General features: G+C 40.1%; 4 protein-coding genes across 5 annotated transcripts in view; 3 read left to right on the forward strand and 1 right to left on the reverse strand.

The window, feature by feature from the left end:
* LOC120714068 (E3 SUMO-protein ligase ZBED1-like) overlaps window positions 1-1,067 on the reverse strand; it is a 1,967-nt gene extending 900 nt beyond the window's left edge. The window contains exon 1 of the mRNA XM_040000101.1: window positions 1-1,067. This exon is cut by the window's left edge and continues 211 nt beyond it. Coding sequence (XP_039856035.1) covers window positions 1-1,067 — 1,067 coding nt within the window.
* Window positions 1,068-21,253: 20,186 nt separating this feature from the next.
* map1b (microtubule-associated protein 1B) lies at window positions 21,254-39,756 on the forward strand. The gene is made up of 7 exons (XM_040000302.1): window positions 21,254-21,701; window positions 23,428-23,529; window positions 31,222-31,304; window positions 32,029-32,169; window positions 32,348-37,487; window positions 37,627-37,865; window positions 38,911-39,756. The coding sequence occupies exons 1-7, from the start codon at window positions 21,518-21,520 to the stop codon at window positions 39,064-39,066; spliced, it is 6,045 nt and encodes a 2,014-aa protein (XP_039856236.1). The 5' UTR covers window positions 21,254-21,517; the 3' UTR covers window positions 39,067-39,756.
* Window positions 39,757-46,934: 7,178 nt separating this feature from the next.
* ptcd2 (pentatricopeptide repeat domain 2) lies at window positions 46,935-49,965 on the forward strand. 2 transcript variants are annotated; one of them, XM_040000292.1, is made up of 10 exons: window positions 46,935-47,076; window positions 47,379-47,471; window positions 47,556-47,685; window positions 47,772-47,889; window positions 47,993-48,071; window positions 48,195-48,286; window positions 48,384-48,497; window positions 48,605-48,679; window positions 48,754-48,867; window positions 49,161-49,965. In XM_040000292.1, the coding sequence occupies exons 1-10, from the start codon at window positions 46,947-46,949 to the stop codon at window positions 49,380-49,382; spliced, it is 1,167 nt and encodes a 388-aa protein (XP_039856226.1). In that variant the 5' UTR covers window positions 46,935-46,946; the 3' UTR covers window positions 49,383-49,965. The 2 variants fall into 2 exon arrangements, with proteins under 2 accessions (XP_039856226.1, XP_039856227.1); XM_040000293.1 differs by having other exon boundaries at window positions 46,936-47,076; window positions 47,578-47,685.
* A 424-nt stretch (window positions 49,966-50,389) lies between these two features.
* Window positions 50,390-58,171, forward strand: cacfd1 (calcium channel flower domain containing 1). The gene is made up of 5 exons (XM_040000294.1): window positions 50,390-51,236; window positions 53,546-53,618; window positions 54,169-54,294; window positions 54,447-54,554; window positions 54,945-58,171. Exons 1-5 carry the CDS (start codon window positions 51,128-51,130, stop codon window positions 55,033-55,035), a joined length of 507 nt encoding a protein of 168 aa, XP_039856228.1. The 5' UTR covers window positions 50,390-51,127; the 3' UTR covers window positions 55,036-58,171.
* Window positions 58,172-63,936: the final 5,765 nt, after the last annotated feature.

The following is a 63,936-nucleotide window of genomic DNA, read 5'->3' on the forward strand; positions in this document are numbered from 1 at the left end:
GTGTCGTGCAACAGCTGTGCTAGCAGCGGTGCTACGAGAGACAGAGTAGGATTCTTTTCCTCAGACATCACAGTAGTCGCAACTTGCATTGACTTCAAGGCCCGGACAATTTCTTCAGTGTTCCCAATATCCGTCTCATTTAGAGTAAAGATATCTGTGCTACTCTTTCTGACTTCGGGAGACAGCAGCGCTGCACAAATCGCAGGTTGTTGTTCAAGGAAACGCTGGAGCATGTCATAAGCACTGTTCCATCTCGTGCAGACGTCGGTCTTGAGCTTGTGAGTCGGGAGCTGTAACATTTTCTGTTTTTGCTCCAGAGCGTGGTTTGCCACTGTGCTTCTATTGAAAAACCCAGTTATGCGCCGCACTCTCCCCAAGACCCTGGCTACTGCAGGCAGGTTTAAGGCTCGTTGTGATGCCAGATTGAGCGTATGGGCGAAACACTTCACATGCAGGTATCCCGCTAGCTGAGTGGCAATTGTCATATTAGAAGCATTGTCGGTGACAACCACCAGATTTTTGTCGGCAATCCCCCATTCCTGTGCTGCATTTTGCAGGAGATTTGCAATGTTCGCTCCGGTGTGACTTTCATGTAATGTTCGAGTTTGGAGAACGTAAGACAGCAGTTGCCAGTCCGCTGTGAGATAATGAGCTGTTATAGTCACATATGAATCCACAGCCCGCGAGGTCCATGCATCGCAAGTTAATGCAACCCTTTCTGCTGTGCTCAAACTTTCCTCAACTTTACGCTTCACATCTATGTAGAGATTGGGTACAGCTGTGTCCGCGAAAAAACGTCGTGATGGTATCACATACCTGGGTTCCAGCGTCTTAATCATGTAAGAAAAGCCCTTGTTTTCCACAATGTTGTAAGGACGCAGGTCTTTGCAGATGAAGTACGTGATAGATTGTGTTATTTTCTTAGCTTGCTCTGAATTGGGAGATAGCTTTGCTAAGCTAAGAGTGTCCAGCGTTGGTTGATTTTTCAGTGGAGCTGATTTAGAGCTAGCTTTCCCGTCCGCGGTTAATGTTATTTTTGGATGGTGCCGTGTAAGACGGGCCCTCATGTTCGTAGTATTCTCAGAGTACTTTATTTTCATAGGACACACCTTGCAAATCCCGTGTGTCATATCCATCTAATTTGTTCCATCCTTGTTAAAAAATCCCAAGTATGTCCAGACGTTTGATTTAAACGCAGATGGCGCTTTCCTGATCTCTTTTTCTTCCTCCATCTTTGTTTGATCAATTTTCCCATGTGCTGACCTAACCTCTGCTGACCTCACTAGAGAAAAAGCTCAACCGCACCATCTGGTGGACTGGAAGTTTTTGGAACAAAATATCGATGTCTGCTGTCCCTGTATCGATACATTATTAGCAAACAAAATATCGCGATACTACGCAGTATCGATTTTTTTCCACCACCCCTAATGTCCACAGCTGTAAGCGTCTCCAAGGTGTTAACCATGCTGCGTTCGTTGTGAGAGGTCGCGCCTCGTCCCATCGCTTCAATTCCAGCGGGCAGCCTTGGGGGGGTTTGAACTAGGGGTGGGTTTTTATAATCGATTCATCGATTAAAATCGATTCTGGCTTGGATAACGTAAAATCGATTCATTAAAATCCTGAATCGATTTTTTAATATAAATTTATTTTGTCCGAAATGCCAGAATCTCTGGTGACATCTCACAAAATTTCAAGAACCACCACACAGTAAATGAGAGCAGGTACACGGATTCTGCACATAGACTTAAACACACAGCGCGACCCGCGGATCAGAATCAGTTAGATGTCGCCTTTCTCACAGTCGGGGCTGAAAGCCGACAGCTCGCTGATCCGGGTCCGCGCTTTGTGTTCACGCCCTTTATGCGCTGATTCTAAAGCTGTTAGTTTGATCTCTCTCCAAACAATATTGACCGAACCAGCAGCAAAAGAAGATCCAAACGCTTCACATAAACATCGTCATGGATTCACTCTTTTACTGTTTTGCTTCCATTGCGATGCGCAGCTCTCTCTCTCTCCCTCTCTCCCTCCCCCCCCTCTCTCGAACAGTTTCGCTTTCTTCATTATTCGCTTGCTTGTTACGCACAAGTCTACTGTTGTTTACAGCGCTGTCGGCCGCTGTTTTTTCCCCTTTTACATTCTTCCGAAAAGAAAACCTCATTTCTGCTGTTCAATACTGAACAAATTGAAACTTTTTAATATTATTCAAAATGCAAAATGCTTAGCCGTGTGTCTAATAAAACCGCTGTAACGTCAGAGGTAATGTTCATTAATTAATGGTTTTCTTTCGTTTTTGATCTACTGCAGAATATTTTTATAAAATCCCAGGCCAGGAAAATCACCTACATGTTTTTCTGTGTTTTATCTTCAGCTACTTTGACACAAAGGCATCTGCTGTGATGCTCACACCTTGGATAAAGTCTTGCGAGTGTCAGCTTCCTTTTTATAGATACAAAAATATGTAAATGTTCTGATCTGAATTATATTTCTGACTGTCAAAATTTCCCAGATTTAAATCGAATCGAATCGAATTAAATCGAATCGTGGATCGAATCGATTCGGGACCTTGTGAATCGGAATTGAATCGATTCTAGAAATCAGTGACGATACCCAGCCCTAGTTTGAACAGCAGGTTCCGCTCTCTTAATTCTCCGATAAGCCAGGGCCAAGCCAGCTCCGATCAGCAAGAACCCTGTTATCATGGTTCCGAATAGGTAGATATCTTCAGCGTCCTCGATCGACAGTCCCGCCAGGCACATGATCCTCCAGTTCTGCCACCCGTCCATCGTGTATCCGGCAGGGAAAGTCCCTCCAGGGCACTCGGGCTCTCCCGAACCCAGACTTCTCGTTGAGAAAAGGGTGTCAATAGCATTCAGAGACCAGTTGATCAAATCCATAATTCTCTTTTAGGTTTTAGAGAACGACAGTGAGAGATTGTTCGAGGGAAAGTAATACACACGAGACAAGACAAGGACACAAGAGGCTAAGCAGGGAAGATAAGGGGAAGGAGGAGAGGAGAAAAGTGCGACCGTCTTCGCCAAGAGCGGGCTGCTGTCCCCGCGACCCAGCGGAAGAAAATGGATGGATGGATGGGTGGATGCTTCTGTGAGGAACCTAAATCACCCAGTCGCTGTTTAATATCAGGTATTCCACTGTCTGGTGCAATAATCAAAGTTTCTGTTTTGACTGGGTTTAGCTATAAGCAATTATTGTTCAACCATTGTTTAATGTTGGTTAAACAGTCAATCAGAGCAGAGAGAACTTCAGAAGGCTTAAATGAATAGTATAGCTGAATATCAAAAAGATGATAAGATACTTCAGGAAACTGCTGTATTATCTGGCTTAAAGGAAGAATGTATATTAAAAACAGAATAGGTCCCAGCACGGAGCCCTGAGGAATTCCACACAGCAACTCTGTAGATTCTGACATGATCTGGTTTGCAGACACACTAAAACTCATTTCAGATATGTAAGATGAAAACCAGTCTAGAACAGAGCCAGACATCCCTACTAGGTCTCTAGGTCTGTTTACCGGGAATGCAATTTACGAAAACCAGATTGGAAACGGTCATAGGTGTTGTGTTTATCCAAGTATGCTGTAAGTTGGACAGCAACTGCCTTCTCAAAGAGTTTTGACATAAATGGGAGTTTGGAGATAAGTCTAAAATGTTAAAGTAGAGTTGGATCCAGGTTAGGTTTTTTTGAGCCTTGGTTCCACAATGGCATGTTTAAAAAAGCTGGGGAACACCCCAGTCTGAAGAGAAACATTAAAAAGGTTCACAACCCAAGGACCAATGGTATCAAAAGCATTGATGAAAAGCTTAGTGGGGATAATATCTGATTGGCTTGAAGATGGCTTCATTTTGTCCAACAGGGCTGCTATTTCATCATAAGTCACAGCTGTAAAAGGTGACCAGGAGTGCAAAGGGAGTGCCTCACTCAGAGAACAAGAAAGTTTTGGGGAGATTTTAGCATTGATTTCTTTGATCTTATCAACAAAAAATCTGAGTTTATTTCTGTCTGTCTATCTAAAGGTACCACGTCTGGGGATACAATAGCACTGATTTAGTCAAAAAGAATCTTGGGATTTCTCTTGTTTTTTGATATGAGTCTAGAAAAATATTCTGATCTAACATTTTTCACCGCATCATTAAAGGAGAGCATGAGATCTCGAAGATGGAGCCTCTGTACTTCAAGTTTGGTTTTCTTCCATAGTCGTTCTGTTTTGCAGCATATTCTCCTTAAGTTTAAGATGTCTTTTCTTGTAAGGCAGAGCTTGTTTTAATAGGTGCTACTTGATCCAAAATGGATTTGCATTCTCTATTAAAGGACTGAATGAGATTATTTACATCATTTCCAGTAAAAAGTGGAGAAGTGTCAAGCACAATGGAGAATCTCTCAGCAGTAGTCTCAGTTATTATGCGTCTATGAGTTTTTAACTTCATAGGTGTTTGTTTAGAGCTAAAATTGAATTAAAAAAGACACAATTATGATCACTCAAATGTACGTCCTAGACAAACACGTTGCCAATGTGGAGGCCCAAGGAAAAGACAAGGTCCAAGGTACGGCCTTTTAAATGGGTTGGATCAGAGACATGTTGGACAAAGTTAAAAGAATTAGATATAGATAAAAGTTCAGCTGCAGAGTTAGATGAGGCATCATCAATATGAATGTTAAAATCTCCAAGAATCAAAACTTTCTCCAGCTCCGTAAAACCCTTTAAGAACACAGTAGCAGGGCCAGGAGGGCGATAGACTAAAACACAATAAAAGATGTTCGTAGAGCCCACCTTAATTGTTTGCGACTCAAAAGAAGAATAGTTTTCAGTTTGCATACCTCTGCATATGTAACTGTCCTTAAAGATGACAGCAAGTCCTCCACCACGGCGACCTAAACGGGGGACGCCCAAGTAGAAGCAGCCGGTAGGGCACAGTTTATTTAGGTGAATAAACTCACCATGCCTCTGCCATGTTTCATTGAGAAACAGAAAATCCAGGTTTTTTCCTGTGAAGAGCTCATTCAGAAAGAAGGATTTGTTTGTGATGGACCGGGCGTTCAAGAGCAAAATCCGACTAAATGCTGGCAGCGCAGGTTTCACATCAGCTTGTCGAAGTGGAACTGACAGCAAACACCTTGTCCGAAAGCATGGTCTCCAGCAGCGCCTGGGAACCAGTGGGATCAACCACTGGTTTTGCGATGCAGGCTGCGAGGACAGAGAAGTGGGGAGGTAATTGACAAAATACAGAGCATCAGATGAGAAAGATCAAGGTTGTAGTGGCCGTGATTACACGTTTCCAACAAAATCTCTCAGCAAAGGCGGTCGCACTTTCTCCTCTCCTGCCCTTATCTTCCCTGCTTAGCTTCTTATGTCCTTGTCTTGTCTTGTGTTTTACTTACTTTTCCCTGGAACACTCTCTCACAGTCTGTTCTCTAAAACCTAAAAGAGGAATTATGGATTTGATCAACTGGTCTCTGAATGCAATTGACGCTCCTTCTCAACGAGAAGTCTGGGCTCGGGTGAGCCTGACTGCTGAAGATATCTACCTATTCGGAACCATGATAACAGGGTTCTTGCTGATCGGAGCTGGCTTGGCCCTGGCTTATCGAAGAATTAAGGAAGCGGAACCGGCTGTTCAAACCCCCACAAGGCTGCCCGCTGGGATTGAAATGATGGGACGAGGCGTGAGTTTCTCAAAATGGGCTCATTGAGTGCAATTGAAGATCTTGGAGAACGCACGGCTGCCGCGAATACTCAGAACAAGACCTCTGAGTGAAAAACTGGATTACATCTGGAGGGGCTAGCTCGAATAACACCTTTGAGCGCAAATTCGATCACATCTTGGGGAAGTGCACTGCAATCGTGAGTTCTCAGAACCTGCTCTTTGAGCAAAAAGAATGACAACATCACGGAACGTAAGTTTGGATAACATCATAGAAAGCTCACAGCTCTCCAACGGGAGATTGAGAGACCAGTGTTGGACTGTTAGAACAGCTTTGAAATTCATATGAGTTGTTCGCACTAAAGTAAAAACCACCATCACTTCATGCGGAGACCCCTTCGGCGCCAGCTGCGGCCTCAAGGCTGGAGCTGAACAAAACACCCTGATAACGACTGTGTTTAGACTGTTCCCCCCATTCCATGCAAGGCCACCTGGGTTGGCTGGAAGACTGCTTACTTAGCCTGGCGGGGCGAAGGACACTGTCTCAGCTGAACTCTGGACACACACACACACATACACTGATATGCACACACTGATCCCCCCTCCCTTTCCAAACGCCTTCGATGCTTGTGCCCTACCGGGGAAGATGGCAGTCGACTGGACCAGCGCAGACATGCTGCAGGACCGGATGCGCTGTCTACACCGGCTCTCTCTTACCCTTTACCCGCCCCTGTTGCTTGTCTTGTGTTTCTATGGTGTATTGATAGTCATGTGCTTTTTGTGCTGAGGTGTTTTTTTCTGTTATCAAACTGTTCTCCCACTAGGAGCTCAGTCTGAGTGGAGTTTTTTTTCTCCTCCTCTTACCTCATGTTATGTATTTTCGTTGTTTTTTTCCTATCAGCCTACCTTTCTGACATGTCTCCCCAATGTGATGTTTGTGTAAAGTTGGTCAGAAGGTTCCTTTGTAAGTGCGCATGCGCCATTAGCGTGCTGCCTGCTGTAACCCTAATTTCCTTCTGGATTAATAAAGTATTCTGATTCTGATTCTGATCTGGAAGGGTAACTGGCAGCAGAAACCGGGGACGCCTCCAGGCCAGTCGGGAAATCTCCGATCTGTAGGCTCATCTAATGTGTACCTGGAAGCCGGCCCACCAGCCTCTTTTCCTCGATTTCTTCTTGGAATTGCCTAAGGCGTTTCGTAGGTAGCAAGAAGTAATCTGGTGGGGTAGAAGAGCACACAAATGGTGGGGGGAAATTTATCCTATAACTGTCCCAATCGTCATAAAGACGTTCCATAAACTCTTTGATGTGGAGCAAGGAAGAACGGTCATAAATCGCAGCAGCATAGCTCCATATATTAAACGTCAGGGCTGATATAATAGCATAAAATACAATACAACACAGACAGATAGAAGTCAAGCCGAGCAAAGGTGCCATCTTCCTGTCACAGTCAGCACAGTCACCTAGGCTGGCCTCTGTCAGACGTGCAGCATATGGTCGCCTGCTTATTCCAGTGAGTTAAACCAGCACCCCAACAATTTGGTACATTCTTAACAAGAGGCTATACACTGGCCAGGTCAGCAACAGCCAAAGTGTCTTAAACACCACAGAAGACCTAATCACCAAATCAAGTCAAGAACAACCATTAGGGGTTAGGCATATCATTGTCAGAGTGTACTATCCATTCAAGAGATGCTTTCATGAATAGAAAATGCAAAGGGTTTAGAGCAATGTCACGTCTTAAGCAAGTGAGCAGGAATCAGAAACAGGAGTCACGTCTACAGATCCGAAAGTTTTATTCGCAGCCAAGGTTAATCACACAACTGGGAACAAGGTCAGATACCCGTGTGCTGAGCCGGGGTTTTACTAACGAGGGAGGCCAACAATCCAGCAAAGAATGACTGTCAGCCACCGCTGAAGAAGGAGATGGTGATTGATCATTAGGGCACAGGTGGGTGATGATCCACAGGTGAGCAGGGTGGGTACCCGTAACGTAAAAAATCCCTCAATATAACAAAGCACCACGAAAGTAGCCCATAAAGTAACCACAAAATTAAACCAACAACAGTTTAAAAACATTATTCAACAGCATTAACTAAGTTTACTTAATAAATACTCCATTTACAGCTTCCTCACAACACTACAGCATATCAGGCAGAGTGGGATAAGCGGAGAGTAAAAAAAAAAAGGTGTGTTTTGATGGCCTTTAGCATTTGATGACCTTCTAAAATCTCTGCAGTGTGGAAAGAAAACAACCAACAGGTCCATTAAAACGAGTGCTTTATTACAGGCAGTTGGAAAGGTTAAATGAATGGAGCGTGAGTGTGCGGCGTTAGTGCCAAAGCTTTGGATCAACATCAGTCAGTCCCCTGGTGGATAACATACAGCCAAGGAGTCAGATAAGATTTGGCTGGGCTTTCAAACTGATAAGAAGCAGAGAAAAGACCATCGGAGCACAGAACAGCACAGTATGGACACACAGCAATTTCCTGCTGCTCCGATCAGCACAGAACGAGATGTTACAACATTAAAGAAGTGAGGCTCAGAATGCACAAAGCTGTTGAAATGAAGAACTGTGCTGAGACAAGAAAAGCCTCTGAGTTTCAAAGGAAGTGTAGGTTTTGTTGTGTAGGTTTTTATTCCTACATTTTGAAAAATGTCATTTATTGCTGTTCATTACCTGGCAAAGTTTATACTAAAATATTTATCAGTTCCCTCCATCTACACTTATTCATGGGAAAGTGGCTATTTTTCTGCATGTATGGGCTTCAAAGTTCTGCACATTTTCTATAATTTGATGTATTGTTGCTTCAGAAAACTGTGACACTGATTGCAGTCATCACTAAGCCGAGTTTCGGGAAGGGTGATCCCAAGTGCAATATTGTGCAGTGGGTGCCAAGTATTTCCACTAAATGGTGTTGGCGGATTTGATGTTACCCAGTGTTGCCTTAATGGGTTTTGTTGAAATGGAAACACTCAGAATTCAAAGCAAAACATACAATTGTATTTAATTGCCCAACATGGCTTAATCGGCCACAGAATTAGCTGAAAGTTAAAAGAGACACGTCACATTTTTCCTTATTTTCTGCTTACTTACGGCCTACAATGTTGAATGTTTATATTAAATGTAATGTAATAATATGTGGATGAATTTGAGAAGCTGTCATTTCCAGTAGTGAACATCAGCCGTCAGTGACCTTTCCCAAAGCTTACAAATCAGAAATGCCCTAAAACCTAAAACTTTTTAAATTTACTTTAGATTATTCGAACATAATAGTGCAGTCTTGAAGTATAAACCTGAAAGCAGGCATGTTTCCTTTGGATAGACAGTGTGAACTTAGTTATATGCATCCATCCACTCCCACTTATCCTTGTCAGGGTCACGGGGGGCTGGAGTCTGTCCCAGCTGTCTTACGGCTAGAGGCAGGGTACACCGTGGACAGCTCACCAGTCTGCCGCAGGGGTAACACATAGACAACCATTCATGCTCACATTCACACCTATGGGCAATTTAGAATCACCAATCACCCTAAACCCACTAAGTGCATGTCTTTGTACTGTGCGAGGGAGCTGTAGTGCTGTGGGGAGAACATGCAAACTTCACACAGAAAGAACCCGGCCTGCTGGTGGAATTCAACTCAGGACCTTCTTGCTGTGATGTAGCAGTGCTAACTAGCATGCCACATTGCTACGCCAAATTATTCAATATAATTTTTTTTAAAACATTTAAAAAATATATTTTTATAAGTATATCCATTTATTTTTTATTATATTTAATTATATTGCAATTATTCAATATGATTAAAAACTATATTCAGTAATAAACATCTGCTTTAGATAGTTTTTCAGCCTTTACTTCTTCTTTTGTTTCCCACTTGTTCAGTTTCCTCAGATATTTTTGGGGACACCCTGAGATATCCTGCAACTGAAAAAATATGCCTAATATTTTAGCTAAGAGTTCTTTTGGGAATCACCTTGTTGGTGCAAAATTACTATTGTATGTTTGTCAAACATGGAAAAAAAAATGCTATGTGTAACAAAGTGTTTAAAGATACGATTTAAAATTAGAAGTTGGCCGTTTTGTGTAGACACAATGCTGATTCATCCCATGAGTTAGGTGCCTTTTTATGCTCGAATGATTCACAGGTCAGTGTTAAGTGGCTAAACAAACAAATAAAGAAGATTCCTCTGAAAATGGTCAGGTGCAAAGACTGAACATGAGTGAAAAAGCAGCCAATGTCAAAACAAATACTTGATAGATTTCCAGGAATTATTGCTCAAGTCTGTCTCCTTGGAAGACAAATATAAAGAAACGAGGGTTGGCGTCAGACTTCGGCTTCCCCGGGACAAAAGACAGAATAAATAACAAAAGAAAATTGAACAAGCAATAAAAGGCCTGCGTGGAACCTGACCTGCAATTTGGTGCATCCAAATTCTGCAAAACACCGAAGGAATTTAAGTGATTTCTTGTAATAATCCCCAGGTGACTAATCGGTCACCCCTTACATCAGCCTGCAACCTTTAGAAATTTTCTTCCTGTCACGCTCAGACCTCATTGGAGAAACATATATGTCTCTAAGCTTGTGGAGATTGGATTTTCCAATGCAAAGGGGAACCCATTTTTGAACTTAAAGCATTATTGGATGCTTGGAACTCTATTGCACTTAGCCAAGTTGATCTTTAAAACCTGCTGCATACCACTAATTTTTTGAGGCATAACAAAAGGATTCAATTGTTATCCACAAAAGTCATGACAGAATCTCCAGAGATGCTTATCATGCAGTCCTAAAATCCATTTTTCTCAGCTGATGAGATGAATATGGACAAAAGCACTTAATTGTGTTTGTTTGGTGAATGTTTCTGAACATGCTTTTGCACATTTAATTGTAAAACACTGCATAATCCTTAGAGTGTTTCCTCCATTAAATCACACGAAGTCCTTATTAATAAAACATGTCTGAGTCTTCCACACACTTGTAGTTGCGGTAAGCACTTCGGCACTGTAAGCATTTAACAGGAAAAACTGGATTTCTTGCAGATACCGTAAGTGTGTGGTTTGGAAATGACACACACATGCACACACACATCCCCCATGCAGGACACAGTAGTTTCCTTTGCTTCTGCAGGAGTTTATGTGTTGTGACTCCACAGCTCCACTCTCTGGTTGTACTTTAATGACACAGCGCAGAACACCACAGACGTTCAGACTCGTTTTGTACTTTAGCCTCCTCTGAGTTGTCCCTGCAGGAAAAAAGCTGACACACATTTGGCTCGTGATAAAAGTCTGAAAAGACCTCACAGACTGTGCTCCAGTGCATTCTGTAACTCACGGTCACTGCCAAAACCTCCTCTTTGTTTGTTGATTTCAGGTAATGACAAGTTTACATGGTTTAAGGAGGAAGCGCGTTTCATAATGACTGAGGTTTTGCGAGGTCAACTCAGTAACGGAATGTTGACTCACAGAGATAAAGCTTCGAGATAGCAAGCTGTGCTTTCGTAAGCCACCGTGAAATGTTTTCCTGTGACAGGACAGCAGGAAGCTCTTTTACCTGTGAAGGTTTAGTCATACCGTGTTCACAGAAGTTTAATGACGGCTTGCACTTTGTGAGGTTGGAGGGGTAATAATATATCCTTAGTGTGCAGTTCATTCATGGGTCAGCTCAGGGTCCAGGTGTTTGTAGTGAGATGGTGTTTGTGTCAGCTGATGTCTTTTAGTAACTATGAAATTATGGTTAGTGGTGTCAAACAGGCTGGTCAGACAGGCTGGTTTGAGTATTTCAGGAAGCGTTGATTTTCTGGAATTTTCCCACGCAACCATCTCTGGGTTTTACAGAGATTTGTCTGAAAAAGAGAAAATATGGGGGAAAATGTTTTGTTGATGCCAGAGGTCAGAGGAGGTTGACCAGACTGCTTGAGGCTGATAGGAAAGCAACAGTAACTCAAACAACCACACGTTTCAACCAAAGTATGCAGAAACATGACCAACAACCCACTCATAAATAGGCCCTCTCCCTTGGGTCTTGGCCTTGTCCAGTCATGTCTGAGGCGACTCAGAGTCCTACAACACCGGTAATAACTCCCACACGAGTATTCACTAGCTGGGCCCATGTCCTCATTTTAGGTTTGACAGCATTTTAGCAGGTAAAGGTGAATGGCTTGGACATGAGTTGAGCTGCAGTTTGGGGAAGGCCTCAAAGGGGACTGGCAGATTGCCATGTACTAAATAGAAGTGAAGAGGTTAAAGAAGTGAAAAGGGGAGGGAGGTTGGGGCACGTAAACGAGAATGACGAGCTTGTATAACTGGGAGAACCTATATAGATGAGAACTGGAAGGAGCGTGTTTGGAGGCGTGATCCCACTCCTGAAATTCCGATACTTAATCTCCAAAAATAGACATTATGCTTGACCTGGGAGAGCTGCCCTCTAGGTAAAGTCAATGGCTCATATGGCTCTCCATCATATCAGTGCTGCTGACTTGGGGTATATTGGTTATTCCATATAAGTTTGGGGTTAATAATAAAAATAATAATTATTATTATCAGTATTATTATTATTAGTAGTTTTTCCCTCCTGATTCTATTGATCCTGGACATATCTCTCTAAGTATCCTAATTTATGTGATGTCTTGCTCTATGTTGAATTTTTCAAAATAAAATTTTCAAAAGGAGGAAAACAAAAAACAACCAAGGTATGCAGAAAAGCCTCTGTCAATGCACAACATGTCAGTTCATAAGGATTCAGCAAAACTGTGAAATTAGACAACTGGAAAAATGTTGATGGCTTGATGTGTCTCAATTTCTGCTGTGACATTCACGTGGTAGAATTTCATGTGAAAAACACAAAAGCATGGCTCCATCCTACCTTAAATCAATGGTTCAGACTGCTGCTGCTGAAGGTGATGGTGTAATGGTGTGGGGATTATTTTCTTAGCACAGTTTACGGGTATCAACTAAGCAAATATATACCATACATGGGTACTGTTGCTGCTGACCATATCCATCCATTAATGACCATAGTATACAGATCCCCTGGTGGCTGTTTTCAGCAGGATCAAGCACCATGTGACAAAGCTTAAATCATCTAAAACTGGTTTCTTGAACATGACACTGTGTTCATGTACTTAATCTGCAACAATTGTGTGCTGCTTTCATGCATGTGTTCTGTAAACCTGTCTTTAAATGATCAGCTTTGGGCTATGATTTAAATAAAAAACAATAAACAAAAAATGGGACGAGGCTACTATGACCACTGCTATGAACCAGAAATATAATGTAATTAAATAATACTCAAGTACCTAAATCTGGCTCTACCTCAACCTTTCATGACACTAATGTGCAACTTAAACATGAATTATGCTTCTATATTTTGAAAACTTGATAACTAAAAGCTAAACACTAAAGTTTCTTGTCTTCTCCCACCACAAGAATGCACACAAATACCTGACGTATGATATTAATTTATTTTAATAATTTGTGTGCTAAAGAGAATATCCACTCTCCCTGAGCCTGGTTCTACCTTTTCTTCCTGTTAAAAGGGAGTTTTTCCTTCGCACTGTCCTCATAGCGTTTTGTCTGATTGGGATTGTCTCTATATTGCTGTAGGATCTTTGCTTTTGTAATATAAAGCACTTTGGGGTGACTGTTGTTTTGATTTGATGCTTTATAAATAAAACTGAACTGAATTGAATTAAGGTGACATCTATAGCCCGTGTTCCTGTAAAACAAGCACCAGTCAAATAACCAGTGTTGCTCAGTTACCTATTTACAGTAAAATAAGAAACTAAATATTAATGGCGATCTTTTCAAAATAGGAAAAGAAACAGGACAAAAGTTCTCCAGTGTAACAGTAACATGAACTGAATTCCCTGCTTTTGTTCAGGTGTATCGCCACAAGAGGGAGCCATCAATCAAGTTTTGACAAACTTCCTACACTTGTTTACACGATAATGAACAGCTACGATCTCCTTTCTTCCCTGACAGGAGTTCACTTTGTAAAGTGGTGAGAAGCTGTTGACCTAGCAGTGGCTGGATTTGCTGGTGGTCATAGAGCAGCGCTTCTGCCCTGTGCCCCGGATGTTAATGACCAAGTGGAAAATATTGAATTAAACTAACTTGAACGAATACAACTCAGGATCAATCTTTATATTTTTGATATAGATTAAATAAATCTGTCAGGTGTGGTGTGTGAACTTTCAGCTTCTGAAGTGGGGCATGTCTTCTAGAAAAATAGTTCATTAATCATCTCCAAAAGTTGACTCTGTTCATCTGGACGTAGCGTTTTGTCACTCATCCAAGTGACTTCTTCAGTCTCAGCTGACTGCAGGTTTCCCCAATCTTATGAACAGTACATTGCATAAACTTTAGTCTCTCTGTGAATGGTACTCATGGCCATTGATCAGTGGGCTTTGATCAGTGGGTTTTGGTCAGTGGTTGTTGATCACTGGACATGGGAATTTGCATAATTAAGATTAAGGAACTGACCTCCCAGCCCATTGTTCCTTCAGTGGGCTGGTTTCAGTAATTATGCAAATGTACTGTTCATAAGATTGGGGAAACCTGCAGTCAGCTGAGACTGAAGAAGTCACTTGGATGAGTGACAAAACGCTACGTCCAGATGAACAGAATCAACTTTTGGAGATTTACTTACCTGGATGATTGAGAATGCATCAAGAAGTTCATTAATCAGCAAAGTCATGTGACTGATCCTCTGCCAAATATGAATTTCTGTACATGTGATAATAAATAGGGTAGTGGCTGATGCTGTTATAAATCTGCATCCAGGACTACAGAATGAACTCTTCTAGATGTTAAGAATAAAGTCTAAATATTAATAATTTGTCCCAGATCTAATCAACTACCATTCCCATAAGTCGTTAAAGCCTTTGAAAATAACATCATGTCACTGACTGGAAGTGCAACGTTAGCATTGCATTCAGCTGCTTGGGTCCTCTGGGTGTCATTCAAGCAGCAGAGCTGCCTGTAAGGACTTTGGTTACTTCACACTGCATGCCACACACACATTATGAACACTGATAGAGAAACAAAAAGATCCAGTATTAAACTTGCCACATCTGCGTGTGTGCAGGAGTCTTCTTGACTCACTTGCGGGACTTGGTGGTAACTAAATGGATATAGGAAGATCAATCATAAACAGAAAAGGATGACGACAATGAGGCATCAAGAAGCTACAAAAGGCAGAGGGAGTTCAGTCCTTGCTGTTTTACCAGCAAATGGGTCGGGACACGAGTACCAGATTAAGGTTACCAGTTAAGGGAAATTTGTGTGTTATAGAGATGCAGTCCAAGGTGCATCAGTGACAATTGCTAACGGGTATGAGACCAGTGATCTATCTAGCTTAATATAATTTTTTTCAAACATTAATTTAGAGTTAAATGCATTAAATACATATTTTTTTGTTCAAGTGTTGAGCACAACACATGTTGCTGCATTCAATACTGGCCTGCCACTGACATTCAATACTGTTGCTGTGTTATGTGACCGTAAGCACATGCAAAATAATGAGTATCGATGGCTATAGGATGGAATGGTGCATGATATCTGGTCTGATAAAACACTTGGTCAGCTCTATGTATGAAATAAAGGATAATTATCACTTTTAAGGTCTAATGACTAACAAAATCTGACATTTAGTTAGATTTTGTTTGGAATGCAAATAAGAAAATGTTGCAATTATCAGGCGGAAATCTAACCTATTTCTATTCTGTGATAAACGCACAGTGCCATAAGATCCTCTTGTATCTGAGGTATTTCAGCTCAGGCAGTACAGCAGTGTTATCCAGAGCAGACGCAACAGGGTTCGTTGGGTTCATGCAGACACACCCACACAGACACACACAAATCACAGTTGCTGGCTTGCCTTTGTGAGGCATGTCCATAAAAACAGGTCAGACTGACTATTTTATGATTGGCATTTTCTAAATTCCTGCATAGTGCTGAACATGATCGCATTTGACAATCAGGGAGATGGAAATCAGAGCTCTTGTATAGTGGATATTGCATGTATGCTTTAGAGAGTCATTGCACTCATGTAAACTTCATTGATTGAAACTCTCATTCATCACACAGCTGCCTTGTTCAATTGCATGTATACACACGCGCGCGCACACACACACACACACACACACACACACACACACACACACACAGAGGTCTCTGTGATACACTGGTGTTGTCAGCTCAGCAGGGTGTAGACTAGCCCAGAGAAATGCCACAGACACACCAGGCATGGCGTGAGGGACTCCTCAGTGATGGAGTGTGGTCTGTGCACCTGTTTGTTCCCGTTTACTGGAAGACCTATTTTCATTATTAATGCAGTGTGGGCATGTGCTTTTTCCCTTTATAAATATATACTAACTGCTTCCCTTAAACATAGTGGTATATAATTGAACACATACAGTAACTGAGGCTCTAGTTACTTTACAGCAAGTCCTGCATTCATTTATCAAACAAGATGTAATTGATTTTTGCATGAATTTGCAATGGGATTTAACATTTGTAGTTCCAACACTTCTCCATAAACAAGCATTGCATTCTGACCTTTCTCAAGGTGAACAGTTTTGTTCTTGACAAACACACAACGCCTGCTGGCTACATCACCACAGGGGCCTTGGCAACATGACTTAGGGGGATGCACAAATGATGTGTGCCCATTTGCAACTGTTTACTATGCAAATGTTGTGCAGTGATTTCAGGGGACTTGTAAATAACTTAAACTAATAATGAGAATCAATATTAATATTAATGTTCTAATAAAACCTCCCATCCACATATGTGCCATTGTGGGCATTTGGTGCCAACTCTGCACAGGAGGAGCCAGCGAGTGCAGCCACTGAAAAGATGTTTTACCCACACACACTCTCTATTAATGTCTTAATTGTGGCCCCAGATGGCGGAGGACAGATGGCAGTCCCAATGCCAAGAAATCTTGAAAATGAAAAACCTCTTGAAGAGATGTTATAACAATGTTTTAAAAGTATTTTCAATATATATATATATATGTAATTTAATTTGTTTCTTACTTAAACTAAGTCTACATATTTAACTGGAGTTAACGCAAGCGCTACAAAAATATTAATAAAGGTTCTGTTTGATTCAGGTAAAGCATAATGAAGCCGAGGTTTCCTTTTTTTTTTTTTAATCAAAAAGAGTGATGTAACATGAACTAGCTAAAACGACTGGATTATGGATTTTTCTGTGCAGCTCTCAATAAAAAAAAATCCCTCCCTAAATCTCACACTGTCATCAAAATTTTAAGACACCCTGCTCAGAAGGGTTAACAGCTTTCTAAGCTAACAAAGTAGAGAACATAGTAAACACTATAATGAAAACACAGCTAAATCATAATTATAATCGTACCGGCCTGGCTGTATTGTTGTCAAACTGTAATATTGATAAATGTAACCAGACTCTATATCACTTCAGAGACAGAGAAACTGACAAAGAAGGGGTGCCAAATAAAGGACACAACAATTTTAACTGAGTAATTAATTTTTAAAATCATTAATTACATTTAGCCATTTGTATTTGAATATGAACAATCTGAACTTTGAATTTAATTCATTTTGCTTCCTATTCATTTTTTTATGGAACAGAGCTAGAAATATTTTCTTCTGGCACACATTTTTCTCAATGTCTATTTTTAAGTTGTTGCTTGTTCAAACATATACCCAATTTAGTCTGTTGGTGTGTCTTATTAGCCTATTGGCTTTTGCCATTTACTAGGACCAAAAAGAAACAGGCAAATGGCATGACCTCAGCTGATAACCTTCCATTTACTGTGTTTCATTAAGGTCAGCTAAGTCATTCAGCACATCAGAATGAAATTAATACAGTACGTCTCTATTGCTGGTAGGAGAGTGAGATATAAGAACTTTTCTGGCAGGAACCACTGGCCATATAATATAAGTATAAATGCAGCTTGATTTTCTAAAATCCATTCAGAGTAGTTCTAGGCTTTCAGTCTTACCTGGATCCATAGTAAAGTGAAACTGTGCATCATCAGCATAGAAAATAGTTACTAAATATGTGGCCCAGTAATATATTTAAACTGAAAATAAAGAGAAAGAAAAATGGACTTTTGGTTGACACAAAAGCTGACAGGGTGAGATGGGAAAATGTTCATTAATAGAATTAAGTGATCAAACTGCATCAAATGCAAAGTAGAAGAAAAAATATATGAAGCACTCATAGAGCGCAAACCTCTGCCAAGACAGCTCATTCACTTGGTAGTATTTACTTTCAAGGGAAAAGTGCTGTATTTTGTATATATTCATGTTGTTTTCTGTGTTCTTTTTAAACAAATTTTAGAAGAGTGTTCACCTCTTTGTTGTGATCACTATTGTGGTTGTTACTCAAAAACGAATTATTATACATATTACACAGAAGACTTTTCTTTAAAGTAATGTAGTGCGTTACTTTATTACTTGAAAGATAAGGTCATTCCTCCCTCATTACATTACTTTCATGTTACTCTATAAAATAGCTGAAACACACTGTCTCATAATTACCATTTAACAATGTAAACCTGGGGCTACAGTCCCACGGACCAACACAAATCCCTATCCAAATGAGAACACACATATGATCTTTTTCGTAGTATTTATGTACGACCAGAAAGCTGAAAGTGCAAAGCAAGAATGAAAATCAGCACAAAGAGAGTTTAAAGCGATCGCCACAGTGATTCTGCTTTAGAAACATGAAAAGGTAGAAACAGAGGCTCCAGCCTGGCTGTGCCTCAGTTTGTTACTCGTTGAAGTTCAGGGTCTGGCTGCTGGGCTGGGGTCAGCATTCTCTTAGCTTGCACTAGGTTCTTAGCTAGCTTAGCAATAGTATGCTGTCTGGCTACCTAAGCAGGTGCTCCATAAATACCTCGGAGTAAACAGAGATAATAAACTGGACTGGGTTAAAACACAGTCTGTAGGAAGGTCCAGAGTCGTCTGTATTTTCTGAGGTGACAGAGGTGACATCTATCGAGAAGTGTTCAGGATTTTCTGAGTCTTTTGTGGCCAGTGGCATCCTCCATGCATCCATGCTGTTGCGTGCTGGGGCAGCAGGCTGAGGGTCGCAGATGCCAACAGACTCAATAAACTGATCCACAAGGCCAGTAATGTTGTAGGGATGGAGCTGGACTCCCTCAAGGTGGTGTCAGAGAGGCGGATGTTGTCCAAGATAAGGACAATGCTGGACAACACCTCCCACCCACTCCGTGACATGCTGGCCACAGGAGCACGTTCAGTGAGACACTGAGATTACCCAAATGCACCACTGAAGGCAATCTTTCCTGCCTGTGGCTCTCTTCCTGAACATCTCCTCCATCTAATGCACAGTACAGTGAAATAGTTACACCCTTTTGCACATGCTCTACAATGAAAATAAAGTTTTACAGTTTAGAGTGAAATGTCAGTCATACATATTTAATCTTTGCAATATTCTGGATATTTATAATTAAGCTATTTTTATATATTAGAGTAAATTAAATTGAGTAACTTTGCAATGTACTTGATTAATCCCGAAGGAAATTATGTGGTTAGAGTGGCTCCAAGACAATAAAACAGTAACAGACTGAAATCAACTAAATCATACAATAGTTCAAATTTTATTCGTGCATGTGATGAATAACATTGTATTATTTAATTGATTTCGGTCTGTTACTGTTCTTATTGTCTTGGAGCCACTGTAACCACATAATTTCCTTCGGGATTAATAAAATATTCTGATTCTGATTAAGCAGGTGACTCATTTTGAAAAGCTACAAAATTATGTAACATCTAATAGACCAAAGTTCAAAACCAGATAAGTAACAATATGAAAGAAACATGCAATGTATACTTACCCCACCCTCTGTTGTCTGATAGCCAGTGTATGCATCTTTTGTTCTTTTCCAGAACACATTTCTTTGGTTTCCAAAGAAATGAATTAAACAGCTTATTTCACTTCTTTGGTTTGTTTTTTAAGTAACATCCAACAAAATGGGGCTTGGTGTTTTGTAAGACTCACGTGAGTGTTTGGGTTTTGAATCATTCACATCTTTCAGTGTTCATTTTTAAATGGCTTGTCCATACACACACACACACACACACACATCATACATTCCTGTCTATCAAATTGCCATTGGCTCTCTATTCATCACCATCCCCCTCAAGCCACACAAACAGATACACACTCACACACACACTCACATCCATTTCGTCCTTGTCTGTATCTGGGAGACTTCTGGGGGTACCGTGTTGTATTTTTAATGGCATCCTTCTTTCCCAGCTGTGTATGATGAATGTTTGATATGACCTCCAATGGCCTTTGGAGAATAGAATCAAACCCAACCCACCACGCCACAAAGCCTCTGAAATATTCACATCCAGGAGCTGCTGAGTGGATTCCTGCTCCTGGTAGCATTTTTAAGTCAATAAAACACCTGCAGTGGCCCCATTAGGCTTGCCAGAGGGAAATCTAGAATGAAATTCTGGATTTGTGCGCACGTGTATATGTGTATCTGTCTGACTCGTTTTTTGGTCTACACCTCCCTTTCTGTCTCTGTCATATTTGTGCCATGTTTTTTCAATCCTCAAACGTAGTTTTAAAGTTGTTTGCGTTCACAGAGGCCAAAGTTTAGCAAGTAGGATTATTCTCCTGGGAAAACGGAGCATCTTTTATGTTCATATCAAAAGACAGAACTGTTTATTATTCACTGCCAACTGCATTTAACATCTAGACACACCACACACACACAGACACACACAGCACACACACTTGCAAAGAAAATATGACAGACTGGAATCCTGTGATCTCAACTCTTCTCATTTTCTTTCTGTTTGTAGTTTTCTGACTTAACCCACCCTAATATCTGATACTGCTTTCACATGAAGACTTGTGTTTTGTGAGATGTAAGATTCCAAGAATCAAAGAATTTTCCTCGAGTGACTCCCTTGAAACTTTTTAGTAGACTCTATGGGAGATCAAAGAGGGACCGTGAACAGATGCATAAAGGATATTTGTAGGATTAGAAGCCAAACACTTTTTTGGTTTGAAGTGATTTGATGTGTCTGGACATATAATACTTAGCCTTGCAACAGACTGGTGACCTGTTGGTGTGTACTACACCTCTCACCCAGTGACAGTCCCCCCAGCAATCATAAAGCGAATAAGTGGTTATCAAAATGCATGGATGGATGGATGGAAGGATAGCTACCATGGCTTCAGTCAATCTCTCAGGGGTTTTCTGCCCTGATCTTTGAGTACGGTCCTTGCAATTTGCATTCATTGTCTTTGAATATCATAGTTTTTGCATGTAAAAAAATAAAAAATAAAAACAATTAAATGACTAAAAAGATGAAATCTCGGTTTAAAGTAAATAAAAAGTCTGTTTAAAAACGGAATCTCAAAAAGCACGTCAGAAAGGTCTATAAAGATTTTCACTGCGCTAACAGAAGTACAACTCGTTTACTACAACCCAACATCAGAAACTGAACCCAGAGGGGTGAAACATCAGTGCTCTAAGTATTTTTTTAATAGGAGTAACAAGTAGTGAGGAGTCCAGCACCGATGAAAACAATGAAAAGCATAAAATCTCAGTGACTTCCGGATGCGTTTGATTCGTTGCGGATGACATCAGCTGTGGAGTGAGTATGCGAAAAAAAAGCTCCGGCGCCCTCGTCTCTCCCCGGTTACCGAATGTGACACTGTGTCTGCTGGTATAAAAAGCAAGGGCCACTCCTATCAAGGCTGCACTTGCATGTCTGGAGACCACTCCAAAGCTCTGCAGCGAATAAAGGGAGGCTGGGATCCGCAAACGAGAGACAGCGAGAGAGCGGGGGCGTAAAAAAGAGAAGATAGACAGCAGGAGAGGATGGCAACCCTGGTTGAATCTGCAGACATGGAGACTTTAGGCGGCCAAAGCAACACCGGGGCGTCGCTGACATCCTCGAGCCCCTCGCAGCACTTTAATGACAGCAAATTCTACCTGCTGGTTGTTATCGGAGAGATCGTAACGGAGGAGCATCTGAAGTGTGCCATTGCGGACATAGAGAAAGGTAAGATGGGGCTTTGTGAAAGGGGGTGTAGGCCAGAGAGCTCCTCTTGACGTGTTCAAAACAACTGGAACGGAGACGGATAGACTGGAAGTTTGGCAGCATAAAGTCACATAATCTGTGCGGGGGGTTTATTCTTTTCTTTTTTTTTTTTTTTTTGGAGCTGTAGTTATTTGCAGCGCTTTGCTTTGTGAACGGTGGTGAGGAATTACGCGTGTCAACGAGTAATGAACACAGTCTGAGTGTTATTTGTTGGGCAGCTGTTTGAAGTAGACTGCGGTGGTGCTATCTGTCAGCCCCTCCCAGTAACATCACTGTGAGCTAGAGGAAAATAATCACTACATCTTCGCCCTCGGGTATTTTACCCACCAACAACCGCGTTCAGGGGCAGTTCTGTATCATTTTTTTTCTATCACATAATATCAGTGGGTTCAGTTGTTACCAGTCACAACACACGTGGGCCTGGTGCTGTTATGAAGCTGACGAGCAATGATTCAGCATCCAATTCGGATTGTGCGTCAGTGCAGTGAAGCGAATCGGGTTTCTGAGGGTCTCTCGCAGCACCTTGCTTTTGTGTCACAGTTCACGGCCTGAAGGAGGAAACGAGAGTTTTCTCTCGGTTTGTGTCGTGGAGTTGACAGTTTGCGTTTCGAGACTGCTACAGTACGCGCCCTTGAATTACAATCAACGAATTCCCCCTTCATCCCCGTGGAAATATTTCTCCATCACTACCCTCCTGCATCCAGCTTTCTCTCTCATCCCACACACCGGCTTGTGGGCGTGGCTCGGTCCGCACTGCGGTCCCTACGGAAAGCCAGGAGGACCCATCTTCAAAGTGAAGCGGGGCGTTTTTTAGAAAGGCTACAGCTGCTGTAGAGGCCTGCCTCACTGGCCATAGTGCACTGTTTGTAGGGGGGGGGCAATGGCGCAGTATCTGCGTGGGCGTAAAACTAAGATGGGTTCATATTATCTTTACCCTGCACACTTCTAGATTTTCCAGGCACTATCAGAGTAAAAGCACAGAGTAGGTGTGGCTCTTTGTTAAAGGTTAAATCTGCTGATGATGTATACAGATGTACCAAACAAAAAATGAATAAATAATTTTTCTTTAATTAAAAAAAATAAGAGGTTACTTTTGAGATGAACCTGTTGGGGCCACAGTCATTTCTTTCTTTCTCTCTCTCTCTCTCTCTCTCTCTCTTTCTCTCTCTCTGTGTATTGTCAAGTTTACACTTGACCTTGGGTGGGAAAAAAATTCAATAAGTACATTTATGCTGTCCCCTTCATGCTGTCTTTAAATTAAAAATTATCTTATTTAATGGTGTTTCGATTTTTAACTTATGCTGTCATTTATTTTTTTTAAGGTTTAGGCCCTGTTGCTAAAATAAGTGTTTTCAGCCCATCGTCTGTTGTTCACCTCAGAGTAACACTGATTCACTGCTGCTATCAAATAACTTCTCGGAAGCCTTCATTAGGCCTTGGCTTTGCAAAATCATAGAGAGGATGACACCGCAATGAGTCAGCACAACAGAGGTCGTTCCTGCTTCTGGCACCGTGGCCAAACAGAAATAGGGATATAGATATTTCCTATTATAGATTTCATTCCTCTTGCCAAATTAAAAGTCAATCCTTGCTCGTGCCAAGATTTTCCTGTAAATTTTAGGAAGATAATTCACGAGGGAAGGTGACTTTTCACAGTTTTGTTTGTGCTTGTGTGCTTGTGTTGCAGGGATCCGCTCGTGGGACGCCAACTTAATTGACTGCAACCTGGACCAGGAACTCAAGCTGTTTGTGTCCAGACACTCGGCTCGTTTCTCTGCAGATGTCAGAGGTAAACTGGAAATTTATGCCACAACGTTTCACACCGATTAATGTCTTGAGATTTTTCTAACAGCTTCCATTGTGTCGTAAACAGAAACCAAAGACATACACTTTTGCAGTCATGTGAGAAATAATACGCTTAATGTATTAAAAGTAAAAACAATCACTATATAAAAGACCCCCTTTTTTATTTTAATTTATTTCAATCACGATCTACCCCTGTCATAAAATATGTTGTGAAGCACAGTACTTGAGTATTTACAGTTTCATAGCTGCGTTTCTCAGCAGTGTCCACCATTACATCTAAGTCAGCTACAGGGAGTGCAGAATTATTAAGCAAGTTGTATTTTTGAGGAATAATTTTATTCTTGAACAACAACCATGTTCTCAATGAACCCAAAAAACTCATTAATATCAAAGCTGAATGTTTTTGGAAGTAGTTTTTAGTTTGTTTTTAGTTTTAGCTATTTTAGGGGGATATCTGTGTGTGCAGGTGACTATTACTGTGCATAATTATTAGGCAACTTAACAAAAAACAAATATATACCCATTTCAATTATTTATTTTTACCAGTGAAACCAATATAACATCTCCACATTCACAAATATACATTTCTGACATTCAAAACAAACAAAACAATCAGCGACCAATATAGCCACCTTTCTTTGCAAGGACACTCAAAAGCCTGCCATCCATGGATTCTGTCAGTGTTTTGATCTGTTCACCATCAACATTGCGTGCAGCAGCAACCACAGCCTCCCAGACACTGTTCAGAGAGGTGTACTGTTTTCCCTCCTTGTAAATCTCACATTTGATGATGGACCACAGGTTCTCAATGGGGTTCAGATCAGGTGAACAAGGAGGCCATGTCATTAGTTTTTCTTCTTTTATACCCTTTCTTGCCAGCCACGCTGTGGAGTACTTGGACGCGTGTGATGGAGCATTGTCCTGCATGAAAATCATGTTTTTCTTGAAGGATGCAGACTTCTTCCTGTACCACTGCTTGAAGAAGGTGTCTTCCAGAAACTGGCAGTAGGACTGGGAGTTGAGCTTGACTCCATCCTCAACCCGAAAAGGCCCCACAAGCTCATCTTTGATGATACCAGCCCAAACCAGTACTCCACCTCCACCTTGCTGGCGTCTGAGTCGGACTGGAGCTCTCTGCCCTTTACCAATCCAGCCACGGGCCCATCCATCTGGCCCATCAAGACTCACTCTCATTTCATCAGTCCATAAAACCTTAGAAAAATCAGTCTTGAGACATTTCTTGGCTCAGTCTTGACGTTTCAGCTTGTGTGTCTTGTTCAGTGGTGGTCGTCTGTCAGCCTTTCTTACCTTGGCCATGTCTCTGAGTATTGCACACCTTGTGCTTTTGGGCACTCCAGTGATGTTGCAGCTCTGAAATATGGCCAAACTGGTGGCAAATGGCATCTTGGCAGCTGCACGCTTGACTTTTCTCAGTTCATGGACAGTTATTTGGCGCCTTGGTTTTTCCACACGCTTCTTGCGACCCTGTTGACTATTTTGAATGAAACGCTTGATTGTTCGATGATCACGCTTCAGGAGCTTTGCAATTTTGAGACTGCTGCATCCCTCTGCAAGATATCTCACTGTTTTTGACTTTTCTGAGCCTGTCAAGTCCTTCTTTTGACCCATTTTGCCAAAGGAAAGGAAGTTGCCTAATAATTCTGCACTCCCTGAATAGCTTCCTTGTGGAATCCTAAACACGTAGGCTTTATTGCCTACCACAGGATACACCCTGTCAGCATTTTCTTGCGAGGCACTTTTACCTTTGTGTCATTTGCAAAGTGAAGGAGTCTGTATGAAGATGAAACACATTCAGTGTTGCAGGACATGTGGTGTATCAGTAGGCAACATGGCCTTGACAGTCCCCAGCAGTTAAAGCTTCTGCTCCACATTGAGAACGACCAGCTTCGTATGTGGTTAGATGTTTAATAGATTGATCGAGCCGATAAATGTGGCTGCAAACTAAATCAGTAGGTCGATTCTAATGCATTAATATCCCTGTATCAAATCTCAGAAATGAAATACAGTCATCTGAGAGGCAGGATTCATCCAGAATGACATTTAACAGCACTCCAGCTTCACACTCCCTTTTATCCCGTCTTCCCATCCTCCACTCTTGCCGTTTCCTCCAGTGTACTGTTGCCTTGCAACTAGATGCACAGTTGATTTGGGAGTAATTAGCAATGTCGAATCCCTAGTGGCGGTGTCTGTCCATGAAAATAAAGAAGGGAGGGGAACGGGGAGGACTCAGGGAGCAAGAGGGTGAGGGGAAGGGCTTTTAAAGAAAGACAATGACACAGGCGGGTGGGGTGGTGAGAGAAGAGGAAATAATGGAGTAAGAACAGGCTGAAGAGAGATTGGGGTGATAAATAAGCAAGGTCACACAGAGAGACACGCAGCAGAATGAAGAGAACACTTTGAGAGTCAATGTCTTGGCAGGCAAAAAATCAATAATGTTATTTTCTCATATTGTATTTCTTTCCTTTTGGCAACTCTTTTTTTTTTACCTTTTTTAATTTTTGATTTCAGCTTGATGTGAACTGTACAATTTGATGGGTTTGTAGGGTTTTATGTAAAATGTCATGATTCTTTTTAATTCACAGATATATATTTTAAACTTTTGAATCATAATATTGTTAATTATTAAAAAAAAGATTTAAAAATAATAATGACATCACTTCTGTCACCTGGTGCACTGTGCTTAGTACTGGTCCTTCAAGAGCAAGAGGGTTCCTGGTTCGAACCCGCTGGCTGATTGGGTTCCTTCTACTGTCTGTGAGGTTTGTGTGTTCTCCTGGAGCCTGCGTGAGTTCACTCCAGGTACTCTGGCTTCCTCTCAGAGTCCAAAGACATGCATGCTAGGTTAATCGGTGATTCTAAATTGTCCATAGGTGTCTGTCTCTGTGTTAGCCCATGCTAAGTGATCTAAGACTAGTGGTCTCTGGAGGGTGTTACCAGCAAACTCTTCTATAGGCTCCAGTCCCACCACACCCCAAATGGGAAAACCTCTTAAGAGAATGGAGGTTGGATGGATTTTGTCCTACCTTTCTCCCCTCACCTCCAACAGGAAGAAAACCCCCTGGCTTTCTTCCTGTTGGAGGGAGTTTTTACTTCCTATTGTCACCAAGTGCTTGCTCATAGGGGCTCATCTGACTGGTGGGGTTTTCTCTAAAATAATTGTAGTGCTTTGTATTGCCTTGAGGCAACTGTTGTTGTGATTTGTTGCTATATAAATTAAACTGAATTGAATTGGATGGATGCGGTACCTCCCCATACTTTTTCACAGAAAGGTGTATATTATCAGGAGCAGCAGCTAGAAGCTGAATTGGTAATGGGCTGCACCCCTGTGCCTGAATTAAAACTATGCTTGATATGACTTTATTAATTATAAATTAGGATTTAACAGGAAACAACATCGAAGCTGAGTGAAACATAAAAGGTTAAAAAAAAATAGTTAATCCTTGCTAACAGAAGTTGTATCAAGCATCTTGTCAGAAATGAATCAGCATCGGTTCTCGGAGGGCTGTGTAGTGAGTTGAGCTTATGAATTGAATTTCAGTGGGACTTACCCTTAGCTGTAATAAAGAAAAATCAATGAAATGTCTTTAAATGCTGTATTCTTGAGTTTTCTCTTTAGCTGGTAGGGTGGTTTCATTCATTGCTTAGAGATTATTCTTTAGAGGAAAACCAGCGGATGAAATCCGGCTCAGGAGGGCAAATGCAATTACCTGTCCGCTTGATGAACGACGAACCGTCAATCACGTGGCGCACAGGATGCCTGGACCTCACAGTAACAAGGAAAAGAGAGGAAGAAGAGCAGGCTAGATGGGAGACCACCTGCCTTTCCTTTATAGACATATGACACTTCTGTTTACTTATAGATTTCCCATCACTCTGCCATCAGTGCAGACAGCAGTGAAGCCTCAAAAGACATGTCTAAACCACAAATCCATGAAGAAGCCTTGCTAATGAGATTCTTGAAGACAAGACTGCAATTTATGATCGACGATATTTAAAAACTGTGTTGACTTTTATTCATTTGTCAGAGAAGAAAATATTCCTAATGGTCTGTTTTCTCTTCATTCCTGACTCCAACTGCAGATCAGCAGTTTTATTCACCTGCATCATAAAAAGTCCCACATCCCCTGATATTATAAGCACTGCAATAGAAAAAAAATTGTAATAATAACTGCCTTTCATCTGTCAGCTTGTCATTCAATTGCATGGGCTAATTCCTACAGTAATGACTACGAAGATGTTAAAAGCTGAATGCTGGCAGTGAGAATCAATATGGTGCCACAGGTGATCGACTGCTTTTCAAGTTAATAGCTGGATCATTGCCATTAGCTCCATTACCAGACATGTTATATATGCTTGGTTGGAGACAAATCCAAAAGTCACAGTAAAAATTTTGCCAGTGTCTCTGCTGGACGTCACTGTTTTGGTATGAAATACACTTGCTGACACACACAATACTGGGGATCTAGAGGAGCAGATCCAGTCCTTCCTTTTGCTTTAAAACAAGTGCTGAATTTAGTTGTTCCACTGATCTATTTTTGGTGGGGTGCCATCCTCATTGATGTTCCCATCTGGCTCGGTCAGTTGCAGAGAGGGCAAAACCAACCGGTCGTCCTCTTCCTATTCAGCCAGAAGGAGAATGTTTAGCGATGCATGTCACATTACCTCACCTCCCGCTGAGACAGAGACGCACTGGGTTTTAAGGATTTTCATATCGATCAAAGTAATTGTCAGGGTCAAACAAGCTCCTGTGTGCAATCTGTCACTTTTTGATGAGTTAAATCAGACACATGGCGGTGGTGATGGATAGTTTGTTTTTTTTTCCTGTGAGGAGTGCTGTGCTATACTTTCTATTTCATCACATAAAAGGCCAGTAAGCAGGGCGTAACCCACGAAGAGGGACAAAGACAAAAGAGATGCGTCTCTTTTGCATTAGCGGTTACAGATATGGCTTTGTTTCTTAGAGGAGCACCGGTCAGACCACTGCCTCCTCAGAATGGGTTTTAGTGAAGGTTTTTCCACCCCCTGAGTAGCAGGGGTTTTACGATGGTTGTAGTAGACAGACACAAATCTTCAACATGCCGGTAAAATGCAGGTGCTTGTTCGCATCTCAAAGGTGAATGTACCAAAACTAGAAATAAAAGAAACAAATAAAGCTGATGCATTCGTTGCCTGCTCACTGGAAAAAAAATGACACACATTTAAGGTCTTCAATAGATTCTGCTGGAAAATATCCACTATGCACTCAAAAAAATGAAAGCAATGACCCTTTTGTCGTTTAAGGTTCTGTCATGATGTTGAATTTACACAAAATCTCTAGATTACAATCATTCTAGAAGAATTCTTTTTTTTTTTTTTCCATCCACACCCCCAAAAACAGAACTGACAAATGCCTGGGAGGGAACAAAACCTCGAACAATTATTTCAGTTTTTACTGAACCCTCGAGATTATTAGACCCCAGCAGTCATTTACTGTGTAGGAAACACAGCAGTGAATGAGAGTGTTTTCTGTAAGGCATGATAACTCTCTGGGGTGAAGCAGTAGAGTTAATGGTTGTGCATTCCTTCATGAGAATCTGCTGCTATATGAAATATGTATGGAGGAATCAGCCGAGCAGGCAGATAGCTGCTGGAGTATTGCGTCTCCAGGGACAAGCCACACTCAGTCTTCAACACCGTGCTTCTGAATTTACAGTCTGGGTCCAAGCACTTCACACAAAGCAGATTCTCATCCTTTGTCTTTCCATTATAGCAGCAACATTTTTTTGTTTTTTGTTTTGACTGAAATAAATGAATAAAAATAAGATCTGTGTCTTGTAGTTTGGTATCAGTTGATGCTTTATGTTGGTGACAGTGAGGAGAAACAAAGGGTCTGTGGGGTTGACTGAGTGAAGCCTGACATGTAGGGATGGATAATGAAGCTAAAGATACCATATTCATGTCTCATCCGCTGGGCCAGAGGATAGCCAAACCCCCCTTACACATGCACAGTGGGGTCACAGTCATAATCAATCAACCAAAACCTAGAAGGTTGATCACGGGCCTAACCCCACAACACTGTTCGTGTTCTGTCTAATCACTCCGTCTCATGAGAGAGGAAATATTACCTTTCTCAAATTGCTGCAGATTCATCTATTTTTAGTGGCCATTGTCAGAGTTCAAATCGTTACTGGGTGTTAGAGTGAGGCAGATAATAACCCAGCCATGTCGGTGCTGTCTGTCATCTCACAGAGGCCGAGTCTGACTGGAGTTGTGTAGCACTGTAAAAGAAGTGGCTAGTCAGTAATTGTCAAATAATTGGGAATAATAATAACATGATAACATGTCCTTTAACCTTGCAGTATGTAAATATTTGTTTGTTGAATAAAGTAGCCAGTTTAAAGCATCATCTTTATATTTGGGAAAATTTGATAGACATTTTTTAAATAGATATTTGGTCAGTTATTACAGGCAGAAACTAATTGGCAGAATAATCAGTAATGTTAATAATAATTTTTAGTTTGTGTCTTTAGTGTATAACTGTTACAAAGAACTCAGGGTTATTATAGGAACTGGGAGTTCAAACGCACTGCAAGTTGAATAAAGCACAACGTAAATAATAAAAAAAAAGCTGCAAGAGCTTGCAAAACATAAATAAATAGATAAATAAAATAATAAAACACAATGTAAGTATTTGTGGGGAGACAAAAAAATGTGACGGAACAGCTGCAGAACTGACAAGCTAAAAGTAAACAGCAAACGTGAATGTACATGTGTTAAAAGAATCATGTGATTAAAACAAACAACAAATTTATGTAAATGTCTGGCCACTTAAATTTCCTGCATGAACAGTGAAGAACAAGGCAATAGAACGTGTGTAACAGAAATATGTATATTTCATGAAAAATCAGTCATTGCTGTTAATATATGAATATTAATAGGAGAGTTTACATGTCGCTTACATAAGCTGACTGGTAAACTGGTGTCTTACAACAAAGGTTAACGAAGGAGGATTTCCTTATAAGAACCAGAGGAGTGGAGATTCATTACAGCTTTGTAATCAGTTATATCTTATTATGATGACAATAATCATGCTAATGATCAAATATTAAGGCAAAAAGGTGAATACTGTATGCTCCCCATCTTTTAATGTAGGTTACAGAGACTAAAATTCAGGTTAGCAGAGTAGACATGAAACAGGTGCAACGATTGTGTTTTCAGAGAGGAAATTGTTGCCGTTTTAATTATTCTAGCAATTAATTTGCTATAAATTAATAAGCACAGGGGCAAAAAAATACTTGATTTTTAATTCAATTCAATTTTATTTTATTGGCACTTTATATTGTACAGCAGATCATACAATAATAATAATAATTTTTACAATTATTAAATGATAAATCCAGTTATTTCCTTGAATAATCAGCCAATTGGTTTGGTTGGCAAATTAGTAAATGCTTTCCTTCTTTTATTGTGTCTTTTATACAATAAAGTAGGATATCATCATTACTGAGAGGCTGTATCTGATACACAGTTTTCTGTTGGTCAGCTACTCTGTAGATTGATTATGCCTCTTGGTTCTATCTAATTATATTCACAGCAGGGTTTATATATAACTCATAGCATGAGACATTTAGCATGACATTTATTTTACTATATCTATTTTCTGTTTTCTTTTCAGGCCAGAGAATTCTTCACCACAAAAGCAATATTCTGGAGACCGTTGTGCTCATCAACCCTTCAGATGAAGCCGTCAGTACCGAGGTAAAACATTTTTCCTACTAGAAATTATAGCTTCTTCCCATTATTCTCCCATCAGCATTTACAAAACATTTAAATCTTAAAACAGGTAATTATTCAGCCCGGTGTGTTTGCTGATGTTGACTAAGAACCAAAAAAAAAAAAAAGGGGGGGGGGGGGGGGGTTGTAATAAGAAATCTAAGAACCTGGACTGATGTGTTCTTTATTGCAGGGATAGCAAGCACAGATTTTGGATTTCGCTTAACTTCAAGGAGAATAAAAATATGAGAGGATCAGGAATTGCGCCTTCTCGTTGTTTCCTTCACTCCCTCCCTGTTTGCAGTCACACTCTGCACTTATAATATCACAGAGCACAGCAGGAGTGATTTGGCCAGCCGCCCAGAGAAACTGATGGTGCTGAAGTAGAAAAAAAGAACATCAGAAATAGTGAAGGACAGCGAGATAGAGTGATGACAGTACAATAGACAGTCAGAGAACAATTAAGCTAATTAGCTAATGGAAATAAGTGACTTGAAGCTGGTGGTATTTCTAGTACATTTATCATTAAGCTAAATGCGTAAGTATTGAGCTTCTTTATTTCCTTTTTAATATAATTATTTTGAGGAGAAGGACTGCAGCTGCAGTAAATAGTCACCACATAAGTACTTTTCTCCAAGTTTATATAAATTATTATCTACTGTTGAACAAATCAGTGCACAGACAACATATTTTTTTTTCTCCTTTCTAGGTGCGTTTGATGATCTCTGACACTGCCAGACACAAACTTTTGGTCTTGTCAGGACAATGCTCTGAAAACACCGGGGAGCTGATCCTTCAGTCTGGATTGTTCTCATTTTTCAGTTTCATAGACATATTCACTGACCAAGAGGTGAGCAAACATGGGGAGGGTTCTTCTTATGACACATTTACATAATGGTTATTGAAAGGTAAAAAAGAATGAGAAAAAAATGTGTGGTGGTCTACCCATATACTTACAGACACATACTGAACCTGAAATCATTGTAAGTGCATTACTGATTCCATTAATCATTTTTTCTCATGGCCAGATTGGTGAATTGCTCAGCACCATTCACCCAGCAAACAAAGCCAACCTCACTCTCTCCTGCCCCGAACAAGGCGAATGGAAAAATTCCAACTTGGACAAACACAATCTGCAGGACTTCATTAACATTAAACTAAACTCCACTCTCATCCTTCCTGAAATGGAGGGCCTCTCAGAGTTCACAGAGTACTTATCTGAATCTGTAGAGATCCCAACTCCTTTTGACATGTTAGAACCACCAACCTCAGGTGGATTCCTCAAGCTCTCCAAACCATGCTGCTACATTTTCCCCGGAGGTCGCGGTGACTCCGCTCTCTTTGCTGTCAACGGCTTCAACATGCTAATCAATGGAGGTTCAGACAGAAAGTCGTGTTTTTGGAAGCTGGTGAGACATCTAGACCGAGTGGACTCCATTCTCCTGACCCACATCGGTGATGACAATCTTCCGGGCATCAATAGCATGCTGCTGAGGAAGGTTGCAGAGCTCGAGGAGGAACAGTCACAGGGTTCAACAGCAAACAGCGACTGGGTGAAGAACATGATTTCTCCAGACATTGGCATTGTGTTTGTGAATCTTCCCGAAAACCTGGACAATCCTGAACCCAATTACAGAGTGCGCAGAAATGTTGAGGAGGCAGCTTTCACTCAGCAGTTTCTTAACAAACTACATTTACGGACTGAGCCTTTGCAAAGACCTGTAGGAAACACTATAGAACCGATCATACTTTTTCAGAAAATGGGCGTGGGCAAGCTTGAGATGTATGTGCTTAATCCATCAAAGAACAGCAAGGACATGCAGCACTTCATAAAACAGTGGACAGGAAGTGAAAAGGACACCACTTCCATCCTGCTCCCGAATGGAAAAGAATCAGAGTTCCCTCTCTCTCACATGATTTCCATTGCTTCACTCATTGTGTGGCACCCTGCAAATCCCTCAGATAAGGTTGTTCGTGTTCTCTTTCCCGGAAATGCCACCCAGCATCATATTTTTGAAGGTTTAGAAAAGCTTAAGCACCTGGACTTCTTGAAGCAGCCCGTTTATATTCAAAAAGCAGTGTCTGCTAACATGCCATCAACACCGACACTGAAGCAAGCCAAGATGAAACACCGAACAGACAGCAAAGAGAGCCTCAAGTCTACCCCAAAGCCTTCACCAATCAAAAACATCAGGAAGGATTCCACAGAGGAAACACCAGAAAAGGCAAAGGCTGATGCAGAATCAGCTCGTGAAAAAACACAAAAGATGGAGAAAAAAGAAAAAGTCCCACTGAAAAAGGGAAAGGCACCTGAGAAAGAATCAAAAGCAAAGGCAGAGCAAGCTGCCCAAAACGAAACGCCAGAAAAAAAGAAACCAAAAGCTGAAAAAGAGAAGATTGTTAAAAAGGAGGCCAAAGCATCTGTGGAAAAGAAAAAGGAGGTTAAAAAAGAAGTAGCAAAAAAAGATGAAACCCCCAAACAAGAAAGCAAAAAAGATGAAAAAGTGAAGAAAGAGGATGCAAAGAAAGGTCTAAAAAAGGATATCAGAAGAGACTCACCTATGAAAGAGAAGAAAGAAGAAAAGAAAGAGCAAAAGAAAGATGCCAAAAGACCATTAAAAGATATAAAAAAGGTATCTGCTGCAGGTGAAGAAAAGAATCTCAAACCAAAGCCTCTGAAAAAAGATGATGCTTCAAAGAAAGATTCAGGAGGTCCATCAAAGTTAAAAGACAAAGGAAAGATAAAGGTGGCAAAGAAGGAGACAAAAGAGGATACCACCAAAGTGGAAGCTAGTGCTGCTCCAGTGACAGTGGATCCAGAAGAAGAAAGATCTCTGATGTCCTCACCAGAGGACCTCACTAAGGACTTTGAAGAGCTCAGAGCTGAAGAGTTGATGGAGGACGATGCAACAGTTGAACAAAATGTGGAAAAAGAGACTGTGATGATACACCATGAAGAAGTGATTCAAACCAAAGAGTCACCTGAGGCATTAGAGTCTGTTGATGAAGGTATAACCACAACTGAGGTGGAAGGAGAAAGTGGAGAGACTCCAGATGAACAAGTACTCAAGGGAAAAATCAATGGAAGCGTATCAGAGAAGTTTGATGATGAGGGCACTGTGATGGAGGAGACATCTGAGGGAGGGGATTATGAAGAGAAAGGAGAGACTGAAGAAATATATGAACCACAGAAAGCAGAACTGGTTAAAAATAATCTTCCTCCCAGTGTGGAAGAACACCAAGAGAAACATGCTGAAATGAAACAAGTTAGTGCTGAAAACAACAACGTAGAAAATGATTTCATTAGTCAAAAAGAAACAGAGAATCAAAATCTGTTTGTATCTGCTTCACCTAAAGTGTCCTCACCAGTGTCTCCAGCTGTGTCTATCCATGATGAAATGGTGCCAGTTGGCTTTGAGAGTTCAACAGCCTCCGATGAAGAGAACAGAGACGAACCTCCTGAAGATTACACTGTCACATCTGGCCACACCCAGTCCACCATTGAAATCTCTAGTGTGCCTACTCCGATGGATGAGATGATGACTCCCAGGGACATTATGAGCGATGAAGCCACCAATGACGAGAATGAGTCTCCGTCACGGGATGTTGGCAGGTTTGGCACATCAGAGTGTGACAGAAAGAAGCTCTCTCAACTTCAGGATATTCCATGTTTAAATCGCTCTCAGAGTGATGCCACTGAAGGTCAGGACTACAACCATTCTGCTTCTACAATATCTCCGCCTTCATCTCTAGAAGAAGATAAATTCTCTAAGGATTTTCTCTCTGCAGGAAAAGCTAAATGCTTTGCCACGGCTCAGTATGATGCTGATTCGTCTAAACTCAGTTCAGTATCCACAACAGTACCTTTTGTGCGATCTCCCTCAGTTGACAATAAGGATATTTCTGATTCACCATCAGTGTTTGCTCCTCCAATAGAATTATCCACCACACTGGCAGGATACACCAGAGCAACAGCAGATTCCTCCATTAGCCCAGATGATAAGACATTAGAAGGTGCTAATTCGCCTCAGTCATCTGGTCACACTCCCTACTATCAGTCACCCGTAGATGAAAAAGCGGGAGCTCTGGCAACTGCATCAGAAGAAAGAAAAGAACAGGGTCCAGTAATTGTGGAGGTTACAAGTGATAAAGAAGATTCCTCCAACAGAGTTACCCCAGAGCCTCATGAACAGGAACTAGAAAGTTCCTCCCCAGTAGAGAGGGTAGCATCCTCAACAAAGAGCTCGCCAACAGCTGAACCTGATTCTCCAACAAAGAAGGAAAAGTCCCCCTTTGATATAGATCCTAAGAAAACAGGAGAAAACAGTCATTCCGTCTTTTTTTCAGCACCACTGACCAAACATGAATCAGACATCAACCCTTTCACAGCGTTCAAAGAAGAGAGTAAAATGTCAATTTCAGAGGGCACTACATCAGATAAGTCTGGAACTCCTCTGGAGGAAGTAGTAGCAGAGGACACTTTCTCACATTTAGCTTCAGCATCCACAGCTTCCTTGGCCACCAGCTCCTTGCCAGAACCAACCACGGACTCTCCTTCCCTTCATGCCGAAGTGGGCTCTCCTCACTCAACTGAAGTAGACGACTCTTTGTCCGTCTCTGTGGTTCAGACCCCAACCACTTTCCATGAGGCAGAGGGATCTCCATCCAAGGATGATAGCCCAAGGCCAATGTCAATCTCCCCAGACATCTCCCCCAAAACAAAAAGCAGGACACAGATGCAGGATACAAAATCCCCAGAGCACTCTACCATGTCAATAGAGTTTGGTCAGGAATCCCCTGACCATTCCTTAGCCCTGGACTTCAGCAAGCAGTCCCCAGAGCACCCATCAGTGGGCAGCTCACGTGCTACAGAAAATGGCCCAACTGAGGTTGACTACAGTCCTTCAGATGCAACTGACATAAGAGCATCTGGAGACCCAACCTCTGCAGTGGAAAATCCATCACTTTTTGAAGAAAATGATTCAGTTTGTGCCACTTCTGCAACCCCATCAGATGCATCTCAGTCTACTCCCTCTGCAACAACCCCATGTCAAATGACAGAGATGACACGTGCTGTGGTTGAGCAAACAGAAAAGTCTCCAGTCACCCCCAAAGCAACCTCACTAATCCACTCTCCCCATTCCAGTGAGCCATCCCCTGTGCTTGGAGGTCCAGCAGGTAAAGAAAGCAGCAGCCCCATTTCACCATCTGTGGAGGATATAGCTGATAAATCTGACACATACCAAGAATATGACAGGTCACCCTCACCCCCAAAAGCTACTTCCCCATCCTCTTCTTTCACTCTTTCAAAAGAGGAGACACTTTTCCAGGCAAAGGAAACTAATCCCTTTAAATGTGATGATTATACATTTGAGAAAAAATCCCCTGTGAGCCCTAAACTTCCTTCCCCATCACATCTGCCACTCTCTTGTGATCAGTATAATTCTGCCTGTGGCTCCAAAGACCCAGACTCCACTAAGAGGAGCCCCTGTGCTCCATCTAAGACAGATGTGGACCTCTGCCTAGTTACTTCATGTGAATACCGTCACCCCAAAACAGAACTCTCCCCATCTTTCATCAACCCTAACCCTCTGGAGTATTTCATCAATGAAGAGAATGCCTTGGACGATGAGAAACCTCTGGCCAAGTCAGGAGGAGGACCTCCACCACCAGGAGGTAAGCTCTACACCAGGCAATGTGAGGAGACACCGCCAACATCCATTAGTGAATCTGCTCCCTCCCAGACAGATTCAGATGTTCCACCAGGGACAGAAGAGTGCCCCTCAATTACAGCAGATGCAAACATTGACTCTGAAGATGACTCTGAGACTCTGCCTACTGACAGAACCCTCACCTACAGGCATGCTGATCCTCCTCCCGTTGCACTCAGGGACCCTGCTCCATCTTCAGGTCACCATGACGTCTGCATGGTTGATCCAGAGGCCCTCAAGGCTGAAGAAAACCTCCACAATGCTAACACAGAAGGAGGCGAAAAGCCCAACAAGAAAAAACTTTCCAAAAAATCTTCATCACCATCTAGAAAGGTTGGTCTATCAAAAGTGAAGGACTCAAAGACGGCCTCTCCAAAGAAGGGTGTAGGAGAAGGGAAAGATGCCAAAAATGCAACCAATACCTCTGCCTCCAGAGGGGTAAAAAGCACCACATCAGGTGAGTACTTATATATATATATATATATATAGATAGTGTATCACATATCAGTTTTTGACATCTATTTGCGGCACAGTATCTTTTGTTTTTATTTATTATTTTCCAAATGTCATCTGAGGCAAATTTACATTTTTTTCAGGTACAGGAAGTGGAAAGGTATCAGGTGGGACATCTCTACCAAACTGTCCTCCGATGTACATGGATTTGGTTTACATCCCTAATCACTGCAGTGCCAAAAATGTGGATGCTGAGTTCTTTAAGCGTGTGCGGTCCTCTTACTATGTAGTAAGTGGCAATGACCAGGCAGCTCAGGAACCCAATCGGGCTGTCCTTGATGCTTTGCTTGAAGGAAAAGCCCAGTGGGGAAACAATATGCAAGTAAGTACCAAGTATTAATATAATGTAATAATGCAATACAGTGGTCCAAGAGGTCAAATGGACTGCAACTTAAGAAAACACCAGGAAAGAGAAAAATGCTGCAAAAGCGTACCAAACACAACAGATGCTGAATAAAATGCAAAAAAACCACAGCAGAAGTTGAGTACTCACAAAACACAACAGAGGCGTGTCTGGGGATACGCTAATGTCACAGACTAGCACATGTGACAAAAACCAAAACATGCAAAGGACTGCACTGAGACATGCTTAACAGAAGCACGGGGTTCATCAGTGTTGCAGAAGTCAGGTGTATTTTCTGTGATTCATATAATACTGTTAATACATTGTTTGCTATTAGCAAACTGTTACTGTTACCTTGTCACTTCACTTCTGCAGCCGTTCCATGTACTGTCTGATATCCCAGTGGTGGTGTTGTTTCTCTAAATTCATAATAATTTTAGTCCAGGAGCAATGTTGTAACTGACCAATGACGATGTCTGAGCATTCAGTTAGCATTATCCAAGAAATTAGTTCATGTTTTTAAAAGTATCACTAGCAAAGCAGCATGAATAACCTAAATTTGGATAACAGCAAACTTAACTTGATAATATAATTAATAAAAAAGAAAACACTTAAAATGCTTACCATTTGTTCCAGAAGAGAGTTTTGTGTAAACAAATGCATTTTTTCCTGACATTGCAGAGCTATGATTTTGCAACAATGTGATTCATCATTTGCAGTGTAGATCCTGGACCAACATCAACACAGTGCTATCAGACACACCTTGTTGCAACACACAATATGGTTTCCCCTTCAACACTTCTGTTCTGTATTATGATTTTTAATTGTTTTCAGCTTTTGCATCATTTCTTTTCTATTTCCATTGTGTTTTGTGTGCTTTTGCAGCATTTTTCTATTTAAGGTACAGCAAAAATTAAAAACAAACAAACAAACAAACCTCTGCTTCAACTAAAGTTAATGTTTATATATGATTATTTAAATTCAAGATGCCATTTCAGTTGAGTCTCTTTGTCGCCCATGTTAGGTCACGCTCATTCCAACCCATGACACTGATGTGATGAGAGAGTGGTACCAGGAGACTCATGACAAGCAACAGGAGTTGAACGTCATGGTACTGGCCAGCAGCAGCACTGTCGTCATGCAGGACGAATCCTTCCCAGCTTGTAAGATAGAAATGTAGGCCTGTTCCTTGAGAGATCAGGAAGGGTACCAATTTTAAGTAAGAAAACCAATTCATGTAGCATAAAACCTAAGCAGACACCTAAACACAGAATGAAATAAATATCGGCAACAAGGACTGATTACCAAACTTTCCTCCTATGTACTAACAGTAACACAGATCAGCTCTGAAGGGGTCCATACAAAGGGTTATGTTTCATGCAGGTAGAGTACTGGGGGAGATAAGAAACCAAATAAACAAGCCAAGCTATGATTGTCCAGTTATGCTGAGTCTAGTGAAGTTCAAGAAAATGATGTTGTTGTTGATGTATCGAGTTTTCCTCTGCATCCCCACATCATACGTGAGAAAGCTTTCAATCAGCCTAACCACTTTCAGCAAACACAACGACTTTACATCTGGTATGTTTTGAAAAAGAAAATGTCTGTTATCCACACCAAAGGATAAATATAACATGTTTTCTGTTACTGCCTTAGGGAATCAAAGTGAATGTATAAGAAGTGGCACAGATCTTGCAGATTAGACAGGTGGCTTTAAGCACCGGGAGTCAATCCTAAGAATGATGTTAAAAGGTTATAGAGTTTAACGATAGCAAATATGATTCAACTTGAATGGACACTGAACACTGATTAACATTAATGATGTCTAACTTACCTTATTCATAACGGGCAAATCTGATTGCTCCACCGTTATGAAAATGTTCTCTGCGTTTTTGTTTTTTTGAGCTGGCTGGATTTTAATTGATTTAGCGTCTGTTTTTGTCTGGTTTACGCCGCTGTCTGTGTATAAGTAAGTTATTAGTTATTTCAGTTAACGTGCTTGATCGTCCAGGCAGCCTTTTACACTGTGCAACAGGAAGTTGCTTCATGGCGCTCTCCCCTGTCTTTGTCACATCTGCATAATCTACAAAGAGGAATGCCTTTTATTTCAGCTTGCTGATTTATTTACAGATTTTAAGTTCTTTCTAGAAAAGAATATCCAATCTTGTTTCTTATGAACGTTTTGTATGTAATCAATGCGCAATGGGGGGAGCTAGCCTTTACCCACTGGAAAGCTGGTGAAGCAGGATATTTTCATAAACCTTAAAATGTCTTGTTTTTCTAAAGCATTGTACTATAATTATAAATAGCTTTGTGGCAGATGAAGTGTTTGGAAGACATGCATGAGTTATGATAAATTAGTATTTTTTTTCTTTTTTTTCATGGGGGTTTTGCTCAAATTTGCTTTAAGACCAACAGGGCTACGTAGGCTAAATAAAGACATTTGAGGAGGATTTTAGGGTTTTCGCAAATTGTGCCATGACACATGTATTCTATGCTCCAAGGAATTGCCAGTGGCACAGTGTTGATATAAACATGATACTGAATGCAGCACATTGTAGATTTTCTAGGTGGAGGGTTCAGCATAAGGAGGCTGAAAAATTAGTCACGAATGAGAAGGGAATCAGCTTCTAGTAGAAGCTTTTTTCTCTCGTGGAGGGGCAGCACACAGAGGTGAAAGGGAGTGACTTGTGTGTTTTAGATGAAAGTATGTAAAACCAAGACTAGACACTTTAAACACAAACACGACACATAACAAACTAACAGTACAGAGACAACAGATCAACTTTGACAGGCCAGCTTCTGGAGAAACATTTACCAATTCAAACAGGCTTTTCATATTTGGGGCTATTCACTCGACACACAAACGGTACGAGATATGAGTCAAGTGATGCCAGGTGTTCATGATACCACAATAATGCAGTTTTCCTGCAGGTCAACCTGAAGCTAACACTACAACCTTACTGTCGAGCAAACAGCAACCTGCAAACTTTGGACTGACACTACTCTTTTCTCTCTCTTCTTTCTCTGCACTTTCTCTTTTTTCTCTCTCTGTCTCTTTATCTGCCTTGTCTCCTGATCTTTCTCCCAGGAGAACTTTAATAATGTTTGTCTGCAGCTGTGTGGTATAGGTGTCTTGTGATCTTTGCATCGATCGTCTCTGCCCTTTTCCCCCAGACTCATGTGTAACTTATAGGACTTAGTTTCAAGTAAAAAATACTCCTTAGTGCTTTCTGATGTTTGTGTGCAATATTTCCTCTACCCATATGGTGAATCTAATGTAAGAGGAACCACTACTAAGGAACAAACATTAAAAAAACAACCACAATAAAATCTGTTGAAAAAATAAGACTTTTTGGTATGTTTTTCTTTCTTACACCAGAAAAAAGTCAGATCCTTTGACAACCACTCATGTTTGCACAAATTCATTAGGTAGATGAAGTCATCCAGGCGTAATGTCTGCTCTTACTAGACATTTACTACTTAATAATTGGACAGAGACATAGACTTTATTAATCCCACACTGGGGAAACTGTTGTTACATCAGCAGGAATGAGTCAGGATGAATTACAGCTGTATTAAAAAAAGAAAAATGAATAAATATGAGAAATAGTGTACAAATATAAAAACCAAAAAAAACTATACAAGAGTGGTTTGTGCTATTTAGAAATGTCTGCTATATACAGTCAAATACCCTCAGAGATTTTTTCATATGTACATAAAGTGCAGTGGGGGTGATAATATACACACATATATTGTATATTATGGTATGTATGTGCTAAATGAGCTGCTCATGTCCTCCACAGTCTCATGCAGGCAATGAGAGTGTTGTCCATAATGGACATCCTCCTCAATAGACTCAACAAGGTTCTGGAAACATTCCTCCTGAGATTTTGGTCCATATTGCCATGATAGCGTCACATAGCTGCTGCAAACTTGTTGGCTACACATAAGTGATGTAAAAATTACACATCCCAAAAGTGCACTAGCGGATTGAGATATGGAGACTGTGCAGACAGACAAATTGAGTACAGTAAAGTTTCACTGTCATATTCCAGCAAACAGTTTCAGATGATCTGATCTTCTTATCGTGCGTTATTGAGCTGGAAGCAGCCATCAGAAGATGGGTACACATTATCGTAACAAAGGTTCGGGCATGGTACGCAACAATAGTCAGGTAGGCAATTGTGTTTAAATAATTAAACAATACTCAACTGGCACTAAGGCCAAGAAAATATCCCTCAAACCATTATACCATGAGCAGCCTACCACCAGTAGCCTAAGCCAGGATGGATCCATGCTTTTATTTTTTTATGCTAAATTCTGAATTTACCATTTGTCTTCTGTTGTCCACTTTTGGTGAACTGATGTGAACTGTAGCCTTAGTTTCCTGTTCTTAGCTAACAGAAGTGGCAACCGGTGCAATCTTCTGCTTCTGTAGCTCATCTGCTTGAAGTTTCAAGGTGCTGTGTGTTCAGCAGTGCTCTTCTGCATGGCATCGGTTATGTTTTTAGTTTGCTGTTGTCTTTCTACATATACATATTTTCATGCACTGAGTTGCTGCCATGTGATTGTGTATTAGATATTTGCATTAACAATCGGCTGAACAGGTGTATCTAATACAGTGTCCAGTGAGTCTATTTTACAGGGTATAGAGTGCTAGTTTCAATTTCAAGTCATATAATTACCTTGTCACCAAGGTAATTATAAGATTTCTTGAGGACCACGGACCTCTGAAAATTCCTGCCACGGTAACAAAAACTACAGTCAGCCTCATAATGTTACTAAAGTAAAAGTTTCAGAAAAAGTAGGTACATTGAGGATTTTTATTTTTTTTTTACATTTACGTTTTTTGCAAGTGAACAAAATTTACATACTAATATAATCTACTTTATACAGTGATCTCTATTTATTTTAAATTAAATGCCCAGCATGCCTTGGTTTAGCCACCCAAACTAAGAGCACCTGTATTTGTATCTGTTGGTACTATATCTATCATTAGAAATCTGTCACTGGCTACATAGAAACTCCTCTACACTATCTGTTCATTTTCAGTCATGTGGCAGGGATTGTTGGCTGTAAAGTGAAATTGTGGCCGAGTGGAAATTACTTCTTTTAGCCTCATTGCCAACAAATGTCCCTGAAAGTCAGAATTGAGGAGAGATTTATGTCCCCACAGAGATTTACAGAGTGGACTGGAAGCCTCATTTAGTTAGTCTAAGGGGATGTGATGAGGCTAAAATAGCTAAGAGTGAGAGTGCTTTAATACAATCTGTAGGGGTATTAATATAATCTTGTAAATGTGTTTTAAGCTTTGGTTTATATACTGCCAATAGATTATATACTTACATTCATATTTTCATGTTTTTTTTTGTATTACTGATTGATTTGACAACCAGATTAATCTACATAACATTTAATTATATTCAAAATGAATTAGTTTTTCTTACCGTCACAGGTCATTTTTGTCCAAAGCTGTTAGATGTTTGTTACCATTTAGTTAACATTATCATGCTAATGTTCCAAATAAAAATAATGAGCATTTGTGGATTAGCATTGGTATTATTCAGCTCAAAGCACAGCCATGACTAAAAGGCTTGAAGATACAAGTCATTAGCTACTTTTGATCGATCACTTTGTTGAAACAATTCATGCATAACTATTGAGAATCTGTCAAACTGTAAAAGAAATATATATTTAAAAACTAATTAACTAAGTGTGCACAGTAAAAGTTGTTGATGGATAAAAAAAAGTATAACGTTAGCGTAAAATTGTCTGCAGTGCTTTCTAGTTGTTCTGACATTGGCATCTCATTGCCAGCGAAGCTACACAAAAACATGAATTACATATGCTTTATTGTTTGTTGGAAGATGCTTAAACAGATGCTAACAAACCAATGCCACTCCAAAGCGTGCAGCTCACAGCAGATTTAAAGATAAAAACAAAAATATATGGATAGATTGATAGCTACACAGAGAACAAGAAACGTGTCACAAGAATATGAAGAATGAAAAAGAAAAGGCAGAAAGGAGACTGATGATTTCAGACTTTCTGCAGCATGAACTAAACACAAGAGCCTTTCAGATCTGATGCCCCAGAGGTACCGGCTGAGAAAGAACAGATCACCAAGAAGGAACACAGCAGATCAAGATGATAGGAAATGTCTTCACCATTCAGAGTCATTTTGTTGTGCAGTGGGAGACCACAGCTTCACATGTTTGATGTCTCAGAGCAAGTGAACACTGAGCTTTGCAAGCCAAGCTTTCAGGGCTTTTAGCTAATATACAGCACTCTAGTAAACGGACAGCCTTTTTTCTTTTATAACGTATGCATATTTCCTTCAGCCTACTACTTATTTATAAGTTATACAAATAAGGGAGAATCCCTACTGTTTCTTCAAACCCTAAGCACAGCCATGGGCCTTTAAGATCAGCCTGCAATCAGTGTAATCATAAGGCATTCTACAGATGAAGAAAAGCTGTGGCTTTATATGTCTAACACAACCAGTCTCTCACAGTAATCATTGCCAGCTGTTTTTCTTTTTTTTTTCTGCTCCATAACTGTCTCAGTGGGGACATTTATTAATGATGATGGGGCACCCCAGGCAATTTCCAAAACTAAAGGGAAGTGCACACAGGGATAAATCAAAGAAGATGTAAGTGCTGTGATCTGTCAGCTGAACCTGGCCATTTGTCAAGGGAAATCGGAGTCTGAGTGCTAAAATAGAACCCCTACAAACAGTGTCCTGCTCCCTGTCGATTATTGCATCATTCCAGCAACTTTGCACAAGCTGCCATCACACTGATCACTCAGCCTGTGGTTATAGATAAGCAACACAGGTTTTAAAGTATGTGAAAACAGCCATATGCTGTTATAAAAACAGAAAGAGAGAGAGATGGAAAGGGAGAGAAGGAGAAACCCATAGAGACACATACACCTTGTAGGAAACCATAAATTATACAAGGCCCCGTGTCTGATTGGCTGAGCCAGCAATCTCAGCCGGATGGGCTGAGTTCATGTTGCCAAGGCAACTGTGGGGGATCCTTCCAGTCACAGCCCTATTTTCTCTGTGAAAGACTATCCATCTTAGGAGTTCATTTAAGAAATACCTCAATTATAGGAATTAAGTTTTCAAACCTTAAAACTTACACTGCTTTGCGAAACAGCTTCAGACTGAAAAAATGCTTCATCTATAGCTGCCCACTGCCTTCAGGGAGAAACCACCTAAACATTCAAACCTGTAGGAAATGAGAAAAAAAAGAGTGAAAAACTACTGCATACTGGGTTCCATTTATGAATTGATTTACTGCTAATAAACAACATGTATATTTTTCTTTTACTGTAGTAGTCTGTCTGAATTTTAACATTTTTGACATTTTTCTTACACCCCCACCATGAGAAAGATTTAAAAAAAAGCATGCAAAGGCATGATTATATAATACTGTGCAGGTCAATGGGTACACTAACTAGCAGCAGAGTTTGGCACTTACTGCAGCCTTTTATGTTAAAGTAATGTTCCTTTAAAGTAATTAGAGGAATTCAAAAAACATAATCGCTTTTAATACACTGCTTGCGCGCAGAAGGATATTATTGCATTGGAAGTCACAAAAGCCACCCAAATTGGTTCTGTGGTTCAGTGACCTGACCCAATTTATACAGCTGGAAAAAATAAAGTATACTCTCAAGGGGTCGAAGGAGAGATTCTTTGCAGTTTGGGATACATTGCTAAAACATTTAGAGAAAATTAAAACCATACCCATCTGATACTCGCTTGGCAGCTACCGTATACCCTTATTGTTATGATGACGATTAATTTTGTGCAAACTATTGCCTTTTAAGTGCACATCTTTAAATATGGTGAATTTTGATGTACCTCATTTAAATTTATTTATTTATTTTTCTTTCTTTCTGGATTGGTGGGTGTCCAATATGTTCTTGGGGTGGGGTACACATATAAAAAGAAGCATTGTAACTTCGTTACATGTATATCTTTGTATTACATTCTTGACCCTCAATAAAAAAATATATTTAAAAAAAATTAATGAATTCATTCATAGCCCTACTTGTAACCCATATTTTCTTTTTTTCTGCATGACATGAAATTGGCATACAATTTTGGAATGGTTTTGGATTTTATAATGTAAATTATGGAACTCTTACACAAATTGTATTATCTTATCTTATCCTATCTTATCTTATCTTGTTTTATTGTAAGTGCAAAATATGATTTGGCATGATATAGGTGTTTGCTCATTAGAGAACATTATGTGAGTTTTTGATTCACCTTTTAAAAATATAGACATAGAGGAGCCCAAAGCGACAAGGGGATCTGGAATGATAGCTTGAAACAGAAGAAACATTTTACAGAGGAGGTGAATTTATCTTAGCACTGTAAATGTCAAACAGGCCCAGAAATGACTTAAATATAAATAAATAAAAAAAATTTGTTTGTTCAGTAACAAATATTACAGTAAACAGCAATATAGTAACAAAGACTAATACCATATGAGTGTAAACTCATAGTTGACTTTCTGAGTCCCTGCATTTTACATTATTAAACTGTGTATATTATACCTCACTGTGTGGGTACAGTACAAACACTGTAGCTGCTCCAAGCAATGACGCCAAACCAGAAATGTTCTGCAGCACAACAGCACCACCTGCTGGTTAACAGAAAAACACATTTTCCTGTTTGCTGCCGTTTTGTTCAGTAATAAAATTTCGCGTGGCCTTTCTGGAAACCACGATTCAAATAACATAGTTAAAGCTTCGTTTTAAATGACGATCACATCATTTCTGATGTATAATAAAAAATCTGTCTCCTTCGACCTGCTTAAAAAAACTGAGCCGGGTCATTAAGCGGTGCCATTTTGGATCATACCAACTGGAAATTGCACATGACGGAATTAAAAATAATAACTAATTATATTATTCAGGTTAAATAAAATATTGACATTTTTAAGTGTTTTATTTTGATATGGCTTAATTTCCAGGGCGGAAATTATTTTTTATTTAAAACCTTGCTTTATTATTACCAATAACATCCCCTTTGATTTCATTGCCATGGTACAGCCTGTGGGAGATATGGCGCTGGGCAGACTTGGTAAATGTTGTCGGTCGTTATTATATGAGCCCTCTAAAGGAGTTTTTTACGGTGTTTTACAGTTAGGCTGGATTGAAGGCTGCATAGGAGGTAAGACAAACAAAAGTCGCCAACAAATGTTGTCACTCTTAAAAGGTAGTATGAAAACTGCGTGGTTTGCATAGCGGTTGAGCTAGCACCCTGTAAAGCAAGCACACGTGAATTAAAGCAAGGTACAGTTGTTCTCTTTGGCTATGTGAGTATTGTGCAAGCTATTCTATGCAAGGCTACCTTATCACAGGGACTCGTAAGAGCTTTCTTCTCGTATAGTTATTATTATTTTTGCCCATATATGATTGCCATGTATGGGTAACTGATTATGGATTCAACCACGCATTTTAACCACCCTACAGCAAAAAGGCATTTGTTGTCGGAAGATGTTATCAAGCTACAAGACTTCCAGCAAAGAAAGCTGGCAGTGGCTCACCATGTCAATGGATCGGAAGGTAAAGTAGTTATTCTTGCCACTGGCCCAGCTCTGCAAATTTATGTCGTATAAGACTTACTTTTGTGTAAACCTCACACTACAGGGAATTATATTAACCTATTCAGTCAGAAGCTGCAAAGGAATGAGCTGATATTGCGGGATGATTTGAAGCTTCTCCTTCACCTGTGCCAGTCAGCAGATGACATGCAAATAGCCAGAGATGCCATCTATAGGTAAGTGCAGCATTCATACAGGGATATTTGTTAAAAAAACAACCCAGCCAAATCTCACTTACCCATTGCTGGCTTGCTCTCATAAGGTATCACACAGAAAACCGTAACTTGTTGTATGGAGACTTCAAATTTGGTCCTCTCTTCATGAGACTGTGCTATGAGTTGGGTCTGGAGAGCATGGCTTTTGCTACAATAACAGACAAGGTAAACTGGGTAACATCCAAACTTAAGTTAAACAACAATAACTAGACTGGGCATATACTTTAGTGTTTGACTAATAACATTTTATTTTCTACTGTCTGAACAGATCATGAAAGGATTTTTCCACGACACCACATCCTTTAATATAGCCATAGACATGTTGTTCATGAAAGGCTCCTTTGAAAGTAAGTAACAGCTTAACTCTCCTGTGTTTTTTTTTTTGTTTTGTTTTGTTTGTTTGTTTGTTTGTTTTTCTCCCACAGTGATTATGATATTTATATAATAATGCAAACTTTTAACTATTGCAGATGCTTTGGAGGTTCTAAGAACCATGAGGAGCCAAGGCATACCATTCAACAAAGACACTCTCACGTTAGCAGCTGGTACCTGCTATAAGCTGGTAATGTTTCAGATATTTTACTCTTTTATGTCCATTCAACATTACAACCTTATTTATTCTTATATTTGGACCGATGCCCTGTTTTTATGTTGGTCAGAATACGGCAGAGACCTACCGGATCTGCATCGCGCTCATTGAAGAGGAACAGACCAGAGGGCAGTTCATCCCGAGGCATACTTACTGTTTCGCTGTAGCACTAGCACTTCGAAGAGTGAGTTTTACATTATGTACCTCTTTTGCATGAAGTGAGATATAGCACATATTTAGAGCATCATTTGTTCTCTTTTCTTTGTGTGTGTGTGTGTGTGTGTTTTCCAGGGTGACCTTGAAAAGGCTCAGTCATTATTTTCACAAATTATGAGCACCGACAGCAGATTATGCCAAAACTTTAAGGTAAAGGTGCAGCATGTAAAATGTAATGTGCATTACTTCTTCCTGTCATTCTGTGTAATTTGTTTGTACTTTAGGTCCTAATACTAACAATGTCTGGAGCATTGGCAGAGGCTATTTCTATCCTTTCTGCAGCCATGTTGCCAAAAAGTCCATCTTTTGTAAAAAAGCCAGAGTTTTCTCAGGAGGTGGTAAGTGAAACTACAGCTACTTAAAATTACTGCAGCTGCCAGGCAATTGGTTAGGGTTACATAATTGTTGTTAGTGTAAATGCTTATGTACAAGATGAGTGGTGCATTTAAAGTTCTACACATTTTTTGTCCTGTTTTAAACATTGGAAAATCTAGTCCAAAGGAATTTTGATGTATCCTTGTGCTGTTATTATTAATCCATGCTACTCTGAGGAAATGTTACTCAGATTGTTCTCTCAAGCTTGAATGAACAATCATCTGCCCAAGAGTTGACTTGGTGTCATCCGTTTCAGGTGGATTTGCTACGTTTGCGGAGTCAAGGCAGGCCGCATATAATAAAAGTGGAGCAGGTAGTGACTCAGCTTGAAAGAGACGGTCAGGTGACTCAGCAGACGCTCGATGACATGCTGTGCCGCACGCCCACAGGGAAGAGGAAACCAGCGCCAATAACACTGGAGAGGAGAACTAGCCGGAGAACTCTAAAGCCTCTACAGTCCACTTTACTGTCAGAGTGAGGCTAGAGTTGTCCATTTAAACACTCTGATATTTCCCAGATTTGACTTTGATGTTATAAACGCACTCATATGATATTTAAGGGCCCTGAACAGCAGCCTATTAAAACACGCTTGTCCTCGCCAGTGCAGATACAACAGCCCATAGCATTGCACCTAAAGAAGCAAAATTGCCAAGAGGAAAGTTTATTTTTCTACTGCATCAGCATCATTGACAGAGTCGATGCCATCTTCAATAAAGAACACTTTAATATTTTATGTTAAATGTGTTTAAAATAAATTCACAGTACCTGTGCATACTCTTAGACTAATGAATTATTATGTGAAGGCACAAAGCAACACTTTTGTGAAAAGGTAGCTTGCCATCTTTAATGCTGAGTCATTTGACAGTCTTGTGTCATATGCATTAACTATCGTTAGCTACCAAGCAATCAGAAACGGGGACAGGTTTATTTGTAAGGCTTGTTTGGAGGTCATAAGTGGGTTTTCTGTTTGTTGGGGGAGAAGTGTGTTATGTGTATGAATGAGTGCTCAAAGACAGATTTATTAAAAATCTAAAGTTTTGGGGGGTGTTTCTGGAATCAAATGATTTTGCTTTCTCATACTTTCTAAAGAGGACACTGGCGATTGTAAAGAGCAAACACTGGGTATATTGTGAGTTTTCCCTGTAGTCGACACTAGATATTTCCCACATCTTTAGTGTGGTTTAAAGGTTTAGTGTGTCTTGGATTTCTATATGAATGGGGGGAAAGTGGGCCAGATCCGTGAGTCTAAAGACATTTAATTACACATTTAAAAATCCCTGAGATATCTTATGAGAAAAAGAAATTCAATTGTAACTGTACAACTCAGTGTTTCTACATGGCCTGTACTATGAAGAATAAAAGAAATGTGTTACAGAAACATTTGTTTTTTAAAGAAAAATTCTATTTAGTAGATACTGAAAAAGAAATTGAGATTTCTGTAATTTAAACATGTAATTTAGTTGGGAGAGGTCTTAAATGGTACTAACCAGCCACAATACTGTGGCTAGTCTTGAGTGTACACTCCCAGCACCTAATGCGACAACTTAAAAATAACATTACTTTAGTAGAAAATTATTACAATGCCAACAGATGGATATGAAATGCTAGTATTTCTACTGTAACAGCATAAATTAAGTACAAATGCCAACCAAACCCGCCCGTAGGAATTTGCCCGGATGTAAACAAACCGTGACGTACATCGGAACCTTCCCACAATGCAATGCTTACGTCTATTTAACACGTAAAGAGGCGAAAGACTGAGCTGCTAAATTAACCTGAACACCGGTTGGACAGTTTGGAAACAGCAGAAAGAGAGCGTGTTTGTTTTTTTTGTTTATGTGACTGATTTTGAAGTTGAAGTTATATGAGGCGGTGCGGCGACATCCTCGCCTAGCGGCCGCTGGTGGCGGTGCTTTTTAGCGTTAGCTTGCCGGTTCGCTGGGACTGTCTTAAGCCGTGTGTAGAAGCTCCTCGTAACATCGGGCAGCTGACCCCAACTGGAGCAGACAAAGGAAAGAAAATAATTTATTTTAAAAAAGACTTATAAACTGAAAAAGATATAAAACTATTCGAAGGGACTGCGAGGTCGGAGTAAGATGGTTAGAAATTAGTTTGCTGGGTACTGTTACATTAATTTATAGATTCATATTTGGGTGTTTGGTGGTCTGACATTTGTAAATACTGGCTTTGGTTAGCTTTAGCAAGCGTAGCTAGAAAAACACAATGAGCACCGAAGAGACGGCAGCGCCTACAAAATCCGCTCCGGATGATGATGGAATGACATGGTGGTACAGATGGCTCTGCAAAATAGCTGGGGTTTTGGGAGGAATATGTAAGTAGTTGTCAAAGTCTTATGTCACTCTTCGAGTAAATAACGTTACGTCCACAGAAACCCAAATCCTGCCATGACCACACGCTTAGCTTTAGTTAATACCACAGACTGTGCACTATGACCACTGCTGCTGCTGTGTGCCAGGTCACGACATTTACTTATTTTGTGTGACAGCTATGTGATTAATCTTTACGCCGTAATTGATACTGTTATGTGACCTCCTCAGTATGCAGATGAGGGGCAGCTGCAGAGTGACATGGCATTTTTTTATAACGTAACATCTGTTTTAGATTGTGAATATGCCGCAATTTAACTGCACAGCCACTAAACAAAAGCTTTGTCACTGCTTTGTCCCCCTCGCTGCAGCAGCAGCCACTCCTGGGCACCGTCTGTTTGTTTGTTTTTTCATGCCATAGCAGCTTGTTCTGCCAAAACGAACCGCGGTGCGCACGCACATACTCAGGTATTCCCCTCAGGAGTTTCATGTGAGGCTTTTTATTTATTTATTTAAATATAACTGCTGGCTCTGCAGTTTTTGCAGTATCCCTGATCCACCCTTCCTCTCCCTGTATCCATCTCTCCTTCACAGTGACACCAGAGTCACCGTGGCCGTATCACATTAACAGCTGCATATTCAGTGGCTTCTGTATTATTAAGGAAGCTGGATTGTCTGAAGGTGCAGTGGATGAGTTTCAGCATGAAGCTGCTCTGTGGTGTTATTTGGTTTAGTTACCACAGTGGTGAAAACTGCAAGACTTGAATACTCTCTCAACTCCACCCTAAAAATACAACTCTGTGTAGACATAGATTGGGGTTCTGCACTCAAGGGTTTTCACGATTTAGTGCAAGGTGGGTTTTTTTTGTTTTGTTTTGTTTTTTGTTTTTTTACATTTAAAAAATAAGAACTGTCTTTTTTTTCATTTTATTATTTTTATTTATTTATTTATTTTTGATTGTTTGATACCTTACAGCAAAATCTGTAAATTCTAATAAAATATACATTAACTTTCAGGATTTTTCTTCTTTTTTTTAATTATTTAAATCAAAATTTTTACAGCTTTAGCATTTTTATTTATAACACTAACTACTGGCAAATAACCTTTTGCATTTCCTTTTTGTTGTTGTTGTTGTTGTTTTGCAGATTTTGCAGAGCTGAGAGTCCTGTCCTCAATACTACTTAATACTTAATACAGTATTTAGCATAAGATTTAGAAGCAGTGAGATTTTTTTCAGATATATCTTCTTTTTAAAAAAAAAATAGCTGTGGACTTCACATATGAAGTATTGTAATTTCAGTGTAGTGGATATAAGCACACACACAGCAGACTGAAGATGTAATAAGAGCCAACCCCAAAACTTTACCTGTTCTATTCTACATGGATATCGTGTATATAGATAGCACTTCTTGTGTTTACAGTTGACTGCATTACATTAGTGTGAATCAAACTGGCAGTAATTTACACCATTAGTTCATTTTCTGTGTTAATTGCTTTATTTCACACACATCCGTGATATGTGAGATGCCAAGTTGGATACATTAGAGCCTGCCAGAAATCCTTACATGTAGGAAGTAGACATGGCTTTTTTACACAGCTTTTGAACTCACCATTTTCTACTGAGCTTTTGGTCTGTCTCATTTTCTGCTGTACACATATTTATTTTTTTACATACAATAGTGGACCTTCTGCTTCTTAGCAGTGGAACATCTTCCTCACACTGAGTAGATGTTGTCTATCATAATCACTGTGGAGAAATGCTGCGAGTGAAAGGATTAAAAGGTTTCAAACAAATGCTAGCCAAAAAGAGGAACGCGGCCTCAGTTATGATGCAGTTATTATTAAAACACTCTGAAACAAATTCTCTTGTACATGAAAAAGGCAGCCTGCTTTGATTTTTTTTTTTGACCTGATTTCTGTCAAATTTATTCTGTGTAGTTAATCTTTGGACGAGGCCTTGTTTCATAATCGCCCTTTCATCGAGATAGGCGTGCTGTATTTGACCAGTTTATTTGATTTTCGTTTATTTGTTTCAGAACAAACACAGAGCACAGTTGTAGCGCTCACGAGGCCTCTTTCATTCTGTGTTTGTCGTCCTTTTGCATTCGTATGTTTCATATTTTCCACGTCACTAAGCAGCTTACACATGACAACTTTCCCTCACAACTTTCGACACTGAAGTGGCTGAACTGTATTAACAGCTTCAGCCGGATGTATGGGACGGATTATTTTCTCTATCATGCAATGGTCTGCTTCTGTGGTGTCATAATAACAGCCCTTTGCTTTGTGTTTTGTCCTGTCCAAATCATGCAGCCTGTGCCATCTCAGGAGTGTGGAACTGTGTCACTGTGAACCCTCTAAACATTGCTGCTGGAGTGTGGATGGTGTAAGTCCCATTAGTGTCGCACTTTTGTAATATTCACATGCCACACAGCTAGATGGTTTAAAGGACAGTTTAGAGGTGGAAATGCAGTAAACATAATACCAAATGACCTCTTTTTAGGCAACACTGTGTGTTGGTGATGTAGCGCATTCAAGGACAATCAGAAAGTTGCCTTTTCTGGTCCAGTTTGTGTAAAGTAATGATTAAAAACACCAAATGAAGAGCCTTTCAGCGAACTATACATTGATATTGAGCAGAAGTCTCATATAGCACCTAACCACACCTACTCCAACAAAGGAGATATGAAGAGTAAATTGGAGCATCTTGCGCCAAAGTGCCTTAACAATTCTTTATTTTAGGTAGGATTTTTAAGTTATAAGCAGGTTAAGTGGTAACTGCATCTCCAATTTGGCTAGCTGGCTCACTGTGAGAACTTTGTTGTTTCCATGACAGCACAATACGTCTTTTCCAACTAGCTGCTGCTTTTAGTAAAAGGAAAGGGCAAAGAATGATTTCCTTGCCGTGCTTACGTATGCTCTCCTTCCTTCTCAAGGTTGAACGCCTTTGTGTTGTTCCTCTGTGAAGTCCCGTTTTGTTGTCAGTTCATCGAGTTTGCTAATGCGGTCGCAGCTCGTGCAGACAAACTCAAACCCTGGCAGAAGGCCTTCTTCTATTGTGGGTGAGGATGATTTATGCCACTGGAGACAGAAATGAACTATATGGGGGGAAAAATAAAAAACATTTGGAACTTGGGTTTTCTGATAGTTGTGCACATCGCATATAATCTTGGAAATGTACTTAATCAGATTCAATGACTTTGCCTGTTCTCAGGATGGCTCTGTTTCCTGTATTCTTGAGTTTCTCCTTTACAACCTTGTTTGGGAACGCCATCGCCTTTGCTACAGGAGTGCTGTACGGCCTCGCTTCTTTAGGCAAAAAGTAAGAAAAAATATAATGCATCTGAAATATCTACACAGTACAGACTGTGCAATAACGTGTTTTTTGATATCTCACCCGCATTATATCCCATTGAAACAGGCTCTCACATTAAACGTTTCATTATAACAAGTTATCATGTTTTTAATCTCAAGTTTAAATGCTCTAACAGTTCTAATGTGATTTATGTGGTTTCTTTTGTTGTTGTTTATTCACGTAAAGTAACTTTTCACTTTTCAAGGTGAGCTGTCCATTAACCTTGCAGTTAACAGTGTCATCTATTCCTGTCATTCTTTCTTTCTTTTTTTTCCTCCCCACACTTCCCTGAACTTAACATTTTATTATTACCATCACTCTCCTGCACCCTTGTCTTTCCTTTCCATCCTCTTCCAGGGGAGATGCAGTGACTTACGCCAGACTGCAGCATCAGAAACAGGGGGATGAAGAGAGGATGACAGGAACGACAAACGGGGCTCCAGAGTGAGGCCTTTTCACCAGCTGTTGTTTCTTTCCCTGCTCCTCTGTTCTACACTTGGGATTTTTCTCCTGTCCTCTATCCATCCTACCTCTTTCTCCACACCCCTTTCTTTACTAAAATGTTACATTCTTGTTGCGCTCACCTGCAAAACAGATTCAGCCTGTTATTTGGTACTTGCCCTATAAACGGGATTCATGATTGTGACCTGATCACTTATATTTAAAACTTAGTTTTTATGTTTTGTTGTGTTTTGCTGGTTTCAGTCATACAGCCTTTTATTTTTCTCTTTCTTTTTTTTAAACTGACGTTGTTGTCGCCCATAAAGCCTTTCAGGAAATCTGATCAGAAATTAATGTGATTGTAAATTGTACATATTTGACTTCAGGTTATTCACTTTGACTTTAAGGCTGCAGTTCAGAGTTGTGTGTCAGAGGAATTCGCCCCTTTGCATTCTTTGTGTGTGAGTGTGCCTCCCTGCTGTGGCACCGTGTCTCAATGCAATTTAACAACCGTGTGGCCAGAGTGGGTATACTTTTGTTTTGGGCACAGCGTGGTGCACAGTGTCAGCAACACATCAGCGGGTTAAAAAAAACAACAACAAAAAAGTTATTACACTTTAATAATGCACAATGTCCCGAGGTAAAGAACCGCGTGTATCAGGAGCAGGAATTGTAGCAAACAGAGCTGCCCTCGCAGAGCTGGGAGAGTGGAATTATTGCCTGGAAGAACGTGACTCTTTTCTCAGCTGTCCTCAGATCAGATTCGTCACATTTTGGGATTCTCTTCAGCCTCAGGAGGCTACGTTTGCAGCTGCGAGGCACGATGTGCATCACACATGTGTCAGATCACACTTCAGTAATACTCAGAATCAGTTGGGGAGGGAAGCCTTCTCAAGTTGCGGATGAGCCACAGCTCATCTAGAGAGACACAGGTTTATTTTCTGTATCCTCTGAAGGCTGAGACCGGATCTACTAGAGAACTTTGAGCTATGTTTACTTGCACGTTGCACCGGCACAAACTGGGTTTGGCGTTCAAAACAAAAAAATAACACTGTCAGCATTCACAATGACACTGCAGCGACAAGATTGCATTTAAGTGGTGCAAACTTTTGCGACTGGCCCTGTTGCGTATGTATTTCTGGAAGTTTACTTTCTCAACGCACAAAATACAAGGAGGAGAATATTTAAATCACATGATACACAGTTTACTGCTACCTGCGGCAATATTTAACGCAGAAAAAACACTAACCACACTTATAAATACTATCTGAGGATTGCACTCATGTGCGAATTTGCTTCACTTACTAAGTCTGGACGATAAAAAGCGATTGCGGGGATAAGCGCAGAATGTATTATTGTATTTTAGAATGTTAAGGACTATCATCTTCTGACGATAATTAACATTCCTCTTTGGTTTGACTGAGTTAACAACATATGATTTGCGTATAATATTTTTGTATGTGGCTGTGTTTTGATTTCATGACCTTTTATCAACAATCTAGAAATTTCTAGACCAGGAATGTCAAAGTCATTTTACGTCATGGGCCACATGTGACTTGTTTTTATCTTAAGTGGGCCGGACCTGAAACTCCCTGTTCTGTCAGTGTAAAGACATTTTACTACACATTTAAAAATCCCTCAGATGCAGAAAAGTGCAGATTTTTCTACATGATCAAAAAATGTTGCTGTAGTACATGAACGAAACGCATGAGCACAAATAAATGTGTAAAATTACAGAAAAAAATGTTCTGGTAACTACAAAACTGAAGGATTGTGCTGATTCTAATGTGGACTCATTGTAGAAAAAAAATTCTGCATTTAATAGTGAAAAAACACAATCTTTTCTGTGATTTAATTGTTTATCTATTACTTAATTACTTTAGGGTAGTATGGATGGCAATCGGGGAGGTCCTTATGTGTATAAAAAGCTCTAAAGCTCATGAAAACACAGTTAAAAGTTCAATATCAAAGCCATTCTGTGGGCCAGATTGGAGTCTTTGCCGGACTGATTCTGGCCCCCAAGCCTTATGTGTGACATCCTCAGTCTAGGCACTTAATGTCTGTCAACCAAAACCTTTTATAAATCTCTGGCCAGTGATTTCAGTAGCATAGCTTCTGAGCACACACAGGTCTAAACTGCAGCTTGATGTCATATTTGAGGGATATTTTTAACATTGGAGAATGTATCTGGTGCATCCAAAGATAGAGACCTTTTATCTTTATTTTTGTTTTGTGCTTTTTATACATTAACTTTTCAGTTGGCTTAAGTTCAGTTGAGGTATTTGTGTAGCTTTCAGTTGAATGGCAAAACCTGCTTGTGCTGCTAACGGACAACAGAGAACCAGTCGCCAACTTGTGGCATGTAGATTTTGTGAAACGTCATGAAACGAGGAGCAAAACTGTGCACTCATTTGGGAATCTTTGTGTAGCTGGGGTTTCTTTTCCCGCTTTAGAATCCGTTAATAAGTATTTGCTGATTTCTTTGTGTCTGACATACTGCTCTCTTATGCTCTACCAAAACCCATCCACAGTTTAATGAAGGGAAGTGTCTTGATTCAGGGAGTAATTGGTCTGTATCCCACACAGTCACCACAGCAATGGTTTCACTCAAATGAGGTATGCAGTGCTCACCAGTGTACCGTGTGTGTGGTTTGTTTTTGGGCCTTGCCATTGTTATTTTAGCAGTAATAAGGATGGAATAAGTGTTTACACATACCTCTTACAGCTGTTTCTACCTTAAGTCTTGACTGAGTGAATTATTCATACCATCACCATCAGCTCTCAGGTATCATAGTTAACAGTGCACAGCACACAAAACCAGCCTGTGCGTAGGTCCTAGTCGAAGCCTGACTACGATTTTACTGTATCACCCGAGTCAACGTGAAAAGCATTTTGTCATGCAATTAAAACACACACAAAACAGCCTTCACACACATCCAATCCAGTAATATGCTAAAGTCTAACACTATAAAAGCGCTCCACTGCTGTTTAACACTGCTTTCTCTGTCCACGGCCATCCACAACAAAACGAATTGCTGCAGGTGTTGAGTGTATCTTGTGCTGTAAGGGATATGTGAATAATGTGTGTTGTGATGTGAATCCTGATCATGTTACAAATTAGTGAATAAACAAAATTGCTACTACTGCGTGGTGTTGGCTTCTTCTGTACCTTTTTGTATCACTCTCAGGTTTGTATTTCTTCTATCACGATGATCAGGTCAAAGTTTACATGTTTATATTAATGTCAGAGCCCATCTAACTTAGTAACTGCAGTTCTGTCCTCTGTCATTTCAAATATTTCGTGTATAAGACATAATAAAAAACTGCTTTTTACCAAATCCTCTTATTAGGTAAATACTGTACATGACATGCATTACTTATTTAGCAAAAATGACGGCCTAACATCTCCACTTTGGTCTCATCTGTCCAGAGGACTTCCAGAAATCTTGTAGTTTGTTCAAATGCAGCTTTACAAACTTACGTTGTGTTGCCATGTTCTTTTTAAGAGAAGAGGCTTTCTTCTTCTTGTTTAGTTGCTTTCTACTTCTGCTGTCAAAAGTTTTCTCATATAACATCCTAACTAAAGAGTTGGAGATGTAGCTCTTTTGCAGAGTAATGCACACTTTGACCTTGGGGTCATCCACTCGTGGGAAGATTGGCAACTGTGTTGAATGCTTTTCCACTTGAATAATCTTTCTGACTGTAGAATGACACGCTATTTCTAAGTGGCTGTATAACCATACCCAGATTGACTGGCATTGACAAAATCTTTGCTGATGTCAACAAGCTGCAAAAACTTCTGTTTTTTAATGGAGATGCACACACCTCCTGAGCTTCTCTATTAAAAGTGGGAGAAAGTATTAAGGATGTGTTTAGTATTCACGTGCTGCTTCTTAGTTTTGGTTTGGTTTCTGTTTAATAAATAGTGGTGTGGTGTAATATATCATGTTTTTGTCATTCATCCAATTTTAAGACCTGCTAGGGGTCCTGGTTAGATTTATCATGTTTCCTCCCCTCATCCCAAACCAGGCTGCCTCTCCCTGAACTAGGTTCTGCTTGAGGTTTCTTCCTGTTAAAAAGGAGTTTTCCTTCCCACTGTCAACAAAGTACTTGCTCATAGGGGATCATATGATTGTTGGGGTTTTCTCTGTAGAGACTTTACCTGACAATGTAAAGCGCCTTGAGGCAACTGTTGTTGTGAATTAGCGCTATATGTATAAAACTGAATTAAATTGAATTGAACTGCTGTTCTCATATGCAAAACCTTAGAACTGGAAGTGTTTATTTTAATTTATTTTGTTTTTTGCCATTAATGATTACTCTTGTTAAAAAGTTGTACACCTGGGAAAAGTAAGTATGATATGTCACAGTCACGCGTGGTTCTTTTCAGTTCTTTTTCAAATGTTATTTCCATTTACTGCAGCTAGGTAGAACCTTTTTCCTCTTTAAATTATTCAGCTGTGGTTGAATCTGGGCAGAACATCCTGCTCCTTCTGAAAGCTTCAAAAGACAAAGCATCTCTCTGTCTGAAGTGTGGTTAGGCAAGAAGATGAATACTGATGAAAGACTAAATTTTATAAAAAGATTTCTGTTATACGCTGGGGGTTTGGGGGCAATTTTGTTAAGTGTTAGAATGTTTTGGGGCGCCTTTGATTGTGTTTTCTTAATAAAACAATTTCCCACTGACATTTTAAGATCCTTTCAGACAAATAAGCCTTACTTTGAATGATAATCTTGGAAAAAATGGCCCCTTTATGTTTTGAAAAACCAAATGAAAGCAAGTAAAATTTGTTTATTTTTCATGAGGTCCTCTCTGCCATTTTTTTAGACTGCACAAACTGTGTTTGTGACAACTGTTTATTGAATTTCATTCAGTTTCAGTTTTATTTATACATCACCACATCACAAGATTCACCTCAAGGTGGTTGTAAGGTAGGGTAAGGTAATGATTCTGCAATAATACAGAGAAAACCCCAAAAACCAGACAACCCCCTTTGAGTTCCCACTTGGTGACAGTGGGAAGGAAAAACTCCCTTTTAACAGGAAGAAACCTGTGGCAGAATCAGGCTCAGGGAGGGGCAGGACAAAAGACCCACTGTGTGCAGATGATTCATAGAAAGGTTTCAGTGTCACATAGATGTTATTGATAGATATTACTGTTATCATTAAAAAGAGATTTCAGTGTTATCTCTTATGCTTCCACTTTTTGTATTGTTACAAGCAAAAATATTTGGGCTTTTTAAAAAACATTTTTTATAATGCTATGTGTCATCCAACCCAATCAAACCACTGTGTTTGTAACTGTGGTTGATCTTGAGTGGTGGCCCTTTACAGTGGCAAGCTTTTGATATTTCTTATGCCCTGTCAACATGAATCAGTGTCTGCAGGTGAATGGAAATTGAAACCAGACTGTTGATCAACCGCACTGAACTGAGTTAGAAGGAAATAACCTTGAGGATTTTATTAAAACATACAAGCTTAATTCTATTCCCAGACGAAACTAGCACTCCTATTTGATTTCATCAAGTATAGTTTCTCTTTCTTTTGCTTAGCCTTAGCCTACTGACTTTAATATTTCTATCACGAGCTTGCAGTAAAATCAAACTGCAATTTGTTTCCCCTTTTTTGCTGTCATGTCGGATAAATCTAAATCACATATAATTTAAAATTTAAAAGGAGTGATCAAAGAAAAATGAAATGCTTCACATCTCAGTGTCACACCACAGAAATTAAGGATACTCCAGAGTTCCCTGTTTTTTTACATTTTGCCGTACACTATTGCTTTTTTATTAGTTTTCTTTGAATTATTTGTATCTAAAAACTCATGAAAAATAAACCCAGTCTGACTTGATTTACCAGCACTTCCCCTAAAGTATGCTGTATAATAAATTACCTATTTATTAACTACTATTTAAATTTCCTTTGTAGTGAGTCATTTCACAATACATCAGTATTACATTTTGCATTGCTTCCTGGAAGGTGCAACATATAAATAATGCTATCTGTAAAACTGCTCTGAGAATTCTGAATAAAGTTCTCATGTTTGAACATGTGATTCTATTTTCTATTTTCTTCTGGCCACTGAAGAATTCGTGTCTTTGCCTTGAGAAACTCTTGGGTAGCGTTTACAGCATGTTTTGACTCATTGTCCATTTGTATGATCAAGTATATCTCTGTACACATTAGAGTTCATCCTGCTACTCCCAGCAGCAGCTACATCATCAATGAAAAGCCATAACATAGCCTTCACCATGTCTAACAGACGATGTAGTATGCTTTGGATCATGAGCTCTTCTTTCCTTCTCCATATTTTTTTCTTTTCCTTTTTTTTTTTTTCCCATCTATTCTAAATAATTTTTTTCAGAACAGTGCAGGCTGTTTTAGATGTTTTCTGGTATTATCTAGTCTGACACTCTTGGACTCAAGTGTAACTAGTGGTTTGCACCTTGTTCTATGGTTTCTGTATTTAAATTCATGATGGTGTCTTTGACAATGATACACCTACTCCCTCAAAAGTGTTTTTGATGTTGTGAAGCTGCAATAATCTACTTTAATACTTTTGTTAAATCCCTTTAATTAAAACGGAACTTCAACCAGATCTTGACTGTTAGATGAGAAAAAACAGGCGCAAAATTTCAAAAAGGTATGGCCCTAAGCATATACAGGGAGTGCAGAATTATTAGGCAAGTTGTATTTTTGAGGAATAATTTTATTATTGAACAACAACCATGTTCTCAATGAACCCAAAAAACTCATTAATATCAAAGCTGAATGTTTTTGGAAGTAGTTTTTAGTTTGTTTTTAGTTTTAGCTATTTTAGGGGGATATCTGTGTGTGCAGGTGACTATTACTGTGCATAATTATTAGGCAACTTAACAAAAAACAAATATATACCCATTTCAATTATTTATTTTTACCAGTGAAACCAATATAACATCTCCACATTCACAAATATACATGTCTGACATTCAAAAACAAAACAAAAACAAATCAGCCACCAATATAGCCACCTTTCTTTGCAAGGACACTCAAAAGCCTGCCATCCATGGATTCTGTCAGTGTTTTGATCTGTTCACCATCAACGTTGCGTGCAGCAGCAACCACAGCCTCCCAGACACTGTTCAGAGAGGTGTACTGTTTTCCCTCCTTGTAAATCTCACATTTGATGATGGACCACAGGTTCTCAATGGGGTTCAGATCAGGTGAACAAGGTGGCCATGTCATTAGTTTTTCTTCTTTTATACCCTTTCTTGCCAGCCACGCTGTGGAGTACTTGGACGCGTGTGATGGAGCATTGTCCTGCATGAAAATCATGTTTTTCTTGAAGGATGCAGACTTCTTCCTGTACCACTGCTTGAAGAAGGTGTCTTCCAGAAACTGGCAGTAGGACTGGGAGTTGAGCTTGACTCCATCCTCAACCCGAAAAGGCCCCACAAGCTCATCTTTGATGATAGCAGCCCAAACCAGTACTCCACCTCCACCTTGCTGGCGTCTGAGTCGGACTGGAGCTCTCTGCCCTTTACCAATCCAGCCACGGGCCCATCCATCTGGCCCATCAAGACTCACTCTCATTTCATCAGTCCATAAAACCTTAGAAAAACCAGTCTTGAGATATTTCTTGGCCCAGTCTTGACGTTTCAGCTTGTGTGTCTTGTTCAGTGGTGGTCGTCTTTCAGCCTTTCTTACCTTGGCCATGTCTCTGAGTATTGCACACCTTGTGCTTTTGGGCACTCCAGTGATGTTGCAGCTCTGAAATATGGCCAAACTGGTGGCAAGTGGCATCTTGGCAACTGCACACTTGACTTTTCTCAGTTCATGGGAAGTTATTTTGCGCCTTGGTTTTTCCACACGCTTCTTGCGACCCTGTTGACTATTTTGAATGAAACGATTGATTGTTCGATGATCACGCTTCAGAAGCTTTGCAATTTTGAGACTGCTGCATCCCTCTGCAAGATATCTCACTATTTTTGACTTTTCTGAGCCTGTCAAGTCCTTCTTTTGACCCATTTTGCCAAAGGAAAGGACGTTGCCTAATAATTACGCACACCTGATATAGGGTGTTGATGTCATTAGACCACACCCCTTCTCATTACAGAGATGCACATCACCTAATATGCTTAATTGGTAGTAGGCTTTTGAGCCTATACAGCTTGGAGTAAGACAACATGCATGCAGAGGATGGTGTGGACAAAATACTCATTTGCCTAATAATTCTGCACTCCCTGTACATAACAAAATTTCAAGAAGTGTTTCAATCTTGAGTAAAGTAAAACACATTCTGGACCACAAATCACTCCACATTCTCTATTGTTCCCTGATTGCACCGTATTTGAATTACTGTGCAGAGGTTTGGGGCAATACTTACAAATGTTCCCTATCATCAATCTTTCTATTACAAAAAAGGGCCATAAGGATAATCCATAAAACTGGTTACAGAGATCATACAAATCCACTATTCTTAAAATCAAAAATTCTAAAATTCACAGATCTGATTCATTTTCTCACAGCACAAATTATATATAAAGCAATAAATAACCTGCTTCCTGACAATATTCTAAACATGTTTTCTAAAAGGGAACGGGGATACAATTTGAGGGGGGAATTAAATTTAAAACATCCTCGTATCCGTACAACATTAAAAAGTTTTTGCATCTCTGTGTGTGGAGTGAAGCTGTGGAACAGACTAAGTAAAGATATGAAGCAATATCCGAGCATAGCGCAGTTTAAAAAGTGATTTAAGGATATGGTTTTTGCAGGGTACAGGGAAGAGGTAGAGATTTGATAGGGTGTTCTTGTCTAATATTTTCATGTGTGTGCGGGTGCACGGGTATGTTGGTATGGGTATATATATATATTTGTAGGTTGTGTATCCTTTGAGGTGTTAATGGGGTTATTGAAAATGTGTATA

Source organism: Simochromis diagramma, unplaced genomic scaffold (assembly GCF_900408965.1).
Source record: "Simochromis diagramma unplaced genomic scaffold, fSimDia1.1 OVJJ01000596.1, whole genome shotgun sequence".
Lineage (NCBI taxonomy): Eukaryota > Metazoa > Chordata > Actinopteri > Cichliformes > Cichlidae > Simochromis > Simochromis diagramma.

Excerpts from the sequence above, each read along its gene's own strand:
- map1b (XM_040000302.1), top strand. The coding sequence starts at position 21,518 with ATGGCAACCCTGGTTGAATCTGCAGACATGGAGACTTTAGGCGGCCAA. Across the intron at positions 31,305-32,028 it reads ATGAAGCCGTCAGTACCGAG|GTGCGTTTGATGATCTCTGA; the intron begins GTAAAACATTTT and ends TCTCCTTTCTAG. Across the intron at positions 32,170-32,347 it reads ACATATTCACTGACCAAGAG|ATTGGTGAATTGCTCAGCAC; the intron begins GTGAGCAAACAT and ends TCTCATGGCCAG.
- ptcd2 (XM_040000292.1), top strand. The coding sequence starts at position 46,947 with ATGGTACAGCCTGTGGGAGATATGGCGCTGGGCAGACTTGGTAAATGT. Across the intron at positions 47,686-47,771 it reads GCCAGAGATGCCATCTATAG|GTATCACACAGAAAACCGTA; the intron begins GTAAGTGCAGCA and ends TGCTCTCATAAG. Across the intron at positions 48,680-48,753 it reads GATTATGCCAAAACTTTAAG|GTCCTAATACTAACAATGTC; the intron begins GTAAAGGTGCAG and ends TTTGTACTTTAG.
- cacfd1 (XM_040000294.1), top strand. The coding sequence starts at position 51,128 with ATGAGCACCGAAGAGACGGCAGCGCCTACAAAATCCGCTCCGGATGAT. Across the intron at positions 53,619-54,168 it reads GCTGCTGGAGTGTGGATGGT|GTTGAACGCCTTTGTGTTGT; the intron begins GTAAGTCCCATT and ends TTCCTTCTCAAG. Across the intron at positions 54,295-54,446 it reads AAGGCCTTCTTCTATTGTGG|GATGGCTCTGTTTCCTGTAT; the intron begins GTGAGGATGATT and ends GCCTGTTCTCAG.